This window comes from Pan paniscus, chromosome 3 (genome assembly GCF_029289425.2).
Source record: "Pan paniscus chromosome 3, NHGRI_mPanPan1-v2.0_pri, whole genome shotgun sequence".
In the NCBI taxonomy this organism is placed as follows: domain Eukaryota; kingdom Metazoa; phylum Chordata; class Mammalia; order Primates; family Hominidae; genus Pan; species Pan paniscus.
The window spans coordinates 79,086,585-79,158,673 of NC_073252.2; positions in this window are offsets into that span (position 1 = coordinate 79,086,585).

Consider the following 72,089-nt stretch of genomic DNA (forward strand, 5'->3'; position numbering starts at 1 on the left):
GCCCTGCGGCCACCGCGGCCACCGCCCGCGAGCTGACTCGGCCTGTAGATTGCCTGCTGCTCTCAGCCTCGGCACCGGGCAGGGTGCCTGGGCGCTGAGCTCTTCTTTGCAACTTTTATTTGCCGTTTGATGGAAGTTGTTGCTTCCGGGCGGCAGGTTCTTTGGGCACAGCCTGGTTTCCTGCGTTCTGGAGAGGCTGGTTTCTAGGGCGAAATGATTGATTGCTGCCGGTCTTTCCTGCCATCCTAGTTTAGTTCCTCGCCACCTAAAATCGCATTTTTGTGGATTTGCAATGATATGGGAGCATTAATCTTTCCTAGGCCAAGATTTGAAAAGAAAAAAAAAGGGGGTGGGGGTTAGGGTGTGTGCTGGTGAGGAGCAAGAGTTCTTAGTAGAGCTGAGTTTGCCCTTACCTTTGAACTGCGGAAAATATTACTTTGATTCACCGGCTGGGGTTCTTTTGGAAGGGTAGGGGAAAAAAGACACAGCAAGACAGGTTGCCAGGGTCTGTCGGATTAGGGGGGGAAAAGGGTTTTGATGGAAGTAAAGTTGGTTTTATAAAATGCTGTGCTGCCTAGGAGATATCGTCTGTAAAGTTGATTCTGCTACTGAATTTACAGGCATTATAATTAGTACCAACAGCTTTTACTATTGATAAAACTAGTATAAGACGTCTTTTCATCTTGAGCATTATCACTCTGCTTAATCTGTCAATACTTGCCGAGGAAATCAGAGATAGCACATTCCTTGTTAGAGGCCTTAGTGAAGAATGTTTTCATAAGCATTCATTTTTGACAGTTTCTTCTTGTGCAATACTTTGTAGAGTACTTGCATGTGCAAGTTACAACCGTATAAACAAAGTAGCAGTGGGTGTGTTATTCTCTGGTCTTTTTTCTGCTACTCATTATCAAAAATAGCATTCCATCGTGTCTTGTCTTCCACTCTGAATTATTTTGTAAAATTAGTTCTCTAAAAGAGGGAATTCTGTTGGAACATGTGACCCAGTTTTTTTTTTTTTTATTAAAGCAGTCCAACTTTTTAAAGTGTTCATCGATTAATTTACTGTCTAGTAACTTCGGAGTGGTGTGGAACATTGTAAATTCACAGGCTCAGCAGTAACAATAGAGAAACTACTTGGGAAATTGGAAGCCAATATCAGATAATGTTTGAAAGAAAAATCTATTCTTCTCACAGAATTTAGGAAATAAAGACACACAAAAACAAATTCTTTGGGTTCAAGTGATCCTCCCACCCCAGGCTCTGTAGTAGCCGGGACTACAGGTGGGCACGACTGCGCCTAGCTAAAATTTTTATTTTTTGTAGAGATGGTGGTCTCACTTTTTAATTTTTCGTATAGACGGCTGGTCTCCAACTCCTGGCCTCAAGCGATCCTTCTGCTTTGGCCTCTCAAAGTGCTGGGATTACAGGCTGAGCCACCGTGCTTGGCCGTTTGTAGTAATCTTGATGGTATCTGGCATTGTTTCACCTAATATTTCTTCTTTTTTGTTTTTTTCTTTGATCCTTTTCTGTGATAAGGATGTCAGGCAAGCAGCTAGGCATAATCTCATAATAAAAGGAGACGGTTAAACCAAGTTTTTAAATGTCTGTCTTTGTTTACTTACCAATTTATTTAAATAATAAAAGAATTTCTCAACTTTTAGAAGAGCACATATAAATAAAACATTCAGAAATAATTATCTTTGAAATATCTAGACTGTATTTCCTGAAAAAGACTTTTTCCTCTTTTGTGCTTTCTACATTGTTTTAAACACATTGTTTTATATGCACACATTTCTTGAGTTATGAACTGTTTCTTGAGATCCTTGGGAGCCAGAATTATCCTCCATTTCTGTGCAGATTCACTGTATCACCTCGGACCTTTTTAGTACCCAATAAATGTCTTATTTTAGGTCTTTGTGACAGAAAAAGGTAATGTCCTGTAAAGGCCGCTTGAGTTATTTAATTTTTTAAATAAACACCTTTCTGAACATTTTATACTAAAGGCCAGCAATTGGCTTACTGTTGGGGGAAGATATGTCAATCTAGAGGTTCTTTGTTCTGTGTACAAAATTGTGATTTGTTTATAATATCTGTTCCACAGACATCTTTTGTGATGGTGAACACATTGTCACAATTATTCACAATTATTCAGGACTAGGTTTTATGTGTCAATAAGATCTGTTGAGTATACTTTTATTTAAAGGGTATTATGTAAAGTAGAAACCGATGACAGAGTATTTATGGAGATAAAGTAGAACTGGATGACAGTCTTGCTCTAAATAGCTTTTGTTTTTTTTTAAATTAGACCCAGAGCCAGCAAATCAGATGTATACAGTTTAATGAGAAGATGCAAAATTACGATTCTTAGGAAAAGGACAGTGGGTATGTCAGTGCAGTAACAAGTACAAAGTAACAGTGACACAGGATTCATGTAATTGAAATGATTGAAGTGGACAAGTTTTCATGGCTTTAGCAGATTTTAGAAAATATATTTTTAAATACATTTTTTAATAAAGTAGTTTTGGGGGTAGACTGGGTATATGTTGTCTACTCGAGCTATTTTTATGTATAAAATATTTTGGGGAGACAGAGTATGTGCCCTGAATTTCAACTATTGTTACATAGTGACAGGGATCATCCATCTGGCCCTGCTCAGATGTCACCTTGTCTGCAAGCTCTTCCTCTGTTCTCCTAATCCCAGGTGATTGTTCTTTGTTTTTGCTCCTGTAAAATCCTCTTACAGTACAAGCCACGGTCTGACTTACAGTATGGCTGTGTGTATATTTCTTTTATTAGATTGTGGAGTTTGCTAAAATTAACAGAAGTTAGAGCCCTTTCATTTTTACTGTTGCCTAAAGTACTTGGGCAGTTTTAATAGCCCACCAGTATTCTAGAAAATCACTTACTGTAAAGAAGTTTAAATTTAGTTTTATTTGGGTTTGGAAAGTGTGTATTTATGTTTAAAGGAGAAAAAGGTTTTGCTTATCAAAGTTTCACATGCTTGTTGTAAAATATTAATATGAAAGAAATGCATAATTTCAAAATTAAAAGTGGCTGGGCATGGTGGCTCACGCCTGTAATCCCAGGACTTTGGGAGGCTGAGGCGGGAAGATGGCTTGAGCCCAGGAGTTAAAGAGCAGTATGGGCAACAAAGGGAGACTCTGACTCTATTTATAAAAAAAAAAAAAAGAAACTAAAAGTGTCACATAACACTGCTCCTATCACATTATAACATTGTTAGTGGTTGTTTATTCTTTCAGGTTTTTTTTTTCCTTTTTTTCTTTTTCTTTTTTTTTTAACCTCTGTATAGGACTGTCTTAAACTGTCTCTCATGCTTGCAAATTTTAGTTAGTAAATTACATTTATTGGGAGTGGAGAAAACTAATCATTTTTTATATACTTATCTTTAAAAATAATTTCTCCAGGCCTAGTAATTCTGGCAATTCTAGTTCCTTTTACCTTTTCTTAGGATACAAAGCTGCCACTAGTATGTTTGTGTTCAAAATGTAGACTTCATACTCTGCAAAAACTGATCAAAACCTGTGTGCCTGAACAGTTTATCTGCCTTTACCTCAGAATATTTTTGGAGTACACACTTTAATTTCTTCTTATTTCTTGATTATTCTTCTCGAGAGAGAGAGGATTAAAAATTGCTTTGAGACTCCCAGCGGGCACTGCTCATAGTAGCCCAAGGAGAAATGTAGATTTGTTCATGGTGGAAACACTCAAACGTTAAGTTGCTAATTATAAAAAGGGGGCTACAGTTTAGGCTGGTGAAGTAGGTGAGAAGAGTCTGTTGTTCCACGTGCTTCTTTAAGCTACCCCAGAGGGCAGAAAGGGTTTCCAAAGGATCCTAAATAGAAAACCCAGCTGTAAGCAGCCAGGCGGCCTAATCAGCTGAAAAAAAATCTTTCATTTAGCAGACTTTTGAGAACTGCATCTATAGTGTGTACCATGCTAGGCATTGAGGGTAAGATTAAGTTTGTATCTGTCACAAGTTATGAGCTCCTCTGAGCAGGAACCTTAAATAGACCAGTGCAGAGTGGAACATGTGGATTAAAGGTAGCTTAGATGAAGTGCACCCTTTGGTGAACTTATTATTCACTCATTTGTTTATTTTTCTGCATAGCCTCTTCCAAAATAGCCTAGCACACAAACCTTGTCTTCCACAGGAGGTGGGTTAAGGTCCATGGAACCTCTTGAATTAAACTTGTTAGCTTAGAATTGTTTTTTGGGATTGCAAACACTGCTGTTCCTGTGGGGCGAAATATTTCTGAAATTCTGCAAACGTAGTTGTGTCTTTCCTTATACTTTACAGGTATCATGCCTTTCAAAGAATATCATTATGAGACTACATGGGTATCCTAGCAAAGAACTCATATTTTGCTGACATAGTAGTAATACATTCTTTTAAGCTCAAAATGCTATAATAAATACATGTCTTTACCAGGATTTGTGCTTTTTGTTACGAAAAATATTATTTTGAAAAATCATTGGCTGGACGCGGTGGCTCACGCCTGTAATCCCGGCACTCGGAGACTGAGGTGGGCGGATCACTGAGGATAGGAGTTCGAGACCAGCCTGGCCAACATAGTGAAACCCTGTCTCTACTTAAAATACAAAAAAATTAGCCGGGTGTGGTGGCACATGCCTGTAGTCCCAGGTACTCTGGAGTCTGAGGCAAGAGAATCGCTTGAACCCAGGAGGCGGAAGTTGCAGTGAGCCGAGATCACACCACTGTGCTCCAGCCTAGGTGACAGGGCAAAGTCCGTCTCCAAAAAAAAAAAAAAAAAAATTATTTGTATTAAAATTCAGTGTGAAATATTTTTAACTTTGACAAAATAGATCCCCCTACCACCCTCCTTTTCCCATTCAGTCTTTATATTTGTGGGGGAAAGATTGGAGTGTTAAGAAAGGGACCATGTAACACTGTCAGTGATGGTGTGTTGACTGGGCCAGGAATAATATCTGACAGAGGGGTAGTAGGTCCTGTGGAATTTGACCATAATGCAGCAGTTTTGATATGTTAAGTTTTGTGAAGAGTTAAAATTTTAAAGTGACAGCTTTTTTGAAATATAATTCATATGCCATATAATTTACCTATTAAAAATGTACGATTCAGTGGTTTTTATTCTATTTCAGAGTTGTGTACCATAACCTCAATTAATTTTAGAACTTTTTCATCCCATCCCCACCCCATCCCCAGCCCTAGGCAACCACTGATCCATATTCTTTGTTTCTATATTTGCCTATTTTGGACATTCTATATAAATAAAAAATAACATTTTATTAAATGTACATTCCTGTGTAACTTGATCCCCCTCAATGTGTGTAAGTACTGTAAATAGATTCAAGTACATCATTCCTTGATGTGGGTAGCTCCAAGTTTAGAAAGGTACTTATTTATGTATTTATTTGATACAGAGTCTCACTCTGTTTCCCAGGCTGGAGTGCAGTGGTGCAGTCACAGCTCACTGTAGCCTTCACCAGCTGGGCTCAAGTGATCCTCTCACCTCAGCCCCGTGAGTAGCTGGAACCACAGGCATGTGCCACCACACCCAGCTATTTTTTGTAGAAAGAGGATCTTGCCATGTTGCCTAGGCTGATCTTGAACTCCTAGGCTGAAGCTATCTGCCTGCCTTGGCCTCCCAAAGTGCTGGGATTACAGGTGTGAGCCACCGTAGAAAGGTTTTAAGAGAAAATTTAACCCATCATTATTCTACCTAAGCCTGGAGAATAATAGGAAAATTTTTTTTTCCCCTATGAAAATCATTAGACTCATTCTGGTAACACTTCCTTATACTAACATAATCATTTGATGACTCTTTTCAAGTAAACAATTTAGGTTTCGAGTTCTGCAGACTGGACTCAAATAAAGGGCAATGCTTTAAAGGAAGTTAAAAGTACTGAGTTCTAGTCGTTGATGAATGTGATGTGACATTTGCCCCTTACTGGTTAAAAAAATAGTGCTTTGTAGATTAATCATGATGGATTTGCATTACTCTCGCATATTGCTAGTGACTTGGTAGACCCTTAATAAGTGCTTATTGATTGGCTGATCACTATGATCACAGATACTTTCATCAGCTCTACTAGTCTTTATCTTGCATCTTATAATAATAATAGATAATCTGTTGACTACTTGCTAAGTAGTGTGATAAGTAATTTATATGTACCATATTTTAAGGTAGGAGGATGCAGTTTACATTTTGAGAATTTTCTGTAGTTGTCTCTGTTGATTATACTTTTACAGGCTTCTGATCATTTCTTTGTCTTTTTAAGACTATTTTGAGTGACTATTTTTGATCAAACGTAAGACACTTTGATGCTGGTGCTTCCTTGATCTTTCCAGGAGGAATCAACTGAACGTTTTCACCAACTACATCCCACTGTTGGATGACAGTAGTTGTAAGATACACCTCTATTTCAGCGTCCATACTTCAGAAAGGTTAAAAGTGTTGTTGTTGTTGTTGTTGTTAAAAGCATCTGAAAGTTGATGAAAAAGGAACATTAGTTTGTTTACTTACTGCAGTGCAGCCTTGCTTTTTAGGATATAAACCACTCACGTGTTCTTTGTTGCCTGAATGGATTTCAGTGTAGTATTTCCACTTCTCAGAATTCTTGTTTTGTTCTGCTTTTTTTTTTGGTAGGTCTCTTCATTTCAGGGTAAGCTTCAGATGTGATTTAATTTAGTTCAATAGTAAAGAATGCTGGAAAGATAATTTGTGATTTTATTTTTCCATTTTAAAACTTAAGATGGGTTATGCCATCTATAATACTGGTTAAAAAATATTAGTTTGATGAATGTGCATCTTAATAAATGTACATTCCTGTGTAACTTGATCCCTCTCAATGTGTATAAATAGTATGAGTAGATTCAAGTACATCATCCCTTGATGTATGTAGATCCAAGTTTAGAAAGGTATTTATTTATTTTTTTGACACAGAGTCTTGCTCTGTTGCCCAGGCTGAAGTGCAGTGGTGCAATCACGGCTCACTGTTGCCTTTACCGGCAGGTCTCATGTGACTATCAAGTGAATTACTATCAAAAATAGTCGTTCAAAATAATCTTAAAAAGACAAAGACTTGCTAGCCTGTAGAAGTGTAAAGTATAGTTAATGGAAACAATTACAAAAAATTCTCAAAATATAATCTGCATCCTTCCACCTTAAAAGATGGTACATATACATTATTAATACGTATACCTTACTTATTAAGTAGTCAATAGATTTAGTGACATTCGTATGTCTGGGATGTCAGTGAACTCACAACAATTTATTTGCAAAAGGAACTCTAGCCAATTAGTGTCCTCAGCCAGCAATGTACAGAGAATCATATTTTGTTTGTGTGTTGGTGAAACCATTCCTTTCTAAATCATGTCTGCTTTTGGGGGTTGATTTGCTTATTACTTTATTGTTAACTGTTATCTCTTTGTTTGCTCTCATTATGCCTGCCCATAGTAGTCTCCTCTTTATAATTTGATGTTTTCAGTGTGCTGTGGGAACAGAACCCCATACAGTACTTGCTGAATGGTGGATAAAAATGACAGCATGTTCTTCTGGGTGAGGAACCAGAAGACTTCCTGTGCATGGAGCTTTAGTGCTAGGGACTTGTTGTTTTTTACTGCTTAGAGGACTCGTGCTTTTTTTCTGGTTTTTGACTCTTGTTTTGGCTAAGTGATGCTTCTGGATAGCCGAGGATGGTATAACAGGATGGTAGATGCTACCTTGTGGATGTTTAACTTCCTCTGAATAATAAACCTCTAAAAATTGTCTCGTTAAGTCTAACTCAAGTGGATGGAGAAGAACTGTTTTTCCTGTTAGAATGACTGGCTAGTGTACTTCTTGTAAGAACCATCAAAACCCTAAGCATGTATACTAGGATACTTAGATCTACTGGTATATTGTTTGTTACAATATAATTCAAAGAGCAGATATTAAAAGTCTTAAAGCACTATGAGATTGCTTGTAAAATAGCCAGATGTGTCTGTTACCTAAATATTTTTGTTTAAACTGGATCTTAATCTGTTTTCTTTGAGGTAAAATTATCTTTATAGATGCATTTTTCTGTATTTGTGTTGATAGAATTTAGACCATGTCTTGTATGTAATATTCCTGATACTACTGAACCCTTAATATACTTTCAGTAAATACTAGTTACAGTTTGTCATGCATTTTTTCATTGTTTCACCTTTTCCTGCCTTAGAGTTAATGTTTTTGGAGCTAGAATGTCCTTAGGAATGATACAGTAGAATTTCTGCATTTTATAGATGAGAATGAGATTGTGACTTGTTTAGAATTGTTCTTTTTCTGCAGGTGTAGATTTGAAAGGAAATAACAAAACAAACAAAAAAAGAACTTCTTAGTTTAGTATTTTTCCTGTTCTAACATTTTTCCTGTTCTAATGTTCTTCCCAAGGTAAAAATTTTAAGGGATGGATAGTAGCTTGGAATTTTGTAGCCTCTGTAACAGAAGTCTGCAAAAATTTTATTTCAGCAGTATAAAAAATTGAGTCTTCATTCCTAATATCTGTATGCTTATTTATTGTAAACTATATACTATAAATTATGTTCATAATAAGACATTAACCCAGGCGTGGTGGCTCACACCTGTAATTCCAGCACTTTGGGAGGCTGAGGCGGGCAGATCACCTGAGGTTGGGAGTTCGAGACCAGCTCGACCAACATGGAGAAACCCCATCTCTACTAAAAATACAAAATTAGCCAGGCGTGGTAGTGCATGCCTGTAATCCCAGCTACTCAGGAGGCTGAGGCAGGAGAATCACTTGAACCCGGGAGGCGGAGGTTGCGGTGAGCCGAGATTGCACCATTGCACTCCAAACTGGGCAACAAGAGCGAAACTCTGTCTCAAAAAAATAAAAAATAAATAAAAAATAAAAAAGACATTAACAAAAAAATGTGATAAGGATGAAAAACATTTTCAAATAATTTAAAATATATTAGTTCCATGTTTTTGATCCTACTTAAAATATTAGTAATTTGTAAAATAAGAAAAATGTGATTGAATGTCATCACTTAAACATTTTTTTTTAAATTTTGAAGTATTTATAGACTCATGGGAAGTTGCGAGAATAGTACAGGGAGTCCTGTGTCACCTTCATTCAGCTTCTCCCAGTTGTAACATCTTATATAAGATAACATATTAATAACCTTAACTAGGAAACTGATACAATATCATTAATATTCAGATTTCATGTTTTTTAATGTGCTCATTTGTATGTATATGCGTGTGTACAGTTCTATGCAATTTGATAAAATTTTTGTATATGCCTTTGTATGTGTATGTACAGGTAGATTTGTATAACTGCCACCACCACAGTCAAGATATAGAACTGTCCCACCACTGCCAAGAAACTCCCTCGTGAAGCTCAAGGTTCCCCCCTACCTCCTTTTCCATATTTACTGGCAGCCACTAATTCTCTTTTCACTCTGTCATTTTGAGAATGTCTCATAAATGGAATCATACTGTATGTAACCTTTTGCGATTGACTTTTTCACTTAGTGTAAAGTCCTAGAAAACCATCCAACCTGTCTCACTCAATAGCTTATTTCTTCTTATTGCTGAGTAGTATTTATTGTATGAACGTAGCAGAGTACATAGTTTAACTCTTCACCTGCTGAAGAACATAAGAGCTATTTCCAGGTTTTGGCTGTTAACTAAAAAACTGCTGGGAATATTTATGTGCAGTTTTTAGGTTTTCATTTCTCTGGGATAAATGACCAAGAGTGCAATTACTGGGTCATACTGTAAGTGTATGTTTAGTTTTATAAGAAACTACCAGACTGTTTTCCAAAGTGGCTGTATGTTTTCACCGGCAATATATGGAAAGTTCCATTTCATCGATATGAAAGTTTCTCTATATCCTCTCCAACATTTCGTATTATCATTATTTTATATTTTAACTGTTCTAATAGTATTGTATTGATAATGTTGTGGTTTTAATATGCCTTTCCCTAAATTAACTGTTTCCCTAAGGAGCAAATGGGATTGTTTTTTATTGTAGAGTTTTGAGGATTCTTTATATATTCTAGATAGAAGTTCTTTGCCAGTTATGTGGTATGTAAACATTTTCTTTGCATCTGAAGCTTGTCTTTTTATCCTCTTAATAGATCTTTCATAGAACAGAATGTTTGCATTTTCATATAGTCCATCTGTTATTTATTTTTTTTGAGACAGGGTCTCATTCTGTTACTCAGGCTGGAGTGCAGTGGTGCAATCATGGTTCACTGCAACCTCTACCACCTGTCAAGTGATCCTCCCATCTCAGCCTCCAGAGTAGCTGAGACTACAGGCCTGCACCACCATCATGCCCAGCTAATTTTGTTTTTGTTTTTGTTTTTGTTTTTGGTAAAGACAGGGCCTCGCTGTGTTGTCCAGGCTGGTCTTGAACTCCTGGCCTCAAGCAGTCTTCCTGCCTCAGCCTCGCAAAGTGTTGGGATTACAGGCGTGAGCCACTGTGCCGAGCCATATAATGCATTTAATCAATTTTTTTGTTCTATGAATTGTACCTTTTTTTTTTTTTTTTGAGACAGAGTCTCGCTGTGTCACCCAGGCTGGAGTGCAATGGCGCACTCAACCTCCACCTCCTGGGTGCAAGTGATTCTCCTACCCCAGCCTTCTGAGTAGCTGGGATTACAGGCGCCCGGCACCACACCCAGCTAATTTTTGTATTTTTAGTAGAGACAGGGTTTCACCATGTTGGTCAGGCTAGTCTCAAACTCTGGACCTTGTAATCTGCCTGCCTCAGCCTTCCAGAGTGCTGGGATTACAGGTGTGAGCTACTGCAACCGGCTGAATTGTACTTTTTGTGTCAAGTCTGTGGACTCTTCACCAAGTCCTAGGTCCTGAAGATTTTTGCCTCTGTTTTCTTCTGAAAGTTTTATGTTTTACAAAATAATCACTTTTTTACCTTATAATTTTTGATAAAGCACTAATATTGGTAACAGAGCAACTGCTAGTGCTACGATTTTCGTTTTGTTTGCTTGTATTTTGATTTGTTAATATTATGCGTAATCTGTCCTTCTTTGTAAAAATCTTTTAAGAGTCCATTTGTCCGTTTGTGAGTGCTATCGCAATTCAGATGAGATCTGTAAATCTACTTAGTTGGGCACCTGTAAGCTGCAGTGTGTTGCAGTATGCTGGAAGGGAACAAATGAGAGGACATCACAAGGCATCCCTCAGGGTGTGCAACTGCCACCTTTCCTTTAGGAAACCTTTACGTACTGTATTCAGTGTCAGGAAAAGAAACATCCCTGAGTATTTGAAGCTAGAAGAGGTTTAATGCAAGGTGCTTACCGAATTATTAGAAGGGCCAAGCAGCAGTTTTAGGGTGGACTGCCGCATTTGACTCCAAATCAATCAGAGGTTACCCACAAGGGGATCTCTGAGGGCACCGCTGGGGCTGTGCTGGAATCTAGAGCTTGTGCTGTTGGCGTCCTTGCCTCTGGATACTCTACAGACTGGAGAATGGACCCGTAGCTGCAATCCAGGATTAGGAAGTTGGATGAAGAAGCCTCTGCTGCTGCCACCACTACCACGCTGCTTCCCACCACCCAAGATGAGAAAACGCATGCTGTACATTAGGTTTTCAGAACTTACTCATCTTATAAACTGAAAGTTTGTACCGTTTCACCAATATTTCCCCTTTTCTCCCACCCACTGGTTCCGGCAACCACCATTCTACTCTGTTACTCTGAGTTTGGCTTTTTAAATTTTAGATTCCATATATTAGTGAGATCATGCAGTATTCATCTTTCTGTGTTTGATTTATTTCACTTAGCATAATGTCCTCCAGGTTCATCCACGTGGTTGTAAATGGCAGGATGTTCTTTTTTAAGGCGAATAATATTCTGTTGTGTGTTTATGTGCATGATATGGTTTGGCTCTGTGTCCCCACCCAAATCTCATGTCAAATTGTAATCCCCAGTGTTGGGGGAGGGACTTGGTGGGAGGTGATTGGATCATGGGGTCAGATTTCCCCCTTGCTCTTCTTGTGATAGTGAGCGAGTTCTCAGAAGATCCGGCTGTTGTCCTTTGAAAGTGTGTAGCACATCCCCCTTCCCCCTCTCTCTCCTACTGGCCATGTGAAGGCGGTGCGTGCTTCCTCTTCATCTTCTGCCAGGATTGTAAGTTTCCTAAGGCTTACCCAGAAGCAGAAACCTGTACAGCTTGCAGAATTATAAGCCTTAAATATCTCTTCTCTATAACTTACCCAGTCTCAGATATGTCTTCTAGCAGTGTGAGAACAGACGAATACAGTGGATATATATTTATTATATATTACAATATATATTTTATATATATTATATATATAATATATAATATAATATATAATATATAGATATATATTATGATTTTTTATCTATTCATCTGTTTTTTAACATCAAAATTCATAATTTTAATGAATTGAAAACATTAAATCTATGGAAATCTATGAATCTACAGAAGAAAATGCTTATTTGACATCATTTAAGGTGACTCTTAAATCACCTCCTTACTTTGAAAACTGGTATTTAAAGGTGTAAAGAATTAAGCCTTTGTACTACTTGATGAATGCCTTTACAAAAAAAAGAAAAAAGAATGAAGCCTTTGTTCTGACTTCCTAGCACTGATTATTTTGAGGAATTTTAAATTGTATTGTATGTGATATTGTTTCAGTTGAGTAGGTAAATCTTCTTGGTTTTGAGATGCATCCTGTGAGTCTGCTCTCGGTTCCTCCTACTCAGGGCCCCCTGTGACTGGGTGGATCATGGCTCTTTGCCTTGCTCTAGCTGAGAGATCAGAGCTGGTTGAAAGTGGGTGATATTGGGAAGGCCAACAGCCTCAGAGCCCTCCTGCATCACATCCCTGCACAAGGGCCTCTGAGTAGGCATCAGGCTGGCCCATTCTGCTTAGTGAAATATACCAGCATGTCTCCAAAAGTCACTGATTCCTGGGGCCTGGAATCTGACCTCTTTTATTGACAGCTGTCATCTGACCTCTTTTATTTGTGTCTTGAAGGAAGGTAAAAGTCTCAGGAGTGTGGACTCTGACTAGCCCCTGCAGCTTCTCAGGGAACAGAGATTGTAGCCATCGTGTGTAGTTCCTCACAAACCAAACTCACAACAGCACATTATGGCTATTGTGAATAATGCCACAGTGAACGTGGGAGTACAGATATCTCTCTGAGATTGTGATATTATTTACTTTGGATATATACCCAGTAGTGAAATTGCTGGATCATTTGGCAGTTATATTTTTAATTTTTTGAGGAACCTCCATACTGTTTTCCCAGATGACTGTACCAATTTACATTCCCACCAGCGTATGCAAGCATTCCCTTTTTTCCACATCCTCACCAACACTTGTTATAGTTTGATACTGGCCATTCTGGATGTGAGATAACTCATTGTGGTTTTGATTTGCATTTCCCTGATGTTTAGTGATATTGAACACCTTTTTATATACCTATTGGCCTGTTTATATGTCTTCCTTTGGAAAAATACCTATTCTGTACCTTGCCCATTTTTAAATTGGGCTTTTTTACTGTTGTTATTGAGTTGTATGAATTCCTTATATATTCTGAAAATTAACCTCTTTTTGGATATATGGTCTGTAAATATTTTCTCCCATTTTGTAGGTCATCTTTTCATTTTGTTGTTTCCTTAGTTGTGCAGAAACTTGTTAGTTTGACATAGTCCCACTTGTTTTGCTTTGTTGCCTTTGCTTTTGGTGTCAAATCCAAAAAAAAATCATTGCCAAGACCAGTGTCATGGAGCTTTCCCCCTATGCTTTTTCTAGTAGTTTTATGGTTTCAGGTCTTATGTTTAAGTCTTTAATCCATTTTGAATTGATATATGTGTATGTGTAATATAAGGATCCACTTTCATTCTTCTGCATGTGACTATCCAGTTTTCCCAAACCATTATTGAGGAGACTGTCCTTTCCCCCTTGTACATTTTTGGCACCTTTGTTGAAAATTAGTTTACTCTATATTTATGGGTTTATTTCTGGGCTCTCTATTTTGTTCTATTGGTCTCTATCTGTTTTTATGCCAATCCTATATTGCTTTGATTGGTATAGCTTTCTAATGTGGTTCAAAATCAGGAAGTGTGATACCTTCAGTTTTGTTGTTTTTGGTCAAGATTGCTTTAGCATTTGGGGCCCTTTGTGGTTCCATATGAATTTTAGAAATCTTTTTCCTGGCTGGGCATGGTGGCTCACACCTGTAATCCCAGCACTTTGGGAGGCCGAGGTGGGGGGATCACTAGGTCAGGAGTTCAAGAGCAGCTTGGCCAACATGGTGAAACCCCGTCTCTACTAAAAATTCAAAAATTAGCTGGGCATGGTGGTGTGCACCTGTAATCCCAGCTACTTGGGAAGCTGAGGCAGGAGAATTGCTTGAACCTGGGAGGTGGAGGTTGCAGTGAGCCGAGATGGTGCCACTGCACTCCAGACTGGGCAACAGAGCAAGACTTCATCTCGGGGAAAAAAAAATCACTTTTCCTATTTCTGTGAAAAATGCCGTTGGAATTTTGATAGGGATTGCCCCAAATCTATAAATTGCTTTGATTAGTATGGACGTTTTTACAAAATAATATTCTTTCAATTCGTGAACATGGGATATTTTTCTATGTAATGGTGTCACCTTCAATTTCTTTCACATACAGCTCTATCCCTTCCTTGTTTAAATTTATTCGTAAGTATTTTATTATTCTTGATGTTGTTGTAAACAGGATTGTTTTCTTTTACAGATAGTTTATTGTTAGTGTATAGAAATGCAGTTAATGTTTTTTCTTTTCTTTTCTTTCTTTTTTTTTTTTTGAAACAGGGTCTCGCTTTGTTGTTCAGGCTGGAGCACAGTGGCATGATCATGGCTCACTGGAGCCTTGACCTCCTGGGCTCAAGTGATCCTCCTGTGTCAGCCTCCCACGTAGCTGGGACCATAGGCACACACCATCATACCCGGCTAACCTTTTGATTTTTTGTAGAGACAAGGTCTCACTTTGTTGCACGGGGCTGGTCTTGAACTCCTGGACTCAAGCAGTCCTCCTGCCTTGACCTCCTAAAGTCCTTGAATTACCGGTGTGAGCCACGGTGCCTGGCTTCAATTAATTTGTGTCTGTTGATTTTGTATCCTGCAACTTAACTGAATTTATTTAATTAATTAATTAATTAATTAATTTATTTATTTTTGAGATAGAGTCTTGCTCTGTCACACAGGCTGGAGTTAAGTGGCACAATCTCAGCTCACTATGACCTTCGCTTCCTGTGTTCAAGCTATTCTCCTGCCTCAGCCTCCCGAGTAGCTGGGATTACAGGCACCTGCCACCATGCCTGGCTTAATTTTTATATTTTTAGTAGAGACGGGGTTTCACCACATTGGCCAGGCTGATCTGGAACGCCTCACCTCAGGTGAGCCGCCCGCCTCATACTCCCGAAGTGCTGGGATTACAGATGTGAGCCACAAAGTCCAACCTGAATTCATTTGTTAGTTTAATTGTTTTTTGTGGAATCTTTAGGGTTTCCTATATATAAGATTATATAAGTTAAAAACATACAGTTTTACTTCAGCCTTTCCTATATGGACTTCTAGTACATGTCGAGTGGAAGTAGTAAGAGTGGGTACCCTTTTCTTGGCTGATCTTAGCGGAAAACCTTTAAGCTTTTCAGTGTTTAGTATGACCTTTGCTGTGAGCTTATCATACATGGCCTTAGTAAAGCTCAAATTTTAACTTTAAGATAACAAATACATGTAATCCTCTAGGATTTTCTTTACTCATTGCCTTGATCATCTTACTTTTAAGGGGTACATGTACTCCACTTTGAATTTAATACATTTTGAATGATTAAGTATTAGGAACATAGGTCTGGTGTGACTTTTTTTTCCAAGTTTTTTTTTAAGAGACAAGGTCTCACTCTGTCATCCAGGTTGGAGTACAGTGGTGTGAACATAGCTCACTGCAGCCTGGAACTCCTGGGATCAAGTGATCCTCCTGCCTCAGCCTCCCGAGTAGCTGGGACTGCAGTTGCACGTCATCATGTCCAGCTAAGTTTTAAATTTTTTTTGGAGACAGGGTCTTGCCAAGCTGCCCAGCCTGGTCTCAAACTCTTGGCCTCAAGCAATCCTCCTGCCTCAGCCTCTCAAAGTGCTTGGAATTAGAGGCATGAGCCACCTTGCCCAGCCTCCAAGTATTTAAATTTATCCAAAATCTCTCAATTTCTGAAACCATATCTTTTTTTTTTTTTTTTTTTTTTTTTTTTTTTTACAAATCTGTACAAATATAAAATGTTGTTGTTTGGGGAAAGTCATTAAATTCAGTCAATATAATTCTTTCTTTACTATTAGGACCTGAGCCTTGTCTCTGTTTAACACCTGCATTTTTCCTAGCTTTCCCTGGAGAATAGTATAAAAGGTTGGGTCTTTTCCTAGAACCATGCTTTTATGCCAGAAGTCACATAGCCAGAGTCATCATTATTTTGATATATTTTTGTTGAAAATAATTAAAGTTTGATTTGTTTTATTGTATACTTTGGATTTTATTCCTGGATGGAGCAACTTTTGGCACAAAACTAAAAATGAGACATGCAAAAATCCTTGCAAAGACTGGTTTTATATGGTATGTGATGGTGGTCAATTTAAAATCCAATAAAATAAGTTGTATGAAAAATTTTAGTGTGTGTTCATGTGCATTTTTCCAGTGAGAGGTTTGTGGTTTTCATCAGATTCTCAGAGCAGGGCCCAGCACACAAGAAAGATTAAAAATGGCTCCTTTAGAGGTATAAGTTACATCAAAGACATTTGCCAATCACCTCAACACCAAAGCTTCTGCCATCTGTCACATACCCTCCCCTGATTTCCATCCTGTGTCTATAACCTTTCCTTACGGACATTAAAAACAGAATTTATTGTTACCCAAGTGTTTAGGAATAGGCCAAGAAGCAACACAAGAGTTCATTATTAGAGGAGAAGAGACACTTGGAAGTCAGTTATATTACCCCAGCAATCATTTTTTTAAGAAAGATATTCATACATTCACATATGGTTGATGGGATCCTGCGAAACAATAGGCTCTATGTGTCAAGATATGTTAAAATGTTCATAATCTCTAAGCCAATATATTACACTTTGGGGAATGTCTTCATCAGTTCTGGCTGCAATAACGAAGTGCCTTAGACTTGATGGTTCATAAACAATAGAAATTAATTTCTCATAGTTCTGGCAGCTGGAATTCTGAGATCTGCATGCCAGCATGGTTGGATGCTGGTGAGGACCCTCCTCCAGGTTGCAGACTTTGGACTTCTTTGTGCATCCTCACTTGGTGGAAAGAGAGCTAGTTAGCTCTCTTGCCTCTCCTGGGCACTAATCCTATTCATGAGGAATCTACCCTCATAACATGATTACTTCCTAAAGGTCCCACCTCCTGTCATCACTTTGGGTAGAGATGTAGCCGTACGCCTAACAATGGGGATACATTCTGAGAAATGTGTCCTTAGTGACTGTTGTCATTGTGCGAACATCATAGAATGTACTTACTCAAAACCAAGATGGTACAGCCTGCTACACATCTAGGCTGTATGATATAGTCTCTTGCTCCTAGGCTACAAACCTTTACAACATGTTGCTGTACTGAACATTGTAGGCAATTGTAACAAATAAGTATTTCTATGTTTAGATACTTACTCGTCTAGATACTTTTCTATGTTTAGATACTTTCTTGTATCTAAACAAAGAAAAGTACAGTAGACATAGGGCATAAAAGATTAAAAAACCTATATAGGGCACTTATGAATGGAGTTTACAGGAGTAGAAGTTGTTCTGGGTGAGTTAGTAAGTGAGTGGTGAAGTGAATCTGAGGGCCTAGGATATTACTGGACACTTTTATATGACTGGCAGTGCAGAGATTTGTTTATATCAGCATTACCTCAGACACATGAGTAGTGCATTGCCTTTGGACGTTACTATGGCTACAGTGTCACTAGGCTATAGGAAGTTTTCAGCTTCATTATAATCTTGTGGGACCAATTATAATCAGTCGTTGATGTAACATCATTATGCACCCACAATTTTATATAAATATGTTGGATAGTCACATCTGTGTCACCTTTTCACATAATTTTACCCTTGTTTCTTAATATATGGCCTCTTCTTATTCACCAAAGCCTACATGGAATATAGCATGGTGAAAAGTAGAAATGTAAAATTATTTTTTTCAAACAAAATTATACACAGGGATCTCAAATATAAGGAGACAGAAGGAGAAAGTGGTTTTGGTTGAAGTAGAAAGCAAGAAGATCCTTACTTTTTGTATATTTCCTCTTACTTCAACACACACACACACACACACACACACACACACACACACACACACACAGAGTAATAATAGAGAGTAGCGAGGGTGGCCGGGGGCGGTGGCTCGTGCCTGTAATAGCAGCACTTTGGGAGGCTGAGGCAGGTGGATCACTTGAGGCCAGGAGTTCTAGACCAGCCTGGTCAACATGGCGAAACCCCTGTCTTTACTAAAAATAAAAAAATTAGCCTGCCATGGTTGTGCACGACTGTAGTCCCAGCTACTCGAGAGGCTGAGGCATAAGAATCACTTGAATCCAGGAGGCGGAGGTTGCAATGAGCTGAGATTGCACCATTGCACTCCAGCCTGGGCGACAGAGTGAGAGTCTGTCTCTAAATAAATAAATAAACAAATAAATCTACAGTTAACATCATACTTAATGATGAATGACAACATTTTCCCTAAGGTCAAGAACAAGAAAGGTTATTCTAAAAGTATTCCACATTGCCCTGGAGGTTCTAGTGCTTGCAATAAGGCAAGGAAAAAACAAAACAAACAAACAAAAAAACACAAGGCATGTGAATTGGAAAAGAAGAAGTAAAACTCTTTATTTGCAGACTATATAATAATGTGTATAGACAACCCTAAGATAAATTCTTCAGAATCTAGAAAAAAATGATTAGAACAAGTAAGTGAATTCAGCAAGGTCACAGGATTATAAAATCAGTGTAAAATGAATTTTATTTCTATATAACAGCAAAGAACAATTAGAATATAAAGTGAAAATTAATACACATGCCATAATTGGGAGGTTGAGGCATGAGAATCTCTTGAACCCAGGAGGCAGAGGGTTGCAGTGAGCTGAGATTGCACTACTGCACTCCAGCCTGGGCCACAGAGCGAGACTCCATCTCAAAAAAAAAAAAAGTGAGGGCTTCAGAAATAGACTGATGAAGGGTGGAGTCTCTGAATGTTGGTTCTGTTGTACTTCAGGTCAAGTTATTTAAAGTCTCCAAAAATACCATGGGTAGCCTTAGATTCTACACATATAAAATGAGGAAAAAAAATTCCTTTAGAGTTGTGAGGATCAAATAAGATGTAAAGGATGCACATAACATAGTGCTTGTGCTAGGCAGAATAGGAGCCCTCCAAAGATGTCCACACCCTAATCCCTAGAACCTGTGCATGTTATGTTCCATGGCAGAAGGAATGAAGGCACCAGATGGAATTGAAGTTGCTAATCAGCTGACCTTGTAATAGGGGGGTTAGCCTGGATTACTGGGTGGGCCTAATGTCATCACAGGGGTCCTGAAAAGTGGAAGCAGAAGAGTCAGAACCAGCAAGACCAGACGCGGGTTGCTCACACCTGGAATCCCAGCACTTTGGGAGGCCGAGGCGGGAGGATCCTTTGAGCCCAGGAGTTTGAGACCAGCCTGGGCAACACAGTGAGCCCTCATCTTACAAAAATAAATTCAAAAAATCAGGCAGGCATCCCTGAGTGAAGGAAGTGGGGCACCCTCTAAACTTCTAAAGCCAAGAAAACGGATTCTTAGCTGCTGACATCTTGAATTTAGCTGTGAGACCTGTTTTGGACTTCCGACCTCCAGAACTGTAAGATAATAAATGTGTGCTGTTTAAAGCCACTACATTTGTAGTACATTTTTACAGAAGCAATGGGAAACTGGTATAGTGCCTACAACATACATATTGGTAACTAAATAAACATTTTATTTCTTAACACAACCTGCTAACCTTAACCCTTGTCTGCTACAACACTTCTAGTTTTCCTTTTTGAGAGAAAAAGGTGTCCATTTTCTTTTCACTTGAGCCTCAGAAGCCTGTTTCTTTCTTTTTTTTTTTTTTATTATTGTACTTTAAGTTCTATGGTACATGTGCACAATACGCAGGTTTGTTACATATGTATACATGTGCCATGTTGGTGTGCCGCACCCATTAACTCGTCATTTACATTAGGTATATCTCCTAATGCTATTCTCCCCCCTCCCCCAATGCCATGACAGGCCCTGGTGTGTGATACTCCCCACCGTGTGTCCAGGTGTTCTCATTCTTCAGTTCCCACCTATGTGTGAGAACATGCGGTGTTTAGTTTTCTGTCCTTGTGATAGTTTGCTGAGAATGATGGTTTCCAGCTTCGTCCATGTCCCTACAAAGGACATGAACTCATCCTTTCTTATGGCTGCATAGTATTCCATGGTGTATATGTGCCACATTTTCTTAATCCAGTCTATCATTGATGGACATTTGGGTTGGTTCCAAGTCTTTGCTATTGTGAATAGTGCCACAATAAACATACGTGTTCATGTGTCTTTATAGCAGCTTGATTTATAATCCTTTGGGTATATACCCAGTAATGGGATGACTGGGTCAAATGTTATTTCTAGTTCTAGATCCTTGAGGAATTGCCACACTGTCTTCCACAATGGTTGAACTAGTTTACAGTCCCACCAACAGTGTAAAAGTGTTCCTATTTCTCCACATCCTCTCCAGCACCTGTTCTTTCCTGACTTTTTAGTGATCGCCATTCTAACTGGTGTGAGATGGTATCTCATTGTGGTTTTGATTTGCATTTCTCTGATGGCCAGTGATGGTGAGCATTTTTTCATGTGTCTGTTGGCTGCATAAATGTCTTCTTTTGAGAAGTGTCTGTTCATATCCTTTGCCCACTTTTTGATGGGGTTGTTTGATTTTTTCTTGTAAATTTGTTTAAGTTCTTTGTAGATTCTGGATATTAGCCCTTTGTCAGACGGGTAGATTGCAAAAATTTCCTCTCATTCTGTAGGTTGCCTGTTCACTCTGATGATAGTTTCTTTTGCTGTGCAGAAGCTCTTTAGTTTAATTAGATCCCATTTGTCAATTTTGGCTTTTGTTGCCATTGCTTTTGGTGTTTTAGACATGAAGTCCTTGCCCATGCCCATGTCCTGAATGGTATTGCCTAGGTTTTCTTCTAGGGTTTTTATGCTTTCAGGTCTGCCATTTAAGTCTTTAATCCAACTTGAATTAATTTTTGTATAAGGTGTAAGGAAGGGATCCAGTTTCAGCTTTCTACATATGGTTAGCCAGTTTTCCCAGCACCATTTATTAAATAGGGAATCCTTTCTCCATTTCTTGTTTTTGTCAGGTTTGTCAAAGATCAGATGGTTGTAGATGCGTGGTATTATTTCTAAGGGCTCTGTTCTGTTCCATTGGTCTATATCTCTGTTTTGGTACCAGTACCATGCTGTTTTGGTTACTGTAGCCTTGTAGTATAGTTTGAAATCAGGTAGCATGATGCCTCCAGCTTTGTTCTTTTGGCTTAGGATTGTCTTGGCGATGCGGGCTCTTTTTTGGTTCCATATGAACTTTAGTTTTTTCCGATTCTGTGAAGAAAGTCTTTGGTAGCTTGATGGGGATGGCATTGAATCTATAAATTACCTTGGGCAGTATGGCCATTTTCACGATATTGATTCTTCCTACCCATGAGCATGGAATGTTCTTCCATTTGTTTGTATCCTCTTTTATTTCATTGAGCAGTGGTTTGTAATTCTCCTTGAAGAGGTCCTTCACGTCCCTTGTAAGTTGGATTCCTAGGTATTTTATTCTCTTTGAAGCAATTGTGAATGGGAGTTCACTCATGATTTGGTTCTCTGTTTGTCTGTTATTGGTGTATAGGAACGCTTGTGATTTTTGCACATTGATTTTATATCCTGAGACTTTGCTGAAGTTGCTTATCAGCTTAAGGAGATTTTGGGCTGAGACAATGGGGTTTTCTAAATATACAGTCATGTCATCTGCAAACAGGGACAATTTGACTTCCTCTTTTCCTAATTGAATAACCTTTATTTCCTTCTCCTGCCCTGGCCAGAACTTCCAACACTATGTTGAATAGGAGTGGTGAGAGAGGGCATCCCTGTCTTGTGCCAGTTTTCAAAGGGAATGCAGCAGCCTGTTTCTTTTACATTTTTCTTCACCTCTCATTTTCAGTTCATTTCTGTTTCTTTTTCTTTCCCACTACCTTGGAATATGCACAGAGCTGCCTTGTCTTGGGGAGTCCTCTGCTTGAGCCTGCTTTCCCTATTAGTCACTACACTACAGTCACCCAGATGAACTAGACAACTTTAAATGTCTTCGGAGGTATCAGATGATTTTTCACCTTAGAGACAGAGTCTCACTCCGTAGCCCAGGCTGGAGTGCAGTGGCGCAATCATGGCTCACTGTAGCCTCAGCCTCCTGGGCTTCAGCAGTCCTCCCACTTCAGCCTCCCAAGTAGCTTGGACTACAGGTGTGTGCCACCACACCTGGGGACTTTTTAAATTTTTTGTAGAGACAGGGTCTTACTGTGTTGCCTAGGCTGGTCTTGAACTAATGAGCTCAAGCAAACTTGCCACCTCCACCTCCCAAAGTGCTGGGATTACAGGCATGAGCTACTTCTCCTGTCAATTTTAATTCTTCATTGGATTTATTATATTTGATATAAATTACTGTAAGTATTTGAGTGCGTGTCTTCTAATAAACACTTTGTTGGTTGTGGTAAAGTTAGAATAGTATGAGAGGAGTCACTTCTCTGAAGGATCCAATTGTAGACAATTAGCAAATTATCAGACAGTTAACAAGCAACAAATACCAAACAGCAGATGGCTTAGTGTCAGAGTGAGTGGCAGAGACAGTAGGTACCACAGGAAGGGCAAAATAGAGGTCATTTTAGACTGGAACAATATCTGACAGTGTTGTGAGAGTGATTTGAGTGAGGAATGTGCTCTTAAAGGAATTACGGAAATTGGTTTTAGTAAAATCTACATTATTGGAAACAAAAGTTTACCAATTAAATTGTATTTTGGGAAACACATGGGGGAACCTTTTTTTTTTTTTGAGACAAAGTCTTGCTCTGTTGCCTAGGTTGGAGTGTGGTGGTGCAATCTTGGCTCACTGCAGCCTTGACCTCCCAGCTCAACCAATTCTTCCCGCCTCGGCCTCCTGAGCACCTGGGACTACAGGCATGTGCCACCACGCATGGCTAATTTTTCATTTTTTATAGAGATGAGGTCTCCCTGTGTTGCCCAGGCTGTTTTCAAATTCCTGGGCTCAAGCAGTTCTCTTCCCTCGGCCTCCCAAAGTTCTGGGATTTGGTGGCATAAGCCACCAAACCTGGCCTCTTTTTTTTTTTTTAATTGAATTTTTGATGTTGAGGAAAGACTTGTAGAATTTAAACAAATTATAAACTTAAGTTGCAATAAATTGACACATTTGTCTTGATAGTCTCAAGTAGAATGCATGAGATAATTCCTTGTGTTGCCTTGAGTGATACAAACTGTTTTTTTATTTTGATGTTGGTATAAAAATCTCAGTATGTTTTGAAGCCTAGTATGATCTAATCTAAGGTCTTTGTGCTTTATGTACTGAAAACATTGGCTTTGATTACATTTTTAAAGAAAAGTATCACATGGCCTCAATAAAGACAATTAGGTTAGCCTTGTTTTTAGAGAGGATTATTAGAGTGTGGGTCAGGAGAACATATAAGGTACAGTATAACTGGATTTCAGCTGGAGATTTTGCAACGTTTCTCTCTGACAAGGGGGATAATGTCAGCTGAATAATGTTGGCTGGATGACCATACAATTAGGTAGAAATGTGATTGGTTGAGGCATACCTCAAAAGTTAATGAGTAATGAATTGGTGACAACTGGAGAGAAATTTCTAGTGGCATGTGGAAATTCACTGTCTATTTTTTGTAATGATGTGAATGAAAATGTTGAGGCTATGTGTATCAAATTTCTGGAAGAAATGAATTTTCTAGGGTTAACTTAATGGTAATAGTATTTCTGAGTGAAATAGTGGGCCATGGCTAATGGGATAACTTAGTGTGGAGCTGGATGTGAAGTTTCATACATGGGTTAAAAAACCAACTGCACAGTTACAAGGGTGAGGCAGATGTGACTGAATATAAACAACGTCAATATTTTAATTAATAAATTCAATTTGGATATAACATGACTACCAGATGGCTTCACAGAATCATAGTCTAGACTAATAGAAGGAGGAGGTTGAGAAGAGGGAGAGTGCTAGTCTTACGTTATTCTGCAATGTACACAGTTCTGTACACAATGCTACACCCAGGGTATTGTGTTCAGTTCCAGTTGTCACAATTGAAAACGATTCAGGGCCGGGTGCAGTGGCTCATGCCTGTAATCCCAGCATTTTGGAGGCCAAGGCGGGTGGATCACCTGAGGTCAGGAGTTTGAGACCAGCCTGGCCAACATGGTGAAACCCCATCTCTATTAAAAATGCAAAAATTAGCAAGGCATGGTGGCTCATGTCTGTAGTCCCAGCGACTTGGAAGGCTGAGGCGGAGGCTGCAGTGCGCCAAGATCATGCCACTGCACTCCAGCCTGGGCAACAGAGTGAGACTCTCATTTAAAAAAAAAAAAAAAAACCCAAAAAACCCCAGAAAATCACAAGTGTGAATGAAGATATGGAGAAATTGGAACCTTACACATTGCTTGTGGGAATGGAGAGTGGTGCACATGCTGTGGAAGACAGTTTGGTGGTTTCTCAGTTAAATGTGAAATTGTCATATGACTCAAATATTCTACCCTAGGTATATACTCCCAGATAATTGAAAACAGGTATTCAAACAAACACTTGTACATGAATGTTTATAGCAGCCCTTATTTACGTTAGCTAAAATGTAGAAACAACCCAAATGTCCATCAGCTGATGAATGAATAACCGAAATATGGTATGTCCATGCAATGGAGTATTATTCAGCCATAAAAATGAAGTACTGACTATTATAAAGTGCATGAACCTTTAAAAAAAATCACATATTGTATGATGCCATTGATATGAAGTATCCAGAACAGGTAAATCCATAGAGACACAAATTTGTGGTGTGGTTACCAGCAACAAGGAAGAATGGTGACTGCTTAGTATGTGTATGGGGTTTCCTTTTGGGGTGATGAAAATGTTTTGGAAAGAGATAGAGGTGTTGGTTGTAAAATATAATGCATGTACTTAATGCCACTCAATTGCACACTTTAAGATGGTTAGTGGATTTTACCTTAGTTTTTAAAAAGTGTCAATACATATAGATTAATTAAATAGTATTGAGAGTTTACAAATAAGTCTTTACATTTATGGTCCCTTGAATTTTTTTTAACTAAACATTTTTTTGGGCAAGGGCACCAAGACAATTCAGTGGGGGAAAAGCGCGATCTGTTCAACAAACGATACTGAGACATCTGGATTTCCACATGCAAAAGAATGAATTTGGGTTATTTTCTCATACCATACATAAAAATGAACAAAATAGATCATAGACCTAAATGAGAAAGTTAAAATTATAAAGTTCTTAAAAAATATGAGCAAATCTTGGTGACTTTGGGTTAGGCAAAACTTTCTTAAATAAGACACCAAAAGCACAGACAACAGAAGATTAAATATTAGACATAAATTGGATTTCATCAGAATTAAAAACTTTTGTGCTTCAAAGGGAGACTATCAAGAAAGTGAAAATGGGAGAAAATATTTGCAAATCATATCTAATAAGGGACTTGTACTGAGAAAACTCTTACAACTCAGTAATAAAAAGATAAAGAGCCCAATTAAAATGATGATTAAATTGGTGAATTTTATGGTATATGAATTATATTGCAATAACAACAGTTAAAAAATGAGTCACCTAGAATATGTTCAGAGGAGATTCCTAGTCTTGTGAAGGGACTCAAATTGAAATCCTTCTTTTCTCCACCTTCCCCCCTAACTTCTCTCAGTTGTACCTTTTATACTGACAAGCTTGTAAACATGACTTCTGTAACTTTGAAGTCACTGGTGCTTTATTTTTATATTGAGCCTAAATTTTTTATGTAAATACTCATTGTAGAGCTGAGTAGTAAGTTTTAGGCACATCCTTCTCTACTTGTTTAATGTCATGATCCCGTGCCAATAGAAAGAAGATCTCTTATTAGCAAGGTCAATGGATTTTCTTTCCCTGCAATCCATCAGTTGTTAAAAATCATGTCATGTTTTTTTCCACACTTGAATTATGACGTTCTTGAATAATTCCTCCTCCCCTTCTGCCCTGCTCACTCCCCCCGACCCCCCAACCACCTTATCATTTCAGTTGTTTTTGGCTGCAATTAACAGACTCCAACGATAGGCACCACCTGATTTCGCTGGCCTTCTCTTACTGCTAGTAGCTGCTGCAGCTCCCAGCATCTGTTTCTCACATTGTGCTAAAAGGCAGGAAGAAGGGAATAGAAGGTGGGGGCTGCTGCTTCTGGATCTTCCCCTTTTGTAAACATACTTTTGAAAAACTTTAAAACTTACAAGAAAGTTGTGACAATAGTAATGTGAACTCTTGTCTAGCTTTCACCTGTATTCATCAGTTATAAACATTTTATCATGTTGCTTTTTTCTTTATCTTTGCCTATATAACTGGATGTATATCTAGAATTTTTATCTTGGTGAATCTTTTGAGAGACTTACAGATATCATGACTCTTTACCTTAAATACTTCAGCACATATCACCAGAGAAAAAGGACTTTATCAATGTGATCATTCATGGAACGATGATTAAATTCAGGAAATGTAACATTCATTGTTAATTGTTGAAGCAAATGCCAAGACAGAATTACAATTGCACAAAAGTAAAAGGAGGAAGCAGGGTTGGACAGATGAGACCATCAGATTGTGATTATACTTTGTCTGCCAGCTCCAGGGGCCAGCTCCAGGGGCAGATCCAGAGTCAAGATGGTTCATTAGAGGAGTTTCTCATTGGGCAGAAATTGGTCTATACCACTACCTTTCTTAGTTATAACATAGCTGGAGGCTGTCCAAAGAATGTGCAAGTCTTTTGAAAACTAATGCCAACATAAAGCTAACAGCTAGAGCTCTCAGTTTACCCATCCTTCTCACACCTGCCGGTGAGTCTTTTGGATGTGAGTGGTGCACCTCCACATCCACTACGATATAATACTATTGTCCAGTATATAGTCCATATTCACATTCACTATTTGCCCAATAACGTTCTTTATGGCAAATCCCCCACACCCCGCATCAGATCTCTCATCTTATCATTGAGGAAAGTCTTTCAAGAAGCTTCCCAGATGACTTTCCTGTATGTTTCGTTGGTTTAAACCAATCACTGGCAAAGGAGAATGGGATTTTCAGGATTACTTCAGACCTGTGGGATTCATCCCACGGGTCTGGGGGAGGGGCTGCCTTTCCTAATCAGGTGCTTAGGAAATCAGGTGACCAAAAAAAAAAAAAAAAAAAATTGAATCTCTTTAGCAAGGCATAAGGGAGGAAAGGCTGTGGATATACAACCAGCAATATTCTGCTGCAGTTTTCTGTTGTATGTCTTTTATTTTTAATTGAAATATGCATTCCTGTCATTAAGGCAGCTTCTTAATTATTCTGTCTTTTGAACATAATCCATTCCTTTTTTCCTTTCATGGAACTCACTAGTTTTCTGTGTTAATGGGATGAATTATTGTCTATTCCTGCTGCACAGCTGCCATTCTGGGACTTCTTTTTCATTTTACTCTTGGATTATTTCCACTGTTTCTTTTGTATCTCTTGTCAGACTTCATTGGTTTCCATCCTTGTTTTGCTAAAGGACTCCCTGAAACGATGTCCTGGACATGCGTTTATTCTGCCTTCTCACTTGTTTAATCATTTGGGATATATAAGTTTAAGCCAAATTATTTTACTTTGGAAATTTTTCAGACAGTGCTCTCTGTCTTCTACAGTTGAGAGTTTCTGATTTTAGTCAGATTCTTAATTCATGTTTTATTCCTCTCAAATTATTTTAAATCTTCATCATTGTGAAATTTCATAGAAATTGTCTAGATTTTTTTTTCATAGAATAGAGGGGAGGTCATTTCCTCTCATTCATTTTTAAGCTGATTACCTATCTTATTTTGTACCTGTACTTTATTACTGATCTTCTTTTATTTGGGATGATTTTAGTATCTGTATGGATTGTCCATCTAATACCCTTGGCCTTTCTAACAGATATTGCGCCTATTAGTAATTCTTCTCTTTCTTTTGCTAATTTTATCTAGGCATTTAGTGCTTGTATGTTTCACGTGCTCCTCAGTCCCAAGGGGCAACTGTAAGTGTTGCTCAGCCTGAAGTCAGTTCCATTCCCCTTGCCAATGATTGGTTCAGGTATAGTGATACACAAGGGAAGTCTGCTGGGAGTCTGGTTTCCCTGAATTTATAAGGTATACTCCTTTTGGATATAGTAATGTAAGCTCATGATAATTGGAGCTGCTGTAGCCATCTTGGGTCATAGGGGGGAAAGTGAAATGAAGAATGACTCTCAACTCAAGATTAACTTGTCAAATTGAACTCTTGATCCCCAGCTCCCTCTCCATAATTTTTTGTTTCATCTTTCTAGTTGCTTGGGCCAAAAATCTTGCAATTATCCGTAACTCTTCTCTTTCTCTCACGTCCCACATTCAGTTCGTTAGAAGATCCTATAGGCTCCTTCTTTTAATTATATTTACAGTCTTACTACTTTTATTATTTGCACTGCTAGCATCCTCTTCCAAGCTGCTACCATTGCTTGCCTGGGTTACTGCAATAGAACAGTGCCTACCCAGAGACTTTTATTTTTCTTTTCTTTCTTTTTTTATTTTTATTTTTTTTGAGATGGGATCTGACTTTGTCACCCAGGATGGAGTGCAGTGGTGTAATCTCAACTCACTGCAGCCTCAACCTCCCAGGCTCAAGCAATGCTTCTGCCTCAGCCTCCCAAGTAGCTGGGACTATAGGTACATGCCACCACGCCTGGCAGATTTTTGTATTTTTTGTAGAAATGGGGTTTCCCCATGTTGCCCAGGCTGATCTCGAACTCCTGGACTCAAGCGATTTGTTTGCCTCGGCCTCCCAGAGTGCTAGTATTACACGCGTGAGCCACTAAACCCAGCCTCTTCCTTTTTTTTCTTTTTTCTTTTTTTTTTTTTAATAGATGGAGTCTTGTTCTATCAACCAGGCTGGAGTGCAGTGGTATGATCACAACTTACTGTAGCCTTGAACTATTGGGATGAAGTGATTCTCCTGCCTCAGCCTCCTGAGTAGCTGGGATTATAGGTTCATACTACCATGCCTGGCTAATTTTAAAATTTTTTTATAAAGACAGGGCATCACTATTTTGCCTGGGCTGCTCTTGAACTTCTGGCCTCAAGTGGTCCTCCTACTTTGACCTCCCAAAGTACTGGGGTTACAGGTATGAACCACTGTGCCTGGCCCAGGGAGGTTTCTTAGGGTTCAACTAGACAGACCTTTGGATTGCCACAGACCACATTTGACATCAGATTCACTTGGGAGGATATGGGACAGGAAACACGGCTTGCCATCAGGGAAGCTCCAGGTCTTCTCTTTGGTGGGGGTACTTGTAGCAGTCCACAAAGAGAACAGCCAGAACATTCTGTATGCCACTGCCTGCTTCTGGGTGAATCCCACGTGTGAGTAATGAGGCTCACATGAGTGGGTATATCACTAACATGGCTTAGGAGCCCCATCCTCCGCAAGTCATTATTTTGCTTGACAACCATGAGCTTCCAGGATCCCGACAAGGCACATGGCAAATTACAGGAGTCCTCACACTAAGAGAAGCCCTAAGCTATGGCCAGCACAGGTATTTATAGTTCCTCCCAGTCCTTTCGCAGTTTACCAGTGGGTCATTTTTACCATAAGCAGTGTTGCCTAGTAACATAGCTGACATTCTGCCTGTATGGTTTCCACGGGAACAGAGCTAATAGCTGGGTTAAACTGAATCCAAGCCCAATTTCTCATGCTGAAAGACAAGAGTTTTGCTAACACTTAAGTCACAAATATAGCCAGAGGTTTCCCTGCTTCTGTGCTTCTCTGTTAGTTTCAGTAGCCGGAGTGATTCTTTCAAATGTATGGTGGATCACATTACCTGCTCTCCGCCCTGCAGTGGTTCCCTCCTTACCTCGGAGTGCAGTTGTCTACAGGCCTTACCTGAGCTGGCCCCTCTCGGCCTTTCTGACCTTTTCCCCTACCGTTTCCTTGCTCATCTGTTATGATGTTGCTTATCCCCTTGCTGTTGCTGTAATATGCCAGATATGTTTCCACTTCGGGCCTTCCTTGACCCTTCCTGTGGCTAGAATGTTCTTACTCCTGATGTCCACCTGGATGACTTTCTTGCTTCCAATCTGTGTTGAAATGTCAAGTTTTTTGACAATTTGTATTCTGACTACTTAAAAATTGCAGCCGCTACGCCATCTCCCACACTTGCCACTGCATGATTCTTATCTACTTTTTCTTCTGATAGCTTCGCAATCTACTTACTATAATATCTTGTTTATTGTCTCCTGCTGTTAGCAATTGGGCTTCATGAGGGCAGGATTTTGCATCTGTTTTGTTCATTGATACATCTCAACTGCCTAGGACAGTGCCTGACACACAGTTGATGCTTGGTTTTTATTTTCTTTCTTTTTATGTGGCTTAAACAAGATAAGTATCTACTTCCCATCTGTAGCTGGGGAAAGGTGGAAGGATAACTGATGTAGTTAACATGTGTCTTCCGTGTCTGGGCAGTTGTTGTGTTCAGTCAGGAGGAAGGAGGAAAAAGGAGGACAGAGATCCCGGCCAGGAGGGCACATGTGCTCCTTCCCAGATGCCAACCTGCACTTTTTATCTTTGCTTGGCCAAAACATTGTCATATTGCCATAAACAATTATAAGGAAAGCTGGGAAACGTAATGTTCAGGTGGCTAGCTATATCTATAGCTAAAACTTCGGAGTTCTATTTTTACAGGAGTGGGGAATGGATGTCAGAGTCCAATTTGATGCATATATATAATTTTTATTTAAGTATTTTTTTTTGAAACGGAGTCTCGCTCTGTTGCCCAGGCTGGAGTACAGTGATGTGGTCTCGGCTGACTGCAACCTCTGCCTCCCAGGTTCAAATGATCCCCCTGCCTCAGCCTCCCAAGTAGCTGGGAATACAGGCACACACCACCACACCCAGCTAATTTTTCTATTTTTGGTGGAGACAGGGTTTCCCCATGTTGGCCAGGCTGGTCTCAAGCTCCTGACCTTAAGTGATCTGCCCTCTTCAGCCTCCCAGAGTGCTGGGATTACAGGCGTGAGCCACCACGCCTGGCCTGATGCTTAATATTTTTAAATAAGCCCGTCCTCACAGAGGGCTCGCAACATTCTTAATCTTCATGAAACCCTCTTAAAATAGCACTTTTATTATCCCTTTTTTATAAGCATGGAATTTATGAGTAAATTTTCATGGGAAGACTGGTTTAAGTTGAGATTGTGGCCATTTCTTTGATATAGCAATACATATGTTATTTTTTATTTCCCAACAATTTCACCCTTTTGTTTTAATGGCAACCAAAGCTGAAAACATGATTTGGAAAGATATGTGGGAACAACTGGAATTGGAGCCAGATGAGGTAGAACCCTACCTTGTCAAAAAAACTGTCTTGTCAAAAAAACTATCAGGATTCTTCACAACTTTTATGAATTGAATTCATCCTGTTTTATTTTTTTTTCCTCAAGTTAATGAGATGATCTTTGGTAAAGTCCATATTGCTGATGTATCAAGAAATAGATTATGAATTCATATATTGATTATTTTTAATCTGAATAAAATATAAATTTGAATAAAATAATTGTAAAAGTAATATTCTATCATGCCTGCTTTCTTCGCACCTGGCATCCTGTTTACACCAGTACCAGTTTTTGTTTTAGGTGAGAAAAATATTTCCAGACAATCCTCACTCTTGAGGATTTTTTCCATTTCTTGGGAAATAACCTTTGATAATTTTTTCCTCTTATCACTCACTTTAAAATTATCTCCAACAAGTACTGTCTTGTTTATTAAGTCCTCAGCATATAAATTACAAATGCAAGAATGTTGTTACTTCTCTTCCTGGAATCTTTTTTTTGGGGGGGGATAGGGGAAATATATTTGTTTGAGGGAACCTCCCTCTCTCATTGACTAATCTTCTCTCCCCAATCTCCCAGCCCATTGTAGGATCAGGGAAGGGTTTTGCTCTTTTTCCAGGAATTGGCCTGTCCTCAGTATCAATATTGCTTTGTGAAAAACTACCCTAAAACAGTCGTTTTTAGAAGACACAATCATTTATTTTGCTCACAAATGTGAGAGTTGCCTAGGCTCCACCAGGCATTTCTCATGTGGGTTGTCTTGCAAAGCTACAGTCAGACCATAGCTTGGGCTGGGGTCTTCATTCACATGTCTAGCACCTGACCTGGGAAGAGTCAAACAGCTGGGACTTTTCTAAGTGTCTCTTGATGTGGTCTCTCTACATGGTGTGTGGCCTCAGAGTAGGTAGAATCACAGCAGTCATAGGTACGTGCATAGCAGTAGCTGTGTGGCGTTTTCTGACCTGCCTTAGAAGCTGGCACCACTTCTGCCACATTCTGTTTGTGGAGGCAGTCACAGACTGCTCAGGGTCAGAGGACATGGATCCAACTTTTGGTAGAAAGAGTGTCGAAGAATTTGCAGACCTGTTTTTTGTTTGTTTGTTTTCTTTTTTTTTGAGACGGAGTCTTGCTCTGTCGCCCGGGCTGGAGTGCAGTGGTGTGATCTCGGCTCACGGCAAGCTCCGCCTCCCGGGTTCACGCCATTCTTCTGCCTCAGCCTCCTGAGTAGCTGGGAATACAGGCACCCGCCACCATGCCTGGCTAATTTTTTGTATTTTTAGTTAGCCAGGATGGTCTCGATCTCCTGACCTCGTGATCCGCCCACCTCAGCCTCCCAAAGTGCTGGGATTACAGACGTGAGCCACCATGCCCGGCTGCAGACCTGTTTTAAAACCACTGCATGACTCTTCAACTGCTACCTGTCAATAGACCAGTTAGTAGTAGAGAAATCCAGATCCGTAGAGAAGAGGGCTGTGCCGACTCCTAACCACAGTGACCCATCCTGTGGGAAATGCAAATGTATGTGCCTTTGCTGTTCACGCACGGAGGTGCTTGATTGATTTGAAACATTCCTCAGTGATTTTTAATGAACTTATATCTTACCAGTAGTTCCAAATTTTCTTTTTGACATTGTACTTAATTCAGGACTCAAATTCAGAACTCATGGAAATCAGTTAACCACCATATATATTTTTTTAATTTACTCTAAGATACTGAGTACCTACATTGCACTAGACATCTTTAAATCAATCATCTTCTAAATGTCTCAATCTGTTTTCCTTCCTTTTCAATTTCATAGTCACTGTCCTATGACAGGCCTTTATAATTTCTCACCTAGATAATTATTGTCCTCTCTTAAGTCTTTCTTCCTTTAGTATCTGCCGCTGTATATATCTTTCTTTTATTATTATTATTATTTAAGTTCTAGGGTACATGTGCACAACGTGCAGGTTTGTTACATATGTATACATGTGCCATGTTGGTGTGCTGCACCCATTAACTCGTCATTTACATTAGGTATATCACCTAATGCTATCCTTCCCCACTCCCCCAACCCCACAACAGGCCCCGGTGTATGATGTTCCCCACCCTTTGTCCAAGTGTTCTCATTGTTCAGTTCCCACCTATGAGTGAGAACATGCAGTGTTTGGTTTTTTGTCCTTGCGATAAGTTTGCTGAGAATGATGGTTTCCAGTTCATCCATGTCCCTACAAAGGACATGAACTCATCCTTTTTTATGGCTGCATAGTATTCCACGGTGTATGTGTGCCACATTTTCTTAATCCAGTCCATCATTGATGGACATTTGGGTTGGTTCCAAGTCTTTGCTATTGTGAATAGTGCTGCAATAAACATACGTGTTCATGTGTCTTTATAGCAGCATGATTTATAATCCTTTGGGTATATACCCAGTAATGGGATGGCTGGGTCAAATGGTATTTCTAGTTCTAGATCCTTGAGGAGTTGCCACACTGTCTTCCACAATAGTTGAGCTAGTTTACAGTCCCACCAACAGCCACTGTATATATCTTTCTAAAACTCAATTCTGATGATTTTGCTCCCCTGATTAAAAGCCCTCTTGGACTATCTATCCAAATTCCAGCCTAGCTTTTTGACCTTATTTCTTGCCAATCCCTACAAATGCACAATTTATTCTAGCTATACTGAATTTCTCAATGTAATCATAATTTACTGGGACATCTATTATCCTTTGCCTTCTTCTTTGTACACAGAAGCACTATTCATATCGTATTCTTTTTTTTAAAGTCTGTTTTTCATATTGAGTGCCTATCACTTAAGTTCACACTATATTATGGGTGGGAGATATTGAGGATTTCATAATAAACATTGTAATCTTTGCAAATAGTGCAAATATGGTAAATACAATAGAAACTTTTTGTTGTTTGAAATGATTCCTGTGATTTGACTAAGTATGGGAAGGATTTTTAAAACAGTTAAAGTTATCCCAAATGAAAGATTTTAGTTCTGTAGTTTGGTTTCACATGTCACTGTTAACTGAGACATTTCTCCTTAATGCAGTTTTTAGTTGATTTCTCAGATGTCACAGGTTTTATTTAACTGCTTTGCTGCCTTTGATTTAAGAAAAAGAAAAAAAATCAGGCATATTTTCTCTGATTCCATTCTCTAACATTTCTTTGGGGTTCCCTGTGTAACTCAGTGACTTTGAAAGAGTAAATATTAATTTATGAAGTAGTTAACATTTTTTTCCTTGTCATTTATAATGCCTCTTAGTTTCACAGGCTGACTGGCTTTCTTTCCTTCTTTTCTTCCTCCCTCCTTCCCCTCCTTCAACAATATATAATAGCTTTATTAAGCTGTAATTCATATACCATAAAATTCACCTTTGCAAAGTATACAATCCAGTGGATTTTAGTATTTTTACAGAGTTATGTAACTATCACCAATGTCTAATTTTAGACCATTTATATCAACCCCAAAAAGAAATTTCTTACCCATTAGCAGTCACCCCCCTCCCCTACTAATTCATATTATTTCTATATATTTGGTCACAGGCTTTCTTAACATTCTTAGTAAATACATTTACTGACCTATTAATTACAGAAATTCATCTAGATGCTCACATAGGTTGTGTTAGGGTTCTGCAGAGAAACAGAACCAAAAATGTGTATGTGTGCAGTGCACACACATGTACACATGTATATGGGGGTGGTGGGAAGACAGAGGGAAAGGGAGAGTTGTTAAATTGTTAAATTTTTAAAAATTGGCCCAAGTGATAGTAGAGGCTTGACAAGTCAAAAATCTGCAGGGTAGGCTGGAGACCCAGGGAAGAGTTGCAATTCAGTCTGCTAGCAGAATTCCCTCTTCTGAAAAGGTCAGTCTTTCTCCATCAGGGCCTTCAACTGATTGGATGAAACCCACCCTTTTGGAGGGTAATCTGCTTTACTCAGAGTCTACTGATTTAAGTGTTAGTCTCATATAAAAAATATCTGGACAGAAACATCTAGAATAATGTTTGACCAAACATGTGGGTACCATGGACTAGCCAAGTTGACACATAAAATTAATCACACAAGTATTCACTGAGATGTTTAAAGGTAGAAAAGTAGAAAGAGCATTGAATTAGGGAACAGGAGAATTACTTTCTGGTCTTGGTATTACCAGTGAGAGCTTTATCCATGGGCAAACATTTCTGGGCTGTAAGTTTCCCTATCTGTTAAACAAGAGGTTCAACTTGATCAGGTTTCCTTTCTTGAATTATTATATGGAAGCTTAATATTTAAACAAAAAAGCTTGAAAAAACAAGCTAAGTCATCTCTAAGCCTCTTTGAACTTATTGAACCCCTGTAATTGTTAGTTCTGATTCTGGATTTGTGATTTTTAGGTGTGACATGGTTTTCTAGGAAAAGTAACACCTAGATAAGAATTTAGTGAAAGGCTTGTAAATTCAGTGTTCTTTCTACTTTTCTGCCTTTGATTACATAATAGATTAGCATTGCCCTAATTCAATTCTCTTTCTACTTTTCTACCTTTAAACATCTCAGATTGTCTGAGTGTGGTGGCTCACACCTGTAATCCCAGCACTTTGGGAGGCTGAGACAGGTGGATCACTTGAGGTCAGGAGTTCGAGACCAGCCTGATCGACGTGATGAAACTCTGTCTCTAGTAAAAAAAAAAAAAAAAAAAAAAAAATTATCCAGGCGTGGTGGCACACACCTGTAATCCCAGCTACTTGGGAGGTTGAGGCAGGAGAATCACTTGACCCCAGGAAGTGGAGGTTGCAGTGAGCCAAGATTGTACCATTGCACTCCAGCCAAACTCTGTCTCAAAAAAAAAAAACAAAAAAACAACAAAAAATCTCAGATTACCCTCCAAAAGGGTGGGACAAGTAAAATCACTCTTGGCAAATTGAAATTTCTGTAAAAAATTGGTATTGTGTGTAGTTTTAATGATTGGAGTTTTTTGGGGGCTAGTGATGGTACCTGAGAGCACTTTATTTTGTTCAGGCATGAATAATGCCTGAATTGGATTGTGCTAGTGCATGACTAATACTAAGAATGAATAGCAGTCCTGAATTGGTCTGTTACAGTAGGGAATAACTGACAATATCAATCTATTTTAAATACCATAAAGATGATATTCAGAGCTGTGAGACTGGATAAGTTGGAGTATAGATAGAAAAGAGGTCCAGAGACTGAGTCCTGTGGCATCCAACATGATGAAGTTGGGAGAGTAAGAACTAGGAATGAAGATTGAGAAGGACTGGCCAGTGGAGGAAAACTTACATAATGTGATGTCCTGGAAGCCAAATGAGGGAACAGTTTCAAGGTCAACAGCATTTTATGTGCTGATTGGTTAAGTAAAATGAAGACTCTAAATTGTGTTAAGTAAAACTTCATGCTACTAAAAATTAACGTCAGACTTTAAAAGGTGCACAACGTATAAAGTAAAAAAATTCTTTCTCATTGAAAACAGACAACTTTTCAGAGTAGTTTCAGGTTCACAGCAAAATTGAGAGGAGGGTACAGAGACTTCCTATTTCCTTCCTGCTCCCACACATGCATAGCCTCCATTGTCAACATCCCCCTCCAGGGGGGTACATTTGCTACAATTAATGAAGCTATATTGATACATCATTGTTACCCAGAGTCCATAGTTTACATTAGGGCTCACTCTTTGGTGTTGTACACTCCATGGGTTTGGACAAACTTCTAATGACATGTATCCACTATTATAGTATACAAAGTAGCTTCATTGCCTTAAAAATTCCTTGTGCTCCACCTGTTTATCCCTCATCCCTCCTGCAACTACTGATGTTTTAATTCTCTCTATAGTTTTACCATTTCAGGAATGTCGTAGAGTTGAAATCAGCCAGTCAGTTTTCAGGCTGGCTTCTTTCACTTAGTAATATGCACTTAAGTTTCCTCCATGTCTTTATTATTACTATTATTATTATTATTATTATTATTATTATTTTGAGAGAGGGTCTTGCTCTGTCGCCTGGGATGGAGTATAGTGGCGCCATTTTGGTTCACTGCAACCTCCACCTCCTAGGCTCAGGTGATCCTCCTGCTTCCAGGTAGCTGGGACTACAGTCATGTCCAACCACGCCTGGCTAATTTTTCTTTTTTTTCAGACAGAATCCCTCTCTGCTGCCCAGGCTGGAGTGCAGTGGTGCAATATCTGCTGACTGCAACCTCCACCTCCCGGGTTGAAGCAGTTCTTCTGCCTCAGCCTTCTGAGTAGCTGGGACTACAGGCTTGTACCACCAAGCCTGGCTAATTTTTTGTATTTTTAGTAGAGATGGGGTTTCACTGTATTAGCTAGGATGGTCTCGATCTGATTTCGTGATCCGCCTGCCTCGGCCTCCCAAAGTGCTGAGATTACAGTCATGAGCCACCGTACCTGGTCATTTTTCTATTTTTTTAATAAAGATGAGTCTTCGCCATGTTGCACAGGCTGGTCTCAAACTCCTGGGCTCAAGTAATCTACCTGCCTCAGCCTCCTAAAGTGCTGGGATCACAGGCGTGAGCCACCACACCCGGCCTCCATGGCTTTTTATGGCTTGATGGCATATTTCCTTTTAGTGTTAAATAATATTCCATAGTCTGGATGTAGCACAGCTTGCTTTTTTTTTTTTCATCAAATCTATTCACCGACGGAACAATGTCTTGTTTGCTTCCAAATTTTGGCAGTTATGAATAATGCTGCTATAAGTATCCATATGTAGGCTTTTGTGTGGAAATATGTTTTCATCTCCTTTGAGTAAATAACAACGAATAAGTGCTGGATGTGTTTGATAAGAATGTTTGGTTTTGTAAAAAACCACCAAACTGTCTTTCAAAGTGGCTGTTTCATTTTGCATTCCCACTAGTTTTTCTTGCCTCACATCCTCACCAGCATTTGGTTTGTCATTGCTCTGGATTTTATCCATTCTGCTAAGTGTGTAGTGGTATTTCATTGTGGTTTTAATTTGCATTTCCCTGATAGTGTCTGATATGGAGCATCTCTTTGCATGTGTGTTTGCCATCTGTATATCTTTGGTGATGTGTCTGGCCCTTTAAAAAAATCAGGTTGTGGCCGGGCATGGTGGCTCACCCCTCTAATCCCAGCACTTTGGGAGGCTGAGACAGGCAGATCACCTGAGGTCAGGAGTTCGAGACCAGCCTGGCTAACATGGTGAAACCCTGTCTCTACTGAAAATACAAAAATTAGTCAGGCATGGTGGTGCGCACCTGTAGTCCCAACTACTCAGGAGGCTGAGGCAGGAGAATCACTTAAACCTGGGAGGTGGAAGTTGCTGTGAGCAGAAATCGCGTCACTGCATTCCAGCCTGGGTGACAGAGCGAGACTCTGTCTCAAAAAAAAAAAAAAAAAAAAAAAATCAGATTGTTTTCTTATTGTTGAATTTTAAGAGTTCTTTATGTATTTTGGATGCTACTTTATCAGATGTAGGTTTTGCAAATATTTTCTCCCAGTTTGTGACTTTTCTTTTCAGTCTCTTGACAGTGCCTTTCACAGAGCAGAAAATTTTAATTTTAATGCAGTCCAGCTATCTTAATCTGTTTTTTATTGCTTCTAACAAATTACCTGAAACTAGGTAATTTATAAAGAAAAGGAATTTGTTTCTCAGTTGTAGAGGCTGAGAAGTCCAAGGTTGAGGGACTGCATCTTATGAGGGCCTTCTTGCTAGTGAGGACTCTCTAAAGTGTCCCAAGGTGGTGCAGGGTTTCACATGGCTGCGTGTTCTAGCTCAGGTCTCTCACTTACAAAACCACCAGTTCTGTTCCCATGATAACCCATTAATCCATTAACTCATGAATACATTATCTATTAATCCAAGAATTTTGGTGAGAGCCCTTATGACCCAGTCACCTCTTAAAGGCCCTGTGTCTCAATACTACCACATCGAGGATTAAGTTTCAACATGAGTTTTGGAGGAGACAGACATTCAAACCGTGATACCAGCTTATCAGTTTCCTGCCTTTGGTGTCATATCTAAAAAGTCATTGCCAAATTCAAGGTCAGCTAGAATTGCTCCTATGTTTTCTTCTAGGAGTTTTCAAGTTTTGTATTTTAGATTTGGGTCTGTGATTCATTTTGAGTTTTTTTTTTTTGTGGCGAGTTTAAGGTCTGTTTAGATTTATTTATTTTTTTGCATGTGAATGTCCAGTTGTTTCAGTACAATTTGTTCAAAAGGCTATCTTTTCTCCCTTGTATTGCCTTTGCTCCATTTTCAAAGATTAGTTGATTTTTTTTTTTTTTTTTTTTGAGACGGAGTCTTGCTCTGTCACCCAGGCTGGAGTGTAGTGGCACAATCTTGGCTCACTTCTGCCTCCTCCTCCCAGGTTCAAGCAATTCTCCTTTCTCAGCCTCCTGAGTAGCTGAGATTACAGGCACATGCCACCATGCCCTGCTGATTTTTGTATTTTTAGTTGAGATGGGGTTTTGCCCTGTTGGCCAGGCTGGTCTTCAACGCCTGGCCTCAAGTGATCCACCTGCCTGGGCCTCCCAATGTGCTGGGATTACAGTCATGAGCTACCGTGCCCAGCCAGTTGATACATTTATGTGAATCCATTTCTGGGCTCTCTGTTCTGTTTCATTGATCTGTTTATCTGTTCTTTCACCCTTGTCTTGATGAGTGTTGCTTCATAGTAAGTGTTGGGTTGGGCAGTGTTAGTCCTCCAACCTTGTTCTTTCCTTCCATATTGTGTTGGCTATTCTAAGTCTTTTGTCTTTCCGCATAAACTTTGGAATCAGTTTGTCAATACTCACAGAATAACTTCCTGAAATTTTCATTGAGATTGCATTGACCCTATAGATCAAGTTGGGAATAACTAACATTGTTACAATATTGAGTCTTCCTGTCTGGGGGCGGTGGCTCACACCTGTAATCTCATTGCTTTGGGAGGCAGAGGCAATAGGATTTCTTGAGGCCAGGAGTTAAAAGAACAGCCTGGGCAGCATAGCGAGACCCTGTCTCTACCAAAAAAAAAAAAAAAGTTAGCCATGTATGGTGGCATATTCCTGTAGTCCCAGCTACTGGGGAGACTAAGGCTGGAGTATCACTTGAGCTCAGGAGCTTGAGGTTACAGTGAGTAATGATTGCACCATGCACTCTAGCCTGGGTGACAGAGTGAGACCCCATCTCTTTGAAACAACAACAACAACAAAAGCTTGAGTCTTCCTATCCATGAACATAGAATATGTATTTATTTAGTTATTTGATTGCTTTAATCAGAGTTTTGTAGTTTTCGTCATAAAGGTCTTACACAAATTTTGTTAGGTTTATACCTAAGTGTTTCATATTTTGTGGTACTAATGTAAATTGTGTTATGTCAAATTCTGTGTGTTCATTGTTGGCTTATAGGAAAGTAGTTGGCTTTTGTATATTAACATTGTATCCTGCAACCTTGTTATAATTGTTTATTGGTTCCAGTAATTTTTTTGTTAATTCTTTTGGCTTTTCTACATAAATGATCCTGTCATCTGTGAACAAACACAGTTTTATGTCTTCCTTTTCTATCTATATACTTTTTATTTCCTTTCCTTATTTTATTGCATTAGCTAGGACATCTAGTATGATATTGAAAAGGAGCATTGAGGGGACACCATTGTCTTGTTCCTTATCTAAGTGGGAAAGCTTCTAGTTTCTCACCATGAAGAATGAGGTTAACAGTAGGTTTTTTGTAGATATTACTTGTCAAGTTGAGGAAATTTCTCCCTAAATTTACTGAGAGTCTTTATCATGAATGAGTGTTGTATTTTGTCAGATGCTTATTCTGCATCTATTTATATGATCACATGACTTATTAGCCTGTTCATGTGATGAATTACATTAATTGATTTTAAATGTTGAGCCAGCTTTGCATATCTGGGATAAATACCTTGGTTGTGGTGTATAGTTCTTCTGTTACATCGTTAGGTTTAGTATACTCATATTTTGTTGAAGGTAATTGCATCTATGTTCATGATCGATATTAGTCTGTAGTTTTCTTGTAATGTCGTTTCCTGGTTTTGGTATTAGAGTGATACTAGCCTCGTAGAATGAGTTTGGGAGTATTTCCTCTGCTTCTATCTTCTGAAAGAAATTGTAGAGAATTGGTATAATGTCTTTTTAAAAGTTTGGTAGAATTCACCAGTGAATGTGTCTGGACCTGGTGCTTTCTCTTTTGGAAGGTTATTATTGATTCAATTTCTTTAATAATATAGGCCAATTAAGATTGCCTATTTCTTCTTGTGTGAATTTTGGTAGATTATGGCTTTCAAGGAATTGGCTCATTTAATCTCAATTATCAAATTCGTGGGCAAAGCATTGTTCATAGTATTCCTTAATTATTCTTTTAATGTTTATGGAATCTGTAGTATTGGTTGTCCCCTCTCTCTCTCTTTTTTTTTTTTTTTTTCTGTGATGGAGTCTCGCTCTGTGGCCCAGGCTGGAGTGCAGTGGCATGATCTTTGACTCACTGCAATCTCCGCCTCCAGGGTTCAAACGATTCTTGTGCCTCAGCCTCCTGAGTAGTGTGCCTGGCTAATTTTTGTATTTTTAGTAGAGATGGGGTTTCGCCATGTTGGCCAGGCTGATCTGAAACTCCTGACCTCAGATGATCCGCCTGCCTCAGCCTCCCAAAGTGCTGGGATCACAGGTGTGAGCCACCACACCCAGCCCCCTCTTTCATTTGTAATATTAGTAATTTGTGTCCTGTGTCTTTCTTCCTCAGTTAACCTGCTAGAAGCTTATCAGTTTTATTGATCACATTGTTCATAGTATTTCTTTCTTTCTTTTTCTTTTTTCTTTTTTCTTTTTTTTTTTTTCGAGACAGAGTCTCAGTCTGTCGCCCAGGCCGGAGTGCAGTGGTGCGATCTTGGCTCACTGCAACCTCCACCTCCTAGGTACAAGCGATTCTCCTGCTTCAGCCTCCCAAGTAGCTGAGGTTACAGGTGCTCGCCACCATGCCTGACTAATTTTTGTATTTTTAGTAGAAATGGGGTTTCACCATGTTGGCCAGGCTGGTCTTGAACTCTTGACCTCAGGTGATCCGCCTGCCTGGACCTCCCAAAGTGCTGAGATTACAGATGTGAGCCACTGTACCCGGCCTGTTTATAGTATTTCTTTATTATCCTTTTAATGCTCATGGAATCTGTAGTATTGTCTCTGCTTTCATTTTCTAATATTAGTTGTTTGTGTCATATCTCTTTTTTTCTTAGTTAACCTACTAGAAGCTTATCAATTTTATTGATCTTCTCAAATAACTAGCTTTTGGTTGTCTCTATTTCCTGTTTTCAATTTTGTTGATTTCCACTCTAATTTTTATTTTTCTTCTCTTTACTTTGGATTTAATTTGTTCTTCCTTTTCTAGTTTCCTAAGGTAGAAGCTTAGATTATTGATTTTAGATTTTTCTCATTTTCTAGGTATGTATTTAAGGCAGCAAAATTCCCCCTAAGCATTTCATTTGTTACATCCCACAGTTTTGATGTTGTATTTTCATTTTCATTGTGGTTAAAATATTTAAAAAATTCTCTTGAGATTTATTTTTTGACCCATCTGTCATTTAGAAGTGTGTTGTTTAATCTCCAAGTATTTTGGGATTTTTCTACCTGTCTCTCTGTTATTGATTTTTAGTTTAATTCCATTGTGGTCTGAGAGCAGATATTGTATATTTTTATTCTTTTAATTTTGTTTTATGGCCCAGAATGTGTTCTATCTTAGTGACTGTTCCATGTGAGTTTGAGAAGAATGTGTAACCTGCTGTTGTTGAATTAGTCTATAGATGTTAGTTATATTCATTTGGTTAATGGTGTTGTTGAGTTCAGCTATGTCCTTACTGCTTCTGATTCTGATAGAGGAATGTTGAAGTCTACAACTCTAATAGTGGATTCATCTATTTTTCCATGTAATTCTATCAGTTTTTCACTCACACATTTTGATGCTCTGTTAGGCACACACACACATTTAGTATTGTTATATCTTTTTGGATAATTGGCCATTTATCATTATGTAATGCTAATCTTTATCTTTGAGAACTTTCCTTGCTCTGAAGTCTGCTCTGTCTAAAATTAATATAGCTACTCCCACTTTCTTTTGATTAGTGTTAGCATGACATCTCTTTCTTTATCCATTTACTTTTAATCTATATGTGTCTTTATATTGAAAGTGAGTTTCTTGTAGACAACATAGTTATGTCTTGTTTTTTTGATCCACTCTGAAAATCTTTCTTTTAATTAGTGCGTTTAGACCATTGATGTTTAGAGTGATTATTGATGTAGTTGATTTAATATCTACAATATTTGTTATTCTTTTCTATTTGTTGCCCTTGTTCTTTGTTCCTATTTTTGTCTTCTACTCTTTTTATGCCTTTTGTGGTTCTAATTGAGCATTTTATATGATTCCATTTCCTTTCCTTTTTTGATATGTGAATTATATTTCTTTGTTGCTTTTTTAAGTGGTTGCTGAGAGTTTGCAATGTGCATTTAGTGGTATAGTGTTACTTTTAAGTTGTTAGTGGTATAGTGTTATTTTTAAGTGGTTGCTTGAGAGTTTGCAATATATATCAGTAGTGTGAGTACCTTATTATAATAAAATAATCCTAATTCCTCCCTCCTCTCCTTTGTATCATTGCTGATACATGTCACTTCTACATAAGCATGCACATATATATGTATATATGTATGTAGACATATATGTATGCATATATAATTTAATACATTGTTGCTATTATTTTTTTGAACAACTGTTTCCTGGTAAGTTAATTAGGAGTAAGAAAAAGAAAAGTTTTTACTTTACCTTCACTTGTTCCTTCTCCAGAGTTTTTCCTTGCAGATCTGAGTTTCTGAGCTATATAATTTTCCTTTTCCTTTTTTTATTTTTATTTTTAAAGAACTTCTTCTAACATTTCTTTCAAGGCAGGTCCACCAGCAACACATTCTGTCAATTTTTGTTTCTATGAGGAAGTTTTTATTTCTTTTTTACTTTTGAAGGATAATTTCACAGGATACAGAATTCTAGGCTGGTGGGTTTTTTTTTTCTCATTACTTTTTTTTTTTTTTTTTTTTTTTTTTTTTTGAGACGGAGTCTCGCTGTGTCACACAGGCTAGAGTGCAGTGGCATGATCTTGGCTCACTGCAGTCTCCACCTCCCGAGTACAAGCAATTCTTCTTCCTCAGCCTCCCGAGTGGCTGGGATTACAGGCGCCTACCACCAAGCCCAGCTAATTTTTGTATTTTTAGTAGAGACGGGGTTTCACCATGTTGGCCAGGTGGTCCCGAACTCCTGATCTTAGGTGATCCACCCGTCTTGGCCTCCCAAAGTGCTGGGATTACAGGTATGAGCCACCACACCCAGCCTTTTCTCACTACTTTAAATATTTCATTCCACTTTCTTCTTACTTACTTTCTTTTTTTTTTTTATTATTGTTATACTTCAAATTCTGGGTTACATGTGCAGAAAGTGCAGTTTTGTTTCATAGGTACGCACATTCCATGGTGGTTTGCTGCACACATCAACCCGTCACCTACATTAGGTATTTCTTCTAATGTTATCCCTCCCCTAGCCTCCCACCCCCCACAGGCTCCAGTGTATGATGTTCCCCTCCCTGTGTCCATGTGTTCTCATTGTTCATCTCCTACTTATGAGTGAGAACATGTGATGTTTGGTTTTCTGATCTTGTGATAGTTTGCTGAGAATGATGGTTTCCAGCTTCATCCATGTCCCTGCAAAGGACATGAACTCATCCTTTTTTATGGCTGCAGAGTATTCTATGGTGTATATGTGCCACATTTTCTTTATGCAGTCTATCATTGATGGACATTTGGGTTGGTTCCAAGTCTTTGCTATTGTGAATAGTGCTGCAGTAAACATATGTGTGCATGTGTCTTTATAGTAGAATGATTTATAATCCTTTGGTTATATGCCCAGTAATGGGATTGCTGGGTCAAATGGTATTTCTAGTTCTGGATCCTTGAGGAATCGCCACCCTGTCTTCCACAATGGTTGAACTAATTTATACTCCCACCAACAGTGTAAAAGCATTCCTATTTTTCCACAGCCTCTCCAGCATCTATTGTTTCCTGGCTTTTTAATGATCGCCATTCTAACTGGCGTGAGATAGTATCTCACTGTGGTTTTGATTTGCATTTCTCTAATGACCTGTGATGATGAGCATTTTTTCAAATGTCTGTTGGCTGTGTAAGTGTCATCTTTTGAGAAGTGTCTGTTCATATCCTTTGCCCATTTTTTGATGGAGTTGTTTGCTTTTTTCTTGTAAATTTGTTTAAGTTCTTTGTAGATTCTAGATATTAGCCCTTTGTCAGATGAATAGATTGCAAAAATTTTTTCCCATTCTGTAGGTTGCCTCACTCTGATGATAGTTTCTTTTGCTGTGCAGAAGCTCTTTAGTTTGATTAGATCCCATTTGTCAATTTTGGCTTCTGTTGCCATTGCTTTTGGAGTTTTAGACATTTTGCCCATGCCTATGTCCTGAATGGTATTGCCCAGGTTTTCTTCTAGGATTTTTATGGTCCTAGGTCTTATGTTTAAGTCTTTGATCCATCTCGAGTTGATTTTTGTATAAGGTGTAAGGAAGGGGCCCAGTTTCAGTTTTCTGCATATGCCTAGCCAGTTTTCCCAACACCATTTATTAAATAGGGAATCTTTTCCCCATTGCTTGTGTGTGTCAGGTTTGTCAAAGATCAGATGGTGGTAGATGTGTGGTGTTATTTCTGAGGCCTCTGTTCTGTTCCATTGGTCTATATCTCTGTTTTGGTACCAGTACCATGCTGTTTTGGTTACTGTAGCCTTGTAGTAAAGTTTGAAGTCAGGTAGCCTGATGCCTCCAGCTTTGTTCTTCTTACCCAGGATTGTCTTGGCTATGCAGGCTCTTTTTAGTTCCATATGAAGTTTAAAGTAGTTTTTTCCAATTCTGTGAATAAAGTCTGTGGTAGCTTGATGGGGATAGCATGGAATCTATAAATTACTTTGGGCAGTAAGGACATTTTCATGATATTGATTCTTCCTATCCATGAGCGTCGAATGTTTTTCCATTTGTTTGTGTCCTCTCTTATTTCCCATTATTATTTTATGGGAGTCTTAAGTCTCTTGATAGGTCTCTAAGAACTTGCTTTTTGAATCTGGGTGCTGCTGTATTGGGTGCATATGTATTTAGGATACTTAGCTCTTCTTGTTGAATTGATCTCTTTACCATTATGTAATGGCCTTCTTTGTTTCTTTTGATCTTTGTTGGTTTAAAGTCTGTTTTATCAGAGACCAGGACTGCAACCCCTGCTTTTTTTTTTTTTTTTTTTTTTTTTGCTTTCCATTTGCTTGGTAGATCTTCCTTCATCCCTTTATTTTGAGCCTATGTGTGGCTTTGCACGTGATGTGGTTCTCTTCAATATAGCACACTGAGGGGTCTTGACTCTTTATCCAATTTGCCAGTCTGTGTCTTTTAATTGGGGCATTTGGCCCATTTACATTTAAGGTTAATATTGTTATGTGTGAATTTGATCCTGTCATTATGATGCTAGCTGGTTATTTGGCCTGTTAATTGATGGAGTTTCTTTATAGCATTGATGGTCTTTACAATTTGGCATGTTTTGCAGTGGCTGGTATTTAGTGTTTAGTGATTCCTTCAGGAGCTGTTGTAAGGCAGGCTTGGTGGTGACAAAATCTCTCAGCATTTGCTTGTCTGTAAAGGATTTTATTTCTCCTCCACTTATGTAGCTTAGTTTGGCTGGATATGAAATTCTGGGTTGAAAATTCTTTTCTTTAAGGATGTTGATTGGCCCCCACTGTCTTCTGGCTTGTAGGGTTTCCGCAGAGAGATCTGCTGTTATTCTGATGGGCTTCCCTTTTGTGGGTAACCCAGCCTTTCTCTCTGGCTGCCCTTAACATTTTTTCCTTCATTTCAACCTTGGTGAATCTGACAGTTACGTGGCTTGGGGTTGATCTTTTTGAGGAGTATCTTTGTGGTGTTCTCTGTATTTCCTGAATTTGATTGCCCTGCCTTGCTAGGTTGGGGAAGTTCTCCTGGATAATATCCTGAAGAGTGTTTTCTAACTTGGTTTCCTTCTCCCCATCACTTTCAGATACACCAATCAAATGCAGATTTGGTCTTTTCACATAGTCCCATATTTTCTTGGAGGTTTTTTTTTTTTTTTTTTTTTTTTGAGACGGAGTCTCGCTCTGTCGCCCAGGCTGGAGTGCAGTGGCGCGATACCGGCTCACTGCAAGCTCCGCCTCCCGGGTTCACGCCATTCTCCTGCCTCAGCCTCCCGAGTAGCTGGGACTACAGGCGCCCGCTACCACGCCCGGCTAATTTTTTGTATTTTTTTAGTAGAGACGGGGTTTCACCGTGTTAGCCAGGATGGTCTCGATCTCCTGACCTCGTGATCCGCCCGCCTCGGCCTCCCAAAGTGCTGGGATTACAGGCGTGAGCCACCGCACCCGGCCTCTTGGAGGTTTTGTTCGTTTCTTTTCACTCTTTTTTTCTCTAATTTTGTCTTCTCACTTTATTTCATTAATTTGATCTTCAGTCACTGATATCCTTTCTTCCACTTGATTGGCTCAGCTATTGAAGCTTGTGTATGCTTCACGAAGTTCTCGTACTGTGGTTTTCAGCTCCATCAGGTCATTTAAGCTCTTCTCTACACTGGTTATTCTAGTTAGCCATTCGTCTAACCTTTTTTCAAAGTTTTTAGCTTCCTTGCGATGGGTTAGAACATGCTCAGAGAAGTTTGTTATTACTGACCTTCTGAAGCCTACCTCTGTCAATTTGTCCAACTCATTCTCTGTCCAGTTTTGTTCCCTTGGTGGTGAGGAGTTGTGTTCCTTTGGATGAGAAGAGGCGTTCTGGTTTTTGGACTTTTCAGCCTTTCTGCTGTGGCTTCTCTCCATCTTTGTGGTTTTATCTACCTTTGGTCTTTGATGTTGGTGACCTACGGATGGGGTTTTGGTGTGTATGTCTTTTTTGTTGATGTTGATGCTCTTCCTTTCTGTTTATTAGTTTTCCTTCTAATAGGCCCCTCAGCTGCAGGTCTGTTGGAGTTTGCTGGAGGTCCACTCCAGACCCTGTTTGCCCGGGTTTCACCAGCGGAGGCTGTAGAACAGCCAATATTGCTGCCTGATCCTTCCTCCAGAAGCTTCGTCCCAGAGAGGCACCCGCCTGTATGAGGTGTCTGTCAGTCCCTACTGAGAGGTGTCTTCCAGTCAGGCTACACAGGGGTCAGGGACCCATTTGAGGAGGCAGTCTGTCCATTATCAGAGCTCGAACACCGTGCTGGGAGAACAGCTGCTCTCTTCAGAGCTGTCAGACAGGGACATTTAAGTCTGGAGAAGCTGTCTGCTGCCTTTTATTCAGATGTGGCCTGTCCCCAGATGTGGAATCTAGAGAGGCAGTAGGCCTTGCTGAGCTGTGGTGGGCTCCGCCCAGTTGGAGCTTCCTTGCCACTTTGTTTACACTGTGAGCATAGAACCACCTACTCAAGTGTCAGCAGTGGCAGATGCACCTCCCCTCACCAAACTCCCACGTCCCAGGTCGATCTCAGACTGCTGCGCTAGCAGCGAGCAAGGCTCCGTGGGCATGGGACCTGCTGAGCCAGGCACGGGAGGGGATCTCCTGGTCTGCCAGTTGCGAAGACCATGGGAAAAGCACAGTATTTAGGCAAGAGTGTACTGCGCCTCCAGGTACAGTCACTCATGGCTTCCCTTGGCTAGGAAAGGGAAATCCCCTGACCGCTTGCACTTCCCAGGTGAGGTGACGACCTGCCCTGCTTCGGCTTGCCCTCCGTGGGCTGCACCCACTGTCCAACCAGTCCCAGTGAGATGTACCAGGTACCTCAGTTGGAAATGCAGAAATCACCATCTTCTGCGTTGATCTTGCTGGGAGCTGCAGACCAGAGCTGTTACTATTTGTCCATCTTGGAAGCAACCCCCTCTTCTTACTTTCATGGTTTCTGGGGAGAAATTCTGGGCATGTAAATCTTATCTTTGTTCTTCTATAGGTATGGTGTTTTTATCTTCTGGCTTCTTTCAGGATTTTGTCTTTATCTTAGATTTTCTGTAGTTGCGTATGATTTGGCATGTCTAAGTGTAGGTTTTTTGTTTGCTTTTTTTGTTTTTTCAGCATCTCTCCTGCTTGGTGTTCTCTTAACTTCCTGGGTATCTGGTTTGATATCTGACATTAATTTGGGGGAAATTCTCAGTCATTATTATTTTAAGTATTTCTTCTGTTCCTCTCCTTTCCTTCTGGTACTCCCATTTCACACATGTTACACTCTTTGTAATTGTCCCACAGTTCTTGAGTTTTGTGTTTTGTCCTCTGTTTTTTTTCCCCACTCTTTTTACTCTTTGCTTTCCAGTTTTTGAGGTTATTATTGAGATATCTTCAATCTCAGATATATATATTTTTTGCTATGTCATCTGCTTTATTGATTAGAGCTCTTAGCATGTTAACCAGAGTTGTTTTCAGTTCCTGATCTGATAATTCCAATGTCTTGCCATATCTAAGTCTTGTTCCGATGCTTGCTCTATCTTTTCAAACTACATTATTTGCCTTTTAGTATGCCTTGTAATTTTTTCTTTGTAGCTGGACATGATGTACTGTGTAAAAGGAACTGTTTAATATAGGGTTTTATAATGTGGTGGCAAGGTGTGGAGGAAGGGGAGGTCTTCTATAGTCCTCTGATTAGATCTCAGTCTTTTAGTGAGGCTGTGCCTCTGGATTATCAGCTTCACAAGTGCTTCTCAGTACTCCCTTAGGTGGGACAGTATAGTTAAGAGTAGGCTAGAGTTGGGTATTTCCTGTCTCCCACATGGAAGGCTAGAACTGCCTAGAGTTAGGTATTTCTTTTCCTCCACATGGAAAGCTAAGGCTGACTGGGATTAGGTATTAACCTACCCCCAAGTTAGTTAGGGGTAGTTAGCAAGTTAGTCTCTGGCTAAATAGTTTCTCCTGAGGGCAAGCCTTGTTAAAAACAGAATGTTGTGGTGCATTTCAAAATGGTTGTTTTTCCTGTCTGTTGGAAGTAGGGGGAGATTTTTCTGATATTCACTGTGAGAACTTAGGTCAAGCTCCTGGAGGTAAAAGTCAGAAAAAGTGCGATAGGCCCCTTCTGACTGGGTTCCCTGGAGTTTTTGACTCTCAGACTTTCTTACACTGATCCTCCAACAAATTGTCAAACAGGTCAGGTTTTTCTTCCCTTGCACTGGTTCCCTCAACCTTCTGCTTATGGGTTTCTACTATGGTAAGTTGTGATTCTCTGTATCCTTCTGTATGTCCCTCCAATTTGGGGGGCAGTGGGGCAGTGGTTTGCCTTATGACCTCATTTCTTTTAAGGAGCTAAGATTAGTTGTTGTTTTTTTTTTCAATTTGTTCGCTTTTTACTTATTTTGGAGTGATGACTTCCAAGCTTCTTTCAGGTCAGATCAGAAACCAGAAGTCTCTTCTTCCCATTTTTTTTTAAGTTGCTATACAGTATTCCTTTCTGGAGGCAAACAGTATTACAAGTTTTAGTGCATCCTTGCAGAGGTAGCCTGCTATTTAAAAATCTTTAAAAATTGAGATGAGATTACTGATTCCAAAGGCACATTCCATTAAAAAAACCTTTATTTCTGTAGTTATAATCCATTTCTCACTATTGATGTCATAGTTGTATGTTTTTCTGTCCATCTCTTAAACTACCTGCCCCTGTCAGATTTTCTTGATTTGCTGAATTTTGATAATTTTATTGGAATTTTCAAATAACTAATATACTAGTCAAGGTAGGTTAGCTTATGCTGCAATAAGAAAATAATCCTCCAATTATCAGTCGCTTAAAACACAAAGATTATTATTTCTCACTCATATCAAGTTTGTACCTTTCAGGGAAAGTTGTCTTTCCTGTAAAGGCACTATGAGTCATCAATTACTGAGACAGCAGAAGAGAGAGGTTCAGAGCCCAACAATTAAGTGCATCTGTGGAAGTTTTTTGTTTGTTTGTTTGTTTGTTTGTTTGTTTTGGAGATGGAGTCTCACTCTGTCACCCAGACTGGAGTGCTGTGGCATGATCTCGGCTCACTGCAACCTCCGCTTCCTGGGTTCAAGCAATTCTCATGCCTCAGCCTCACTAGTAGCTGGGATTACAGGCATACGCCACCATGCCCGGCTAATTTTTGTATTTTTAGTAGAGACAGGGTTTCACCATGTTGGCCAGGCTGGTCTCAAATTCCTGACCTCAAGTGATCCACCCACCTCGGCCTCCCAAAGTGCTGGGATTACAGGCATGAGCCACTGCACGCGCCCGCATCTGTGGAAGTTTATAGGTCACTTCTCCTCACATTTCATTGACCAGCAGAAGTCACATGACTGTGTCTAACTTCAACAGGGAAAAGGAAAGTAAAATTCTTCATTATGCCCAGAAGGAGAAGGGAAAATGGATAATGTTGTTAATGGCCTCTGTATCTTTATTTTTCTGATTACTTGCTTCGTGTTTTCTTGAAAGTGTCTTATCATCTCTAACCCTGATTGCAGGTGCTGGTTTGGTAAGCCTGACCACCTTACCACCTACCCCCACAAAAAGAACTTATATCTTAGAAAAGCAAGTAGTTTTGCCTTTCACATCTTTGTTAAGAATTTCAAGGTCATTATCTCTGAAATTCTGAGAATTTCACCAGTCCTCTGTATTTGCCAATTCGTGTCATAAGATTGGTGATTTTTTTTCCTATATAGTAGTTTCCCCTTATCCTCAGTAGATGTGTTCCAAGACCCCAGTGGAAGCCTGAAACCACAGATAGTGCCAAATCCTATGTATACTACGTTTTTTTCCCATACATACATACCTCTGATAAAGTTTAATTCCTAAATAAGGCGCAGTAAGAGATTAACAACAATAGTTAATAAGATAGAACAATTACAACAATATGCCAGCATCACTACTCTTGTGCTTTGGGACCATTGTTAAGTAAAATAAAGATTACTTGAACACAAGCACTGTGATACTGCGAGAGTGGATCTGATAACTGAGACTGCTCCTAAGTGACTAGTGGGTGGGTAGCATAGACAGTGTGGATGTGGACACACTGGACAAAGGGATAATTCATGTCCCGGGTGGGCAGGATGGAGCAGGACAGCGTGACATTTCATCACGCTACTGAGAATGATGTGCTATTTAAAACTTATGAATTGTTTATTTCTGAAATTTTCCATTTAATATTGTCAGACTGAGGTTAACTGAAACCTTGAAAAATGAAACCTGGATAAGGGGGTACGGTTGTACACTTTATTTAGTGTTGATAAATAGCACAGGCTGTATCAGAGCTTGACACGAGATTGTATTCTCTCTCTCAGAGGATAGACAGAGTCTGTTGAAGATTGCAGTTGGTATTTAGTGCAGAGAATTTGATGGAGGGGCGCAACTAAGTGTGGGCCATTTTCTTCTGGGCCTCACCTTAGTGGAGTAGACTGGCAGGCAGGCTCTTGGAGTGGATGGAGCACAGCAGATATGGCCGATGTAAGGGCAGATTGATTCTCTTTTGTCTCATGTCAAAATACCTTTGTGAAAATTCAGAAGTTTCAGATGAAGGGTGAGACCCCTTTCTAATTTCTGATGATGCTTGAATTTTCTCTTTTATATTGATTTAATCATCTTGAGGGATAATGGAACAGGGAGCTAAGTCAAATGTGTATTCTTAGGTTATCATCTGAATATTGCTTCTCCTTTTAAGCTTGTTTGGATAAAGTTTGATTCCAGTATTTAACAGGAATAAAAACAGTTTCGAATTTGTTATTTTTTGGAGACATTAGGTTCCATCTCAACATGGATGTAAAATAAGATATTCAAATATATTGGATTTATGTGCTGAAGGCAACAAGTTTCCCTCCCTTTCCCTATTATTCTACCCTACTCTAAAGTCCTCTAAAGGCAGCATGATGGAAATTTATGAAGTTGTTAATATGCATTTTATTGAATAAACTGTTTGAAAGTATGCATATTGGTGTTTTTCTTTGATTCTTGTCATTTATTATCAGGGGCACCGTTTGTTTAATCAACAAATGTTTATTGAGTTCCTGTGACCCAGGAGATGATGTTGGGGATTGTAAATATCCACAAGACAGCCCCCCCGCACCCAACTCCTGGAGCTTGCTTTTTAGTCGGGTAGACAAACAGTAAACAAATATTGGATGATAAACTCTATGATGAGAAATTAAGTTTGCTTAGAGAGTGATGGTGTCCGTTATTTTAGATAGGGTATGTGGGAAGTCCTCTTTGGAGGGTAGTATTTGCAATGATCTGAACAAAGGGAGGGAGCAAGCCATGCCCAGGGGAAAAGCTTTCCAGGCAGAGGGGTTAGCAAGCACACAGGCCCAACGTGGAAATAGACTTGAGTTTGAGGGATAGCAGGAAAACTAGTGTGGCTGGAATAGGGGAAAGGAAAAGTCAGAGATGTTTAGCCATGGACTTTTTCCCCTGTCTTTTATGTAAAACTAGTGGAGGACTTTGAGTATTGGTGGAGTGAATACATTTATATTCCATTTATTTTTAAATTTTAATTTTAATTTCAATTTATTTTTTGAGATGGGGTCTTGCTCTGTCTCCCAGGCTGGATTACAGTGGCAGGATCATGGCTTACTAACGTCTGGACCTCCTGGGCTCAAGCAGCCCTCCTGTCTCAACCTCCCAAGTAGCTGGGATTACAGGTGTGTGCCACCACACCCACCTAATTTTTTTTGTTATTATTATTATTATTATTATTATTTTTTGTAGAGTTGGGGTCTTACTATATTGCCTGGGCTGGTCTCAAACTCCTGGGTTCAAACAGTCCTCCTGCCTTGGCCTCCCAAAGTATTGTGATTACAGGTGTGAGCTACCATGCCTGGCTATTTATATTTTTAAAAGATCATTCTGGTTACTATGTGGAGAAATGGGAAATGAGGAGATGCAGGAGTATCATCAGCTAAGAGTCTCCTTGAATTGTTTGGGCAGAGATAATGGTGGTTCTGTCTAGAGTAGCAGCAGTGGATTTGGAGATAAACGGTCTGAGTTAGGATATACAGTATTTTGTAAATAGGGTTGACAGAACTTGTTGTTGGATTAGATGTGGGGATGTGAAGGAAAGAAAGGAAATACATGTGACTGCTAGGTTTTTGGCATTAGCAACTAAAATAAGGATGGTATTATTTAGTAAGGAGTTTAGTAAGGAGCAAGACTGGGAGCAGGCAAAGATTTTGGTATATTAAGAGTTAAGGCTGGGAACAGTGGCTCATGGCTGTAATCCCAGCACTCTGGGAGGCTGAGCTGGGTGGATTGCTTGAGGCCAGGCATTCGAGACCAGCCTGGGCAACACGGTGAGACTCTGTCTCTACTAAAAATACAAAAATTAGCCAGGCATGGTGCCATATGCCTTTAGTTGCAGCTACTCAGGAGGCTAAGGTGGGAGGATCGCTTGAGCCCAGGAGGTCGAGGCTGCAGTGAGCTGTGATCACACCACTGCACTCCAGCCTGGGTGACAAAGCAAGATCCTGTCTCAAAAACAAAACAAAACAAAACAAAACAAAAAAAACCTGTTAGGTTTGAGGTCCTTTAGATGTCCAGGAGGATAGTTGAATTTGCTGATGGCATGATCCCTTAGGAGGAGAGAAAAAAAGATGTGAGATTTTTGTCACCGTGAAACTGATATTCTCAGTTTAAAAAGGTAATATTAAGAGAGAATTGGTGTAAGCTGGAAGTATTTCCTACTCCACTGTCCTCAGTGAGCCATTATAATTTTCTTTTATTTTTCTCCTTTTGGCTTGCTTAGTCTTATTGTGTATCATGATGATTTTTATCTTTCACATTTCTGGTAAATGGTGATTATTAGGAAGTTGAACCAATTGTGTATAAAAAATGTAAAAGACATTTAACAGGGAATGTGCTTCCCAAGGCCCATTGTTTACCACAAAAAGGAAACCACTGACTTTTTGTTACATCAGTGAAGATAACATTATTTTGTGAACACAGTACTCCTTTTATGACTAACATTTTTTGTACTGTGATCAGAAGAAATTATGAAAACAGTAAGTTAATGGGAAATGTAGACATGTTACAAGTGAGGATTTATTCAGTGAAAGCCCTTAGAAATCCTGATTTCTCATCATAACATTTCAGATTTCTCTAATTGTAGAGGTAGTTGCTATTAATATAAATTATGGAAAAATATAGCTTGAGAAAGTTAGTAGTGTGTATTCAGTCATTAATTTCTTGGGTTTTAATAAAACGTTTTAACAAATGTTAACAGAAAATGTAGCAATGCATGGTAGTAGGAATATTCACTTTTATTCTGAAGCAGAGGAAGGAAATCTGTATTTTGGTAAATATAGTTACTATTCTAGTGAGCATATATTTATGGTGTAAGTAGACTATCGCAACTTAGTATCTGCTTCCCATTGTTAATTCACCCTTAGTAGTAAAGTCCTCAGGCACTACCCTTGATCTTAGCCAGAAGGCAGAGAACAATTCCTCGGGTAAAGTTTGATTAAAAACAACAAAAATTCGTAGAAGACAAGGATATAATAATAGAATTTGGGCTCACTGGAGACCAAGGAATTTTATCTTCTACGCTTTACCCAACTTCCCACTCCAAAAACCAGAACAAAAACCCATCTAAATGTATCTTTGGCCATAGAAAAGCCTCCCCATTTCTGAGCATCTAAGAAACGTACATATGGGCTGGGTGCAGTGGCTCACACCTGTAATCCCAGCACTTTGGGAGGCCGAAGCAGGTGGATCACCTGAGGTCAGGAGTTCAAGACCAGCCTGGCCAACATGGTGAAACCTCATCTGTACTAAAACACATAAATTAGCCGGGTGTGGTGGCGGGTGCCTGTAATTCCAGCTACTCGGGAGGCTGAGACGGGGAGAATTGCTTGAACCAGGGAGGCAGAAGTTGCAGTGAGCCATGATCGCGCCACAGCACTCCAGCCTGGGTGACAGAGTGAGACTCCATCTCAAGTGTATGTATGGAAGCAAGAATCTCAGAACAGCTAGAGATGATAAGATGTTCAAGTTTTAAGCTGTGTATATCATAGACACAATTTTGTTGTAAAAATGTGACCCTTCCACTAGTGTAATGACTTCCACCTTTTATTTTTTAATTTATTTTACTTCTTATAGAGATGGGGTCTCCCTATGTTGCCAGGCTGGTCTCAAACTCTTGGGCTCAAGTGATCCTGCCTTGGCCTCCCAAAGTACTGGGATTACAGGTGTGAGCCACCATGCCCAGCCAATCTCAACCATTTAAAAAAAAAAAAAAAAAAATCTACATATAGTGTGCACATGTGGCACATTTTCCTTATAACATTACTTGTTTTGTACTTCCCCATTCCTGCCCCTCCACTCTCTACCTCTCTGATTCTGGGCTGGTTAGAGGATACAATGGCCATAGGTGTTTACGTTCTAGTTAGGGAGAAAGGTAATAAGGAATTAAATAAGTATATAAAACCAAGCATATGTTAGATAGTGATGAGTTCTATAATGAAAACAAAATGGAAATAGGATAGTGACATGGGAGGCCTACTTGCTATTATTGTGTGTTCTTCTGAACCTTTTTCTCATTTGTCAATTGGGAATGATAATCATCTACCTCCTTAGAGCTGTTTGGACTTAATAAGTTCTGTGTGAAATGCACCTAGCAGAGTAACTGGCAACATACCTAATTATCAAGTACTGCTATTTTTCCTTTCCCTTTCTTTCTGCAATTTGAGTGTTCCAAATCTGTGGTGTAGTGCCATAGAATCTACCTTAGCTAGAGTATGTTTAAACTGTGTCCCTGTGTGGTTTTGGAGTTCTTATGGAAACAGTAAATAACAACATAGATGAATCTTGAGGACATCACGCTTAGTGAAATAAACCAGTTACAAAAGAACAAATATTGTATGATTTTACTTACATAAGGTACCTAGAGTAGTCAGGCCCATAGAGACATAAAGTAGAATGGTGACTGTCAGGTTGTGACAGAGAGAATGGGGTTGACTGTAATGGGTATAGAGTTTCAGTTTTGTAAGATGAAAAGAGTTCTGGAGGTGGATGGTGGTGATGGTTGCCCAACAGTGTGAATGTATTTAATGTACACCTTTTTTAAATTTTAATTTTATTTATTTATTTATTTTATTTTTTGAGATGGAGTCTTGCTCTGTTGCCCAGGCCTGGAGTGAAGTGGCGTGATCTCAGCTCACTGCAACCTCCACCTCCCGGGTTCAAGCAGTTCTCCTGCCTCAGCCTTCTGAGTAGCTGGGATTACAGGTGCATGCCACCATGCCTGATTAATTTTTTGTATTTTTAGTAGAGACCGGGTTTTGTCATGTTGGCCAGGCTAGTCTTGAACTCCTGACCTCATGATCTCCCCACCTCAGCCTCGCAAAGTGCTGGGATTACAGGCGTGAGCCGCCATGCCCAGCCTTAATGTACATTTTAAAATGGTTAAGATGGTAAATTATATGTATTTTACTGATTTTTTTTTTTTTTTTTTTTTTTGAGATGGAGTCTCTCTTTGTCACCAGGCTGGAGTGCAGTGGCACAATCTTGGCTCACTCCAATCTCCGCCTCCTAGGTTCAAGCCATTCTCCTGCCTCAGCCTCCCAAGTAGCTGGGATTACAGGTGCACACCACCACACCCAGCTAATTTTTGTATTTTTAGTAGGGATAGGGTTTCACCATGTTGGCCAGGATGGTCTCGATCTCCGGACCTCGTGATCCACTCACCTCAGCCTCCCAAAGTGCTGGGATTACAGGCATGAGCCACCACACCCGGCCTTTAGTGCAATTTTTAAAAAAGTCAGTGATAAAATTATTACCTTGCTCCACTCTTCCCATTTTGGTAGATATCAGTGAATCAAGTTGTTCCTGACAAAATCATGAAATAGAGGGTGGTTCTTGCATCATGAATCTATGTGAGAGTCCCACAAAATGAAAACGTTATTAGGAATTTTTATCATCTTAACTCCCAGAGGTGTCAAACCTTAAACAGTTGATTGGTGAGCAAAGAGCACAGTGTGGCTGGAAAAGATATTTCTATTGTTTTGTTTTGTCAATTTATAATATATTTATTGGGCACTTAATTGTCTTTAGTGAACAAGAGTAATAACATTTGTTGAGTATTATCTACCAGCAATTATTCTAAGTTTATGCTTAACAATACTTGATACTAATAATGGTTTGTCATCTTTATATAGCAGCCTTGAAGGTGTTATTCTCATTTTATAGTTGAGAAGCGTGAGGCTCTGAGTGGTAAGTGACTTTCTACTTTAAAAATGATTTTAGAGGAATTTCAATACATAGAAACGAAGGGAGGGCATTCCACATGGAATAAAGCATGCGTTAGATCTGTGTGTAGGAAGGCATGGGATATATTTGAACAGAGTAAAGAGTTCAGCCTGACTGAAGTCTGGATAACATTCGGGAGATGGGCTGGCAGTTTAGTCTCTTCCATTAGAATCTTGATGAGGTTAATGAATTCCTGAACTGTTTTCTGTAGGCACTGGGAGACACCATTGAATTACCAAGCCTGGGGGTTTTGTGATCAGAGTTATGCGCTAGGAAGCAATATCTGAGATGCATTGGAGTAGTGAGAGAGGGGAGGCCAAAGATCAGAGTGACCACTTGGAATTCTTTTGCAGTCATTAGAAAGTAGTTGGGGTCAGAGTGCAAATGGCTGATAGTTCAGGAGTAAGTTGAGAGGTGAGAAGGGAGAAGCACAAATGTAAGTGGAAATGAAGTGGAAGGGAGGAGTCTATGGAGCATAAGTGTAAGTAATACTTTTTTTGTCTGTTGGGGGAGCATAATGGTCACCTGAATATGTAGGTCAGATGTAGGATTAGCTTTGAAAAGGGAGGATTCTGAGAGATATGTGAAAAAAAATGCTTCACACATAGAGCCTATGAGCACAAGAAGGAGGGACTTTAGCAGTCTTGAATTTGAAGGGTTGACATTGGGCAACCTTTTTCAGTTTAAGCAGATGAAGGTGTCTGTAGAGAGTATGGGACTGTAGTGGGCCTGGGGACTTGAAGAGTAGACAAGTCTCAACCTCTGTAAGAGAGAATTCAAATTTAATAGGGTCAATTTTCACACTTTAGAGTGTGACATGGAATAATAGTAGTGCACTTATGTTCATCTTTTATACAACTAACGTATAGAGTAGAAGTTCTCTTAAACAATATTGGCTATATAATATACCTGCAGTTGGGTTGGCTAAATAGAATATTTGTTTAAAATGAGAAAGAAAGATACATACCTTAAATATTTTATACGTGTATGAATGCTTATATTTCACCAGTCTTTTGATGTATAGCCAAGACATTTTCTTTAAAATGTTTTTAAACTGGCTTGCCTTAATTAAATTACATGATTTAATGTTTAGAGACAAAGCATTTTGTTTTTGCACTCATTTTTGATGTAATATGCAACTAAACTATGTAATTATACTAAATACAACAGACATAAACTGATTTTAGAATAAACACAATTTACTCTAGGATGCAACTCTGTTACTGGGAGAAAAATAAGATGGTGTACCAGAGAGGACTCCCCTTTCCCCTACAAGGAAGTTGAAGCTCAGAACTTGTTGCTTGTCTATGGTTTTAGGATTGCCAGTAATCTGGTTTTATCCCTGAATTCAATGCTTTTCTCATTATATGGAGTTATAAGGTGATGTAGAATAATATGTCAGATATTGGTTAGTAGTTAGGAAGTTATAGACTGTAGTTTTTAAAAAGTAGCAGCTTTATTGAGATATAATTCACATGCCGTGCAAGTCACCAATTGAAAATGTACAACTTAAGGCCGTGCGTGATAGCTCATGCCTGAAATCCCAGTACTTTGGAAGGTGAGGGAGGAGGAACACTTGAGACCAGGAAATAGAGACTGGTCGGGGCAACACAGCAAGACCCCATCTCTACAAAAAATTAAAAAAATTAGTCGGACATGGTGGCATGCTTCTGCACTTCTAGGTACTCTGGAGGCTGAGGCAGGAGTATTGCTTGAACACAGGAGTTTGAGGCTGCAGTGAGCTATAATTGCGTCATTGCACTCCAGCCTAGGTGACAGAGTCAAACCCCTTTTCAAATAAATAAAGTGTACAATTAGAGCCTTTTTTATATTCACAGAATTGCAAAACCATTACTGTAATAGATTTTTAGAACATTTTCATCACCCTCTGAAAGAAACCCTGTACCCATTAATAGTCACCACCTATCTTTTGTCTCCTGGCCCTAGGCAACCACTTACGTGGTTTCTCTTTGTTAGATTTGTCTATTATGGACATTTCATATAAATGGAATCATATACTACGTGGCCTTTTGTGAGTGGCTTCTTTCAGTTAGCATAATTTTTTTTGTTTTTTTTTATTATTATACTTTAAGTTTTAGGGTACATGTGCACAATGTGCAGGTTAGTTACATATGTATACATGTGCCATGCTGGTGTGCTGCACCCACTAACTCGTCATCTAGCATTAGGTGTATCTCCCAATGCTATCCCTCCCCCCTCCCCCCACCCCACAACAGTCCCCAGAGTGTGATGTTCCCCTTCCTGTGTCCATATGTTCTCGTTGTTCAGTTCCCACCTAAGAGTGAGAATATGCAGTGTTTGGTTTTTTGTTCTTGCGATAGTTTACTGAGAATGATGATTTCCAATTTCATCCATGTCCCTACAAAGGACATGAACTCATTCTTTTTTATGGCTGCATAGTATTCCATGGTGTATATGTGCCACATTTTCTTAATCCAGTCTATCATTGTTGTGGACATTTGGGTTGGTTCCAAGTCTTTGCTGTTGTGAATAGTGCCACAATAAACATAACGTGTGCATGTGTCTTTATAGCAGCTTGATTTATAGTCCTTTGGGTATATACCCAGTAATGGTATGGCCAGGTCAAATGGTATTTCTAGTTCTAGACCCCTGAGGAATCGCCACACTGACTTCCACAATGGTTGAACAAGTTTACAGTCCCACCAACAGTGTAAAAGTGTTCCTATTTCTCCACATCCTCTCCAGCACCTGTTGTTTCCTGACTTTTTAATGATTGCCATTCTAACTGGTGTGAGATGATATCTCATTGTGGTTTTGATTTGCATTTCTCTGATGGCCAGTGATGGTGAGCATTTTTTCATGTGTTTTTTGGCCGCATAAATGTCCTCTTTTGAGAAGTGTCTGTTCATGTCCTTCGCCCACTTTTTGACGGGGTTGTTTGTTTTTTTCTTGTAAATTTGTTGGAGTTCATTGTAGATTCTGGATATTAGCCCTTTGTCAGATGAGTAGGTCGCAAAAATTTTCTCCCATTTTGTGGGTTGCCTGTTCACTCTGATGGTAGTTTCTTTTGCTGTGCAGAAGCTCTTTAGTTTAATTAGATCCCATTTGTCAATTTTGGCTTTTGTTGCCATTGCTTTTGGTGTTTTAGACATGAAGTCCTTGCCCATGCCTATGTCCTGAATGGTAATGCCTAGGTTTTCTTCTAGGGTTTTTATGGTTTTAGGTCTAACGTTTAAGTCTTTAATCCATCTTGAATTGATTTTTGTATAAGGTGTAAGGAAGGGATCCAGATTCAGCTTTTTACATATGGCTAGCCAGTTTTCCCAGCACCATTTATTAAATAGGGAATCCTTTCCCCATTGCTTGTTTTTCTCAGGTTTGTCAAAGATCAGATAGTTGTAGATATGTGGCATTATTTCTGAGGGCTCTGTTCTGTTCCATTGGTCTATATCTCTGTTTTGGTACCAGTACCATGCTGTTTTGGTTACTGTAGCCTTGTAGTATAGTTTGAAGTCAGGTAGTGTGATGCCTTCAGCTTTGTTCTTTCAGCTTAGGATTGACTTGGTGATGCGGGCTCTTTTTTGGTTCCATATGAACTTTAAAGTAGTTTTTCTCCAATTCTGTGAAGAAAGTCATTGGTAGCTTGATGGGGATGGCATTGAATGTATAAATTACCTTGGGCAGTATGGCCATTTTCACGATATTGATTCTTCCTACCCATGAGCATGGAATGTTCATCCATTTGTTTGTATCCTCTTTTATTTCATTGAGCAGTGGTTTGTAGTTCTCCTTGAAGAGGTCCTTCACGTCCCTTGTAAGTTGGATTCCTAGGTATTTTATTCTCTTTGAAGCAATTGTGAATGGGAGTTCACTCATGATTTGGCTCTCTGTCTGTTATTGGTGTATAAGAATGCTTGTGATTTTTGTACGTTGATTTTGTATCCTGAGACTTTGCTGAAGTTGCTTATCAGCTTAAGGAGATTTTGGGCTGAGACAATGGGGTTTTCTAGATATACAGTCGTGTTGTCTGCAGACAGGGACAATTTGACTTCCTCTTTTCCTAATTGAATACCCTTTATTTCCTTCTCCTGCCTAATTGCCCTGGCCAGAACTTCCAACACTATGTTGAATAGGAGTGGTGAGAGAGGGCATCCCTGTCTTGTGCCAGTTTTCAAAGGGAATGCTTCCAGTTTTTGCCCATTCAGTATGATATTGGCTGTGGGTTTGTCATAGATAGCTCTTATTATTTTGAGATACGTCCCATCAATACCCAATTTATTGAGAGTTTTTAGCATGAAGGGTTATTGAATTTTGTCAAAGGCCTGTTCTGCATCTATTGAGATAATCATGTGGTTTTTGTCTTTGGTTCTGTTTATATGCTGGATTACATTTATTGATTTGCATATATTGAACCATCCTTGCATCCCAGGGATGAAGCCCACTTGATCATGGTGGATAAGCTTTTTGATGTGCTGCTGGATTCCGTTTGCCAGTATTTTATTGAGGATTTTTGCATCAATGTTCATCAAGGATATTGGTCTAAAATTCTCTTTTTTGGTTGTGTCTCTGCCCGGCTTTCGTATCAGGATGATGCTGGCCTCATAAAATGAGTTAGGGAGGATTCCCTCTTTTTCTATTGATTGGAATAGTTTCAGAAGGAATGGTACCAGTTCCTCCTTGTACCTCTGGTAGAATTCGGCTGTGAATCCATCTGGTCCTGGACTCTTTTTGGTTGGTAAGCTATTGTTTATTGCCACAATTTCAGCTCCTGTTATTGGTCTATTCAGAGATTCAACTTCTTCCTGGTTTAGTCTTGGGAGAGTGTATGTGTCGAGGAATTTATCCATTTCTTCTAGATTTTCTAGTTTATTTGCGTAGAGGAGTTTGTAGTATTCTCTGATGGTAGTTTGTATTTCTGTGGGATCAGTGGTGATATCCCCTTTATCATTTTTTATTGTGTCTGTTTGATTCTTCTCTCTTTTTTTCTTTATTAGTCTTGCTAGCGGTCTATCAATTTTGTTGATCCTTTCAAAAAACCAGCTCCTGGATTCATTAATTTTTTGAAGGGTTTTTTGTGTCTCTATTTCCTTCAGTTCTGCTCTGATTTTAGTTGTTTCTTGCCTTCTGCTAGCTTTTGAATGTGTTTGCTCTTGCTTTTCTAGTTCTTTTAATTGTGATGTTAGGGTGTCAATTTTGAATCTTTCCTGCTTTCTCTTGTGGGCATTTAGTGCTGTAAATTTCCCTCTACACACTGCTTTGAATGTGTCCCAGAGATTCTGGTATGTTGTGTCTTTGTTCTCGTTGGTTTCAAAGAACATCTTTATTTCTGCCTTCATTTCGTTATGTACCCAGCAGTCATTCAGGATCAGGTTGTTCAGTTTCCATGTAGTTGAGTGGTTTTGAGTGAGTTTCTTAATCCTGAGTTCTAGTTTGATGGCACTGTGTTCTGAGAGATAGTTTGTTATAATTTCTGTTCTTTTCCATTTGCTGAGAAGAGCTTTACTTCCAACTATGTGGTTAATTTTGGAATAGGTGTGGTGTGGTGCTGAAAAAAATGTATATTCTGTTGATTTGGGGTGGAGAGTTCTGTAGATGTCTATTAGGTCTGCTTGGTGCAGAGCTGAGTTCAATTCCTGGGTATCCTTGTTAACTTTCTATCTCGTTGATCTGTTTAATGTTGACAGTGGGGTGTTAAAGTCTCCCATTATTAATGTGTGGGAGTCTAAGTCTCTTTGTAGGTCACTCAGGACTTGCTTTATGAATCTGCGTGCTCCTGTATTGGGTGCATATCTATTTAGGATAGTTAGCTCTTCTTGTTGAATTGATCCCTTTACCATTATGTAATGGCCTTCTTTGTCTCTTTTGATCTTTGTTGGTTTAAAGTCTGTTTTATCAGAGACTAGGATTGCAACCCCTGCCTTTTTTTGTTTTCCATTTGCTTGGTAGATCTTCCTCCATCCTTTTATTTTGAGCCTATATGTGTCTCTGCACGTGAGATGGGTTTCCTGAATACAGCACACTGATGGGTCTTGACTCTTTATCCAATTTGCCAGTCAGTGTCTTTTAATTGGATCATTTAGGCCATTTACATTTAAATGGACTTTATTACATTTAAATTAACTTTATTAACAAATAAAGTTAATAGCGTTATGTGTGAATTTGATCCTGTCATTATGATGTTAGCTGGTTATTTTGCTCGTTAGTTGATGCAGTTTCTTCCTAGTCTCGATGGTCTTTACATTTTGGCATGATTTTGCAGCGGCTGGTACCGGTTGTTCCTTTCCATGTTTAGTGCTTCCTTCAGGAGCTCTTTTAGGGCAGGCCTGGTGGTGACAGAATCTCTCAGCATTTGCTTTTCTGTAAAGGATTTTATTTCTCCTTCACTTATGAAGCTTAGTTTGGCTGGATATGAAATTCTGGATTGAAAATTCTTTTCTTTAAGAATGTTGAATATTGGCCCCCACTCTCTTCTGGCTTGTAGAGTTTCTGCTGAGAGATCCGCTGTTAGTCTGATGGGCTTCCCTTTGTGGGTAACCCGACCTTTCTCTCTGGCTGCCCTTAACATTTTTTCCTGCATTTCAACTTTGGTGAATCTGACAATTATGTGTCTTGGAGTTGCTCTTCTCAAGGAGTATCTTTGTGGTGTTCTCTGCATTTCCTGAATCTGAATGTTGGCCTGCCTTGCTATATTGGGGAAGTTCTCCTGGATAATATCCTGCAGAGTGTTTTCCAACTTGGTTCCATTCTCCCCATCACTTTCAGGTACACCAATCAGACGTAGATTTGGTCTTTTCACACAGTCCCATATTTCTTGGAGGCTTTGTTCATTTCTTTTTATTCTTTTTTCTCTAAACTTCCCTTCTCGCTTCATTTCTTTCATTTCATCTTCCATCGCTGATACCCTTTCTTCCAGTTGATCGCATCGGCTCTTGAGGCTTCTGCATTCTTCATGTAGTTCTCGAGCCTTGGCTTTCAGCTCCATCAGCTCCTTTAAGCACTTCTCTGTATTGGTTATTCTAGTTATACATTCGTCTAAATTTTTTTCAAAGTTTTTAACTTCTTTGCCTTTGGTTTGAATTTCCTCCTGTATCTCGGAGTAGTTTGATCGTCTGAAGCCTTCTTCTCTCAGCTCGTCAAAGTCATTCTCCGTCCAGCTTTGTTCCATTGCTGGTGAGGAACTGCGTTCCTTTGGAGGAGGAGAGGTGCTCTGCTTTTTAGAGTTTCCAGTTTTTCTGCTCTGTTTTTTCCCCATCTTTGTGGTTTTATCTACTCTTGGTCTTTGATGATGGTGATGTACAGATGGGTATTTGGTGTGGATGTCCTTTCTGTTTGTTAGTTTTCCTTCTAACAGACAGGACCCTCAGCTGCAGGTCTGTTGGAGTTTGCTAGAGGTCCGCGCCAGACCCTGTTTGCCTGGGTATTAGCAGCGGTGTTTGCAGAACAGCGGTTTTTCGTGAACCGGGAATGCTGCTGTCTGATCGTTCCTCTGGAAGTTTTGTCTCAGAGGAGTACCCGGCCATGTGAGGTAGTGCCTCCCAGTTAGGCTGCTCGGGGGTCAGGGGTCAGGGACCCACTTGAGGAGGCAGTCTGCCCGTTCTCAGATCTCCAGCTGCGTGCTGGGAGAACCACTGCTCTCTTCAAAGCTGTCAGGGACATTTAAGTTTGCAGAGGTTACTGCTGTCTTTTTGTTTATCTGTGCCCTGCCCCCAGAGGTGGAGCCTACAGAGGCAGGCAGGCCTCCTTGAGCTGTGGTGGACTCCACCCAGTTCGAGCGTCCCGGCTGCTTTGTTTACCTAAGCAAGCCTGGGCAATGGTGGGCGCCCCTCCCCCAGCCTCGCTGCCACCTTGCAGTTTGATCTCAGACTGCTGTGCTAGCAATCAGTGAGACTCCGTGGTCGTAGGACCCTCCGAGCCAGATGCGGGATATAATCTCCTGGTGCTCTGTTTTTTAAGCCCGTTGGAAAAGCGCAGTATTTGGGTGGGAGTGACCTGATTTTCCAGGTGCCATCTGTCACCCCTTTCTTTGATTAGGAAAGGGAACTCCTCCCTGACCCCTTGCGCTTCCCGAGTGAGGCAATGCCTCACCCTGCTTCGGCTCGCGCACGGTGCGCTGCACCCACTGACCTGCGCCCAGTGTCTGGCACTCCTAGTGAGATGAACCCGGTACCTCAGATGGAAATGCAGAAATCACCCGTCTTCTGCGTCACTCACGCTGGGAGCTGTAGACTGGAGCTGTTCCTATTCGGCCATCTTGGCTCCTCCCCCCCCATAATTTTTTTTTAAGATTCATCCATGTTGTAGCATGTATCAGTACTTTATTCCTTTTCATGGCAAGGTAATTTTCCATTGTGGGTATACCACATTTTATTTATCTGTTCATCAATTGATGACATTTAGGTTGTTTCTGCCTTTTGACCATTACAAATAATGCTGCTATGAACATTTGTATACATATTTTTGTGTGGGTATGTTTTCATTTCTCTGGAGTATATACCTGGGTGTGGAATTACTGGATGATGTTTAACCTTTGAGGAACTTGCAGACTTTTGATTGCAGACTTTTGATTAGACTTTTATACGGAAGCTGCTAAAATGTTAACATGTTGTAAGCATGGCTGTTAGTAATAACCATATTTCCTATTTTTTAATCTTCCAGCCTAGAACATTCCATATTCTGCTTCACACACGGTGACTCACTCACTACTGCTTTGTACCAGTGTGCCCACTCGAGTGCCTGTAAAGTACAAGCTCCAGATCAAAAAAGCTTCTAGATGGATCCTTTCCAAACTTGGTGTCTTTTCTACAAACTCTGTGCCTCAACAACCATTTCTAAGTGGTAAGGACATGTATATTTCCTCTTTTCTAGGCCTTCTTTCCTTTTTTATATATGAGTTAATACCTGCACTTTTTGCTGATTTTTCTAAATCAAATCTAAAAGTGGCAAAAACATCAGATTTTTCGAGACCTCAAAACATTTTTTACATATTACATTCTGTGCACAGAACATGCATGTTTATAAAGAATATAAACACATGTGAACAACTATGCCTGTGCACTTTATGTGCCTTATTTGTACTCTATAGTCCCTTATTGTAAGGCTGAGATAGTTTATCTTGTTACTGTCTTACCTATTTAGGGATTTTCAGCCCATTTGTTGAAGAATATCCTCCTACTTCCTGGCAATTGTAAATTATGTATACATTCATGGAAATGATAAGAGAGGTGTGCAATGCCAGCTTTTCTTTTTATAGCATAGCACTATGTGTGCCTTTTCATATTCTGACTTTTTTTTGGAAGCATAGATGTCAGTTAGCCAACAAGTTTTCTAGGCAACTCTGAGATTTACTCAGAAAACATAGGGGTAGTGAGGGGAGAGTAAAATTGAGCAGAAATGGGAGACCTTTAAAAGAAAATGATTAAAATAGGCTCATTTTGAGCCAGTCGACCAATGCCTACTGTTTAAGAATGAAAATATATAATGACATTTAGCATAATAGAGAAGTAAGTTACCAAATGGAAAATGTGGTATTAGATAAAGATGAAAGGCAGATAGAGTGAAAATTGGGGTACATTTTAGCTCTAGTTCTAATCATTAATTGCATAGTTTTCTAGAATGCCAGTTAATTAGCCTTGGTAGACGCAGTTTTCTCGTCTAAAATGGGTGAATTAGACTAAATGATTTTAAAGGATTTTTGGTGGTTTCATAATCCCAACACTTTATGAACTATAATGAACAAATTGATAGATTTTTGGTTTTTTTTGAGGCTATGTTTTCTTCCCTAACGTATCTGATAGAGATACTTTAGATCTATTTTTGTTGAATTGTGGGGCAAGAATAAGATCTCCACTGTCTGAACATTTTTCAGTTAATCTTTCTGTTTTGAAGTTGGTGTCTTTCTTTTATTCTCTTTCTTTCCACATTCTTATCCTTCTCTCCTACTGACCTTGAGGACTTTCCTTCATTTCACTCAGACCGTCTCTTTCTGTCCACTCCAATATCATATTAGTGGCTCTCATTATGCTTCCTTAACGTGTCTAGCATCCATTATTTTCACGTTAGCAATTTTCCAGGGTCACTACATCTTAGATCAGTGATTCTAATTCTGGGACCCTTTATAAAAACACAGATACCTAGGGCTGGTTGCGGTGGCTCATGCCTGTAATCCCAGCACTTTGGGAAGCCGAGGCGGGCAGATCACGAGGTCAGGAGATCGAAACCATCCTGGCTAACACGGTGAAACCCAGTCTCTACTAAAAATACAAAAAATTAGCCAGGCATGGTGGCGGGCGCTGTAGTTCCAGCTACTCGGGAGGCTGAGGCAGGAGAATGGCGTGAACCCAGGAGGCGGAGCTTACAGTGAGCCGAGATCGCGCCACCGCATCCAGCCTGGGAGACAGAGTGAGAATCCATCTCAAAAAAAAAACAAAAAACAAAAAACAAAAAACAAAAAACACGATACCTTTTGAAGCTAAGTGTGATGGCTCATGCCTGTATTCCCAGTGCTTTGGGAGGCCCAGGTGGGAGGATGACCTGAGGCCAAGAGTTTGAGACCAGCCTGGGCAACACAGCAAGACCCCATCTCTACAGAAAATTTAAAAATCAACCAAGTGTGATAGTTGCACACCTTTAGTCCCAGATACTTGGGAGGGTAAGGTGGGAGGATTGCTTGAGCCCAAGAGGTTGAGGTTGCAGTGAGCTATGATTGCGCCACTGCATTCCAGCCAGGGTGAACGGATTGTTTATAATCTTTTGCTAATATAAATGGTATAATATAAATGCATAACCTTGCGGATATATAAATCTTTTTATATCTTGCCACTGTGTTTGGGGCAGGTTCTTAGAAGTGGAATTGCAGGGCCAAAGGGTAAATGAGTACGCAGTGTTTGTTTGTTTGTTTAAGACAGTCTCACTGTCACCCAGGCTGGAGTGCAGTGGCATGATCTCGGCTCACTGCAACTTCCACCTCCTGGGTTCAAGCAATTCTTGTGCCTCAGCCACCCAAATAGCTGGGATGACAGGTGTGCGCTACCATGCCTGGCTAATTTTTTTTTTTTTTTTTTTTGAGACAGAGTCTCGCTCTTGTTGTCCAGGCTGGAGTGCAGTGGCTCAATCTCGGCTTACTGCAACCTCCGCCTCCTGGGTTCAAGCGATTCTCCTGCCTCAGCCTCCTGAGTAGCTGGGATTACAGGTGCCTACCACCCTGTCTCTTAAAAAGAAATACAGGCCAGGTGTGGTGGCTCACACCTGTAATCCCAGCACTTTGGGAGGCCAAGGCGGGCTGATCATGAGGTCAGAAGATCGAGATCATCCTGGCTAACACAGTGAAACCCTCTCTCTACTAAAAATGCAAAAAATTAGCTGGGCGTGGTGGCACATGCCTATAGTCCGAGCTACTGGGGAGGCTGAGGCAAGAGAATCAATTGAACCCAGGAGGCGGAGGTTGCAGTGAGCCAGATTGCACCACTGCACTCCAGCCTGGGAGACAGAGCAAGACTCCATCTCAAAAAAAAATAAGAAAAAGAAATACAGATACTTTTTGAAACAAATTTGGGAGAAGGGTGTGATTCTTTGGCAGGTAGCTAAAGTCAGCATTAGTTCACCAGAACTGGAGCCTCAAAGTTCTCTTACTTCTGACTTCAATCACTTCTTGCCTTAGACCTCATTAGTACCTGGAACAGTTTCTTTTCTAAGGTCTTGGAAAGAGGATCTTCTTTTTATTTCAGGATTTTTTTTTTCTAGTGTCTGTAAAATAAACGTTTTGTCTTATTTATTTAAAATTTTTATTATGGAAAATGAGAAACATATGCAGAAGTAAACAGACTGGTGTAACCAATTGCTTTGTATTCAGACTCAGATTCAGTAATTATCAAGTCATGCCCAAATTGTTTAGCTATTCCCCACCAACTTGTCTCTCACTCCTGTGTTATTTTAAAGCAAATTCTAGACATCATGTATCTTATTTATAAGTATTTCAGGATGTATCCTTAAGACCTTTTAAAAAAGTAATGATAAAATTGCTATGAACACTCTTGTACATATCTTTGGGCAGATCTGTGTACTTTTTTCCCTTGGGTATACACTCAGAAATAGAATTTGCACTTCTGCACATTCATATTATAAAAAAACATGATGCAAATAAAAATAATTAAAAAATGAAAAAGAATTTGCAATATTGTTTTGGACTTAGCACATTCTCTTAGCAATGTTTAGTCAAATTACTATATATATTATTATCTATTACTGTGTAACAAACTACCCTGAAACTTAGTGGCTTAACACAGTGACATTATTGTCTCATGGTTGCTGTGAGTCAGTTTCTTTGGGGTGCAGCTTAGCTGGGTGCTTTTGGCTCAGAGTCTCTCATAAAGCAGCAATCCAAGTATCTTCTGGGGCTGCAATCATCCCACAACTCAAGTAAAAGAGGCACAAAGGAACAGCCTTCTGGGGGTGCTTTCAAGCTCACTCATGTGATTATTAACAGGTCTCAGGTTCTTTCTGGCTGTTGGCCAGAGGCCAATTCCTTGACCCTTCCATAGTAGGGCAGCTAACAACATGGGCAGCTGGTTGTTAGTTCAGAGCAAGGGAGAGAGGGCATCCAAGATGGAAACCAAGCTCTTTCTGTAACTTATTCTTAGAGTGGGAGCCCATCACACTTGCTGCATCCTTTTAAAAAAATTATTGTGCTAAAGTGTGCATAATGTAAACTTAACATTTTAACTATTTTAAGTGTACAATTCAGTGGCATTACATACATTCACATTGTTGTGCAATTATCACTATCATGCATCTCCAGAACTTTCTCATCTTTACAAAATGAAACTCTATACCCATTAAATAACTCCCGATCGTCTTCTTTGCCCAGCCCCTGACAACCACCATTCTACTTTCCCAAGAGTTTGACCCCTCTAGGTACCTCATAAGTGGAATCATGCAGTTACAGTATTTATCCTTTTGTGACTGGCTTTTTTCACCCAGGATAATGTCTTCAAGGTCATTCATGTTATAGTACGTGTTAGAATTTCATTCTTTTTTAAGGCTGAATAATATTCCATTGTATTTACATACCACATTTTATCCATCCATCAACTGATATTTGAGTTCTTTCCACGTTTTGGCTGTTGTGAATAATGATGCTAG